The sequence below is a fragment of the Heloderma suspectum genome, chromosome 7, assembly GCF_057233095.1.
Source record: "Heloderma suspectum isolate Gila_16-S chromosome 7, 16-S_ref, whole genome shotgun sequence".
In the NCBI taxonomy this organism is placed as follows: Eukaryota; Metazoa; Chordata; class Lepidosauria; order Squamata; family Helodermatidae; genus Heloderma; species Heloderma suspectum.
The window spans coordinates 69,614,954-69,687,042 of record NC_139464.1 but is presented as its reverse complement, the minus strand read 5'-3'; the positions used below and the strand labels follow the sequence as shown (position 1 = coordinate 69,687,042).

The window sequence follows — 72,089 nt, the reverse complement described above, 5'->3', positions numbered from 1 at the left end:
ATGAGCACTCAAGGTTGATTTCCTTTAGGATTGACTGATTTGACCTCCTTGCAGTCCATGGGGCTCGTAAGAGTCTTCTCCAGCACCACAGTTCGAAGGCATCAATTCTTCGGTGCTCAGCCTTCCGTATAGTCCAGCTCTCAAAGCCATACGTTGCTACTGGGAAAACCATAGCTTTGATTATACAAATCTTTGTCAGCAAGGTGATGTCTCTGCTTCTTACTATGCTGTCTAGGTTTGCCATAGCTTTTCCTCCCAAGGAGCAAGCGTCTTTTAATTTCATGGCTACAGTCACCTTCTGCGGTGATCTTGGAGCCCAAGAAAGTAAAATCTGTCACTGCTTCCATTTCTTCCCCTTCTATATGCCAGGAAGTGAGGGGGCCAGATGCCATGATCTTAGTTTTTTTAATGTTGAGTTTCAAACCAGCTTTTGCACTCTCCACTTTCACCCTCAACAAGAGGCTCTTTCGATCCTCTTCGCTTTCTGCCATTAGGGTGGTATCGTCTGTGTATCTGAGGTTGTTGATAATTCTCCCGGCAATCTTAATTCCGACCTGTGATTCATCCAACCCGGCATTTCTCATGATGTACTCTGCATATAAGTTAAATAAGCAGGGCGACAATATACAGCCTTGTCGTACTCCTTTCCCAATTTGGAACCAATCGGTTGTTCCATGTCCGGTTCTCACTGTTGCTTCTTAACCTTCATACATGTTTCTCAGGAGACAGGTAAGGTGGTCTGGTACTCTCATCTCTTTCAGAATTTGCCAAAGTTTGTTGTGATCCACACAATCAAAGGCTTTAGCGTAGTCAATGAAGCAGAAATAGACGTTTTTCTGGAATTCTCTTGCTTTCTCCATGATCCAGCGAATGTTGGCGATTTGATCTCTAGTTCCTCTGCCTCTTCGAAACCCAGCTTGTACTTCCGGTAGTTCTTGGTTCACATACTGCTGAAGCCTAGCTTGTAGGATTTTGAGCATCACCTTGCTGGCATGTGAAATGAGCGCAATTGTACGGTAGTTTGAACACTCTTTGGCATTGCCCTTCTTTGGAATTGGAATATAAACTGACCTTTTCCAGTCTTGTGGCCACTGTTGAGTGTTCCAAATTTGTTGGCATATGGAGTGCAGCACTTTAACAGCATCATCTTTTAGGATTTTAAATAGCTCAGCTGGAAGACTGTCATCTCCGCTAGCTTTGTTGTTAGTAATGCTTCCTAAGGCCCATTTGATTTCACTCTCTAGGATGTCCGGCTCAAGTTCAGTGACCGCACTGTCATGGCTATCAGGGACATTAAGATCTTTCCTGTGTAGTTCTTCTGTGTATTCTTTCGACCTCTTCTTAATCTCATCTGCTTCTGTTAGGTCCCTGCCTTCTTTGTCCTTTATCATGCCCGTTTTTTCACAAAACGTTCCTTTGGGATCTCCAATTTTCTTGAAGAGATCTCTAGTCTTTCCCATTCTATTGGTCTTCTCAATTTCTTTGCATTGTTCATTTAAGAAGGCCTTCTTGTCTCTCCTTGCTATTCTCTGGAAATCTGCATTCAGTTGAGTATATCTTCCCCTTTCTCCCTTGCTTTTCGCTTCCCTTCTTTCCTCAGCTACTTGTAAAGCCTCATCAGACAGCCACTTTGCTCTCTTGCACTTCTTTTTCTTTTGGATGGATTTCATTGCTGCCTCCTGAACAATGTTACGGACCTCCATCCATAGTTCCTCAGGCACTCTGTCTATCAGGTCTAATCCCTTAAAACTATTCCTCACCTCCACTGTATATTCATAAGGGATATGTTTTAGGTCATACCTGAATGGTTTAGTGGTTTTCCCTGCGTTCTTCAATTTAAGCCGAAGATCATATATATGCTGATGGCCTTTTACATGATCACATTTGCACACCATGCATGCACTGCTGTTACTCATATGTTGCCCAGGAGCTAGGTGGCTTCCTTCATGGTAACATTTCCATTTTGTGGATATCACACTTTCCTATCACACTTTCCTATCATTCAAAGAGCAATATATTGTGGCTAACAAAATGAGACTCTTATAATTAACATTTGTGAGCATTGTGTGTAATGTGGTTGCTCAAACATTCCTTAGTAATGAGTGAAATGATTCCTTCTTACCCATGTCCACAATATTTTGTGAACTTTTAAAAGTATTCCCATAATCTAGAATGGATATTGCTCAGATATGGAAGAGGCAAATTCCTCATTATTATTCTGCACATCCTCAGTCTTCCACTACAGCGTGGGAACATCAGGCCATTTTTTAAAGGTGGCAAATGCCAGCAAGGTTAACTCCCCTATTTCTGGCCCACAGCAATTCTTCATTCCAGGCAACACAAAAGCACAGAGTCAGAGTGGATGCACACCCTGACTCTATGCATTTGCACCACCATACCTTCTCTACTTTGCCTCCTACTTACTATAAAAAGGTAAAGGTAAAGGTGTCCCCAGCCAGTCGTGTCCGACTCTAGGGGGTGGTGCTCATCTCCATTTCTAAGCCGAAGAGCCAGCGCTGTCCGAAGACGCTTCCGTGGTCATGTGGCCGGCATGACTGGACACCGAAGTGCATGGAACGCTGTTGCCTTTCCCACCGAAGCGGTACCTATTTATCTACTTGCAATTTCTTGCTTTCAAACTGCTATACCAGTTACCTAAAAAGTATTTGTAATGAGCATCCCTAAGGCTGCAATCGTATACACACTTACCTGGGAGCCAGCCCCATTGAAATGATTAAACTGAATGGAACTTACCTCTGAGTAGATATGTATAGGATTCCACTGAAAATATAACAACCAAAATAAATTATATTCATTTATGTAGTTTGCATAATAGATTATAAGATCACAATTTGGCACGGGTTTGGGGGTTCCTCCCCGTTCTGTTCAGCTCTATTTATTTCTATTACACTCAGTAAATAAGACACTAGAAAGGAGTTTCATGCAAGGAATGCCAATTGCAATACTGCAAACCTTAAGCATAGTACAGAGAAAGGAGGGGGCAGAGCAAGCCTGCATTACAGGTGGCCACATATTGTGCCTCACATGAGAGAAGAGGGAAAAATACCCAAACCTTTTTGCAGCAATTAGAAGCGTCACCTCCCACATAGAACTGTTTCAGATTTCAGCTGATGTAAGTGAAGGGCATAAATAGAATGCCTGAAATGAAGGAGGCTTGGCTGACAACTGATGTTGACATGGAGGTACCCTCATTATATAATGGAAATGGCACAGATAGGGAGAGCTACAGCAAAATGTCTGGGAAAAGATACAACAGTCTGGGAAAATGTCTGGGAAAAATGTCTGGGAAAAGATACAACAAAAAGCGGATCAATGCAAAACATATTCAGGCCAGTGGCTGCTACTGGAAATGAATGTTACACAGAAACAAAAAAAAAAAGGGGGGGGGGAGACAGCATTCATGGAAAACTTTCAAAGCAGTGTATAGATACAATGTGCACTTTGGCAACTGTTATCTGTCAGACACACACCAGTCCCTGCATGGATTTTGTATCCTTTTTCTTTTCCCTCTTTTCTAGGCATGATTTTAGCTTCTTTTAAGATCTTTACTAAATATTTAAAAATAAAAAATCCAAGAATATCTCATTATCTGATATCTGTTTTGTAACAGCAAGCTTAGTCACGTTATATCACAAATATCAAAGAAATAAGTCGTTTAGTTTAGTCATCCAAAATACTAGACCAAAAACTATAATAGTCACAATAATCCATACATTGTTTTACATTCCAAAGTAAGTGATTTGTCAAAAATTAAGGATTTCTCATTAAATGTTTTGATTAAACCAATTATTGTAATGTGTTCTGAAACTAGGCCTCTTTTCTGTGTCAGAATTAGTTTGACGTTTTCCACTCACCCTTCCACAAATAAGCGATGGCTAAATTTCTTAGCATCAAAATGACAGGCAGGCACAGATCTCGCCTTTTCCCCAGCTGTTGTATAATTGATACAGCACCGCATCACAGAAATGACCTTTTGCGAACGAAAGCCACTGACTAACTCAGGAACACCAAGGAGTAACAGAACATTCCTCATTTCCTGAATGTGGAAACTGACATACGCTTCTGTAGTCTCTGTAGGTTTACATTCGCTTCTGATCTTGTTGTTGTTCTGCTTGAACTTGGAGTTCCTGACAGGCCTGGCATCTGCACCCAGCATACTGGGGCTTTTGCTGGGGCACAGACCCTGCAGGGCCCAGCACTTCTGATGCCTTGCTTGTGCCCCCCCCCCCCGCCTTGGCAGTGTTGTTGCTAGGGTGGCCCCTTATGAATTGCCAAAAAAAGAGGAAATAGATAACCAAATAGATGACAAAAGAGGACACTGATTTGCATAACATTTGCATAAGCTGATTTATATGTATATATGCACATTTAGACATTATTCTAACGGAGAGCCAGTGTGGTGTAGTGGTGAGAGTGTTGGACTGGGAGCCAGGGGAGCTCTGCCCTGGAATTTCCCTGGGTGACTTTGGGCCAGTCACAGACTCTCAGCCCAACCCACCTCACAGGGTTGTTGTTGTGAGGATAAAATGGAGAGGAGGAGGAGGATGTAAGCCGCCTTGGGCTCCTTGCAAGAGGAAAAAGGCAGGATATAAATGCAATCAATAAACAAATAGATAAATAAAGTGCAGAGGACTGCCATCAGTGACCCATGTGCCCTTGAGCCAGCAGCCACCACCAGATAAGCCTATGAGTGCATGAAGGGGACGACAGAGTTGTTAGCTGCAGTAGTGTCACCCCCAAGGGGGCCACATGGTGGCAGGTACTGGGAGGGACTGGTTGGCATCAGGGAGCTCACCACGGGCAGCCTGCCCCCAACATCTGGAGCCAGTCTTTTTTCCAGGAAGCCAAGAATAAAGCAAGAAATGATTCTCTTTTGAAATGAGAAAGTCATCGTAAATCTTTCACTGACGCTTCCTCTAGAGCAGTAGTCTGCTGGTGTTCATACCTTCAGTTCCTGTGCTACTCCTAAACTCTTGTGGCAATTCACACCAGCTTTTTATGGGCTGCCTAACGGATTTGGTGTTCCTCACACAAAAGTAGGTAACTTGGAGATACTTAGCAAGTGGGGAAGCAAACAACAGTCAGCCTTGTTACCTTCACAGATGCAGTCATGCTTTTGAATCATTTTGAAGATACTTCCAGCTTTTATTGTCCAGTTGCCCTCCCTCATTCATGGAATTTTACGGGGGTCCCAGCAATGTTGTCATCAATTTGTAACCCTCCTGTGTCTCACTGAAACTTCCTTCTTTTTTTTCTTAGAAGAAAAAAAAGTCTGTTAAGGTGAAAAAGATAGAATAGTTGCAGAATGCTTTCTGATTGGGAGCATTAGGAGTCCTCCATCTGGAAGCACCCTGAGTCTGGTTCCAGAACTTACCAATGCTGTTCATCCCAGATGCTGCAAAGAATTCTGGTGTGTGGGTTAGCCGAGTTCACTTTTAGAGACTCTTGGACACTTTATTTGGTTTGTTGTATGCATTTGCAACTACTGCCTTTCCCTATGGCAACACTATGCTGAAGGTGGCACAGTGTTTGTTTTTCTGCTGTACAGGAAATATCTCCACATTCTCTCTCTTTCTCTCTCTCACACACACACATGCATGCACGCACGCATGCACGCAGACATACAAAGAGAGAGAGGGAGAGATGCTCTATAATGCAAATGTGCTGACCAACTGAAAAAGGTCAGGGCCCCCTCTAATTTATGATACACATTATTTATGTAGTCTGCAGAATGAAAATGCTGGCTCTATGCTGCATTCAGTTGTTCTACTTTTATGTGTCCTCAAGGAGGTGAAGTAGCCGCAGGTCCCATGCTTGCGCCAAAGCCTGTATCTATATTGTTCCATTGCCAACTGTCCAGGAAAAAAGGCCTGTCTACTCTTGTGCCTTTAACAGCAGCTTGAGCTGCACAATTCAGTAGTTTAAGCTTTTCATGGAGATTTAAAAACACACACACCACTTGCTCATTCCTGCAGATCAAATTGTTGTTAAAGGCATAGCTACAGGGGATCATTTGAAAATTCACAACCCCCAGCTGTGAGACATTGAAGAAGAATGGCACCATTACAGTTTCCATTCATACCAACTAATACCATGGGCACCTGATTTCAGGCAGCTCCATTTCTTGGTTTGTGTGTGTTTGAAAAATGTATATTTTGACATTAATATTTCCAAATTTTGTTGTTATTAAAATAATACAAAATAATAATAATAATAATAATAAATGAAGTTATCATCATCATCATCATCATCATCTCCAGATCTCTATAAAATAATTGTTATGCCTTTCCATGCCCAAAAATAGGTGTATGAAACCTATGTGTGTGAAAACGAACACAAACTATGTGCTGCCAGTATGAAGAGATTTCCTGCTTCATTCTTTCTATTTGTATATTTTATCATAGAATCATAGTAGGGTTGGAAGGGGCCTACAAGGCCATCGAGTCCATCCTAGGGATGGCAGAGAATTCCGCCACGGATCTCGGTGAGGCCGAATGCCAGTGCATTTGGCCCCCCGAACTCCATGGCGGAATGGCCTGCCACCCCCCCCACGGATCCCCCCCGGGACAAGACTTACCTGGGGCGGATCTTCCAGGCGGCAGCGGCTCCGGTGGCGGCAGCGGCTGGTCTTCCAACCGGCTGCCACCGCTGCCATTTCCAGTCTTGTAAAAAAAAAAAAAAAAAGACGTGATAGGCTACGTAAAGATTTACGTAGCCTATCATGGCTAGGTTAAAAAAAACACATGACGTGATAGGTTACGTAAATCTTTATGTCGCCTATCATGGCTGGGTGGGTTTAAAAAAAAAAACAACTGCGTACGCAAATGGCGGCAGCTACAGCTGCCACCATTTGCTTTCCCTATTTTTGTCCGTCTTAGTCTATGTAAATATTTACGTAGACTATGACGGTGAAAATAAAGGGGAACGCAAATAGTGTAGCGGGCACTATTTGCGTCCCTTTTTGATTCATTGTTTTAGCCTACGTAAATCTTTAGCCTACGTAAAGATTTACATAGCCTAAAACGGTGAATCAAAAAGGGACACAAATAGCGCCCGCTACACTATTTGCGTTTCCCTTTATTTTCGCCATCATAGTCTACGTAAATATTTACGTAGATTCAGACGGCCAAAAATAAGGAATGCAAATGGCGGCGGCCATAGCCGCCATTTGCGTATGTGGTTGTTGTTGTTTTCCCCAGAGCACTCCGCAGCCGGAAATCCGGCTGTGGATGGCTCTGAGCTGGGCCGGGCCGGGCCGGCTGCTCCGCGGAGCTGCCGCAGAGCACAGCCGGCCATCGAGGATCCCGGGGGGGAGGAACGGATCACCTCCCCTCCCGTCGAGGATTCCAGGGGGAGGGACGGAACGCCTCCCCCCCACCATCAACATAATCCGCGAAAGGTAAGTCACTTTCGTACATCCCTAGTCCATCCCCCTGCTCAATGCAAGAATCCAAGTCAGAGCATCCATGGCTGTCCAGCCTCGTCTTGAAAGCCTCCAGTGTGGGAGAGCCCACCACCTCCCTAGGTAATTGGTTCCATATAGAATCATTATGAATATTTGATGATGGCTCTGAACTCATTCAAAGGGAGCAGCAGCAAGTGTGAAAGAAATTTAAGGCAGGCAGGAAGTCTCAGTGCCAGCGTGTTCTGAAACTCATCCCAAGTATGATTGGCAAAAGAAGAAGTTCTGCTGTGTGGAGCTGAGGGGATTCTTGTAAGCAGTAGGGATGTGTGAATCAGCAAATCTAGAGCTTGTGGAAGTTCTCTGACTTCCACCTTCTGACTCATGTCTGACCTTTGTGGGTTTTATTTGCATGAAAATGAATATGTATTTTCATGTACGTTTTCCCAAATGTATGGATCAATTGTGTGCATTTTTGAAATGTATGTATTTTTATCCCATCAACTAAAGCATGTCTGGGTGAATTTTTCAAATGTACTCATCTGCGCTGACTCCTGGTTTCTGAGGGCCCTTGGGCAAAACACCCTGGGTCCCTTCCCACAGTGAGTCTATCTTTTCAGCACCATTGTCACCAGCTCCTCATCCTCTGTCTCCTCATTGCTACCATTTGCTGGCTTGGCAGGCAAAGAGCCAGTGAGCAAGTAGGCCAGGACATCTGTTGCTCTTCTTCACCACCACCATCATCTGGGCCTGAGTGAGAGGCAAGTGAGCAAGCAGGTTGCAGTGGAGGAGGAACAACTCCAAGGGGCTCTTATCAGTGGTCCCCTGCTCGGGTGTGGGCCCTTGGCAGGTGCCCAACCATGCCTTCTTTTGACACCAGCCCTGGTAAGCATTTTTTATGTGCATTTTTCAAATGTACACATTTTCAGAAGACATTTGCTGCTGCTGCTGCTGCTGCTGCTGTGTGAATCGCATCACAAGCTGAGAAATGTATGGACTTCAGATCACAGATTGCATTTGTGTTCAGTTCTGGAAGGTATGAACTGAGTAAATGCTAGTCAGAAAAATGAACTGAAATTAATTTGTCACCCATCCCTAGTAAGCTGAGAGCACAGCATTACGCACAGTGGCATGAAGTAATGTGAGAATGCTGGGTGGAGTTCCTTCCTAGCTGAGTTGTCAGAGCAATGAGAGAAAGTGCTGATAGCCCAAGGCAAGGTGACAAGCTTCTGACTGAGTGAGCAGCCTGAAGAACAGAGTTACAGTGGAACACCCAGTCCCTCTCTGGTAATAAGAGAGACTCACCTTCTTGTGTGATTTCCCCGCACACATTTACGCAAAAGGACCATGCACTGGCAGCAAAAGAGCACCTTCAGAACTGACCTGGGTTACCATTTTTCAGCATTGTGCCATTTCCACACATGGTTTTTCCTGTACTCTGGAATCTCTTCAGTATTTCTAGAGAAAGTTTACACCTCAACCCTTAACGTTTCCCTTGCAAAGGTCTCTGCCTGTGATGTTGGCATAATGTCACTGTAACGTTATTGCAGCATCATCTGTGCCAACTTTCCCCAACCTGGTGCCCTCCAGGCTTGCTGGAAATGATGGGAAATGTCATCCAGCACAACTGAACTGGAGGGCACCAGGTTGGGGAAGGCTGGTCTGTGCACTGGGATAACTGTTGATATGCTCCCATATGAGGCATGCAGTGAGTCCTCCAGGAGGGTGTGACAGCTACCCTTTTATAGGTGGGAAAATGAAGCTGAAGGATGGCGACTTCCCTGACATCATGGCTAAGGTTGCTGTCTGAGGCATGCTTACTTAGTTCTACTGAAGCTGGTGGGATTGTTCCCAGGTGCACACATTTAGGACTGTAATCTAAGCCAAATCCAAATTTAACACTGTGGTCACTGGGCAATGCTAGCAAGCACAAGAGCAGATTCACCCACAACATCCCTCTGAGGAAGATTTAGCTATCCCAATGCGAGCACTCCAGTATACAATGTCTACTCAGAAGGAAGTCCCATTGATTTCAGTTGGGCCTACTCCCAGGAAACTGGACACAGAGTTACAGCCTATATGATTGATTTCTTATTATTTATTGAAAAGATGCCTTTATCACAGAGACAATATATTGCAGAACATGGGTAAGAACCTTTTATTTTACACGGACAGAACTTTAATAAAGTGTGCATTGACAATTACAGTGGAGTCCTGAAAACAGTGCTGGATCCCTGCTCCAGTGGCAATGATAAGGGTCATCATTTTAAAACTAGTCTATCTGAATTCATTTCTTGGCTGACTAGTATAGTTTTTATGCAAAAGATTTTTTCAGATGGCATATATCGAAAAGAATTAACATAAGCAATGGATCAACAGCTTTGCCCCCACCCGCCCTTCTGCACATGTCTATATGATCCTTGTAGTTTAGAATATTATGTACTTCAGAATATTATGTACTTGTATGTTTTATTATATATGATTTCAGTAAGGGGGCAAGGAGAGTGATGGACTTAGTCATTCAGTTTCTAGGGTCAACAGATGACACAGTCTCATCTTTATTCTAGCCTGACCTTTTGTAACATGTCAGTATCACTGCCGTGCAAGTGAGGATAAAAAGCTGCAGGTCAACAGCTTGATCCGAGTTGTTATGGTTTACAGAAGGATTCACTGGCTCTGAGCTGAAGGGAAGACATAGGGCTGGGATTTTCAGTGGGCCTTCAAAAGACCTGGGCCAACAGAGACACTTGGAACTTATTCTCTGAATGCATCAGCCACAACCTGGGAAAGAGGAGTCTCCCAAATGATGCCCATTACCTTTGAAGCAGTATTGACACAGTGACCAAGTTCACACAATCATGTAGGCAAAATAAGCCACGGTGGCTTATTTTCCCTCCCCGCGTGTGCCAGTCACGAGTTACCTAATTAGTATAATTACCCATGGCTTGTTCTAGGGTTTTGTGAACCACCCCAGCCACCCACCCTTGCTGGGTTTGGACATCACAACAACCCGTTCCCAGAGAGGGGAATTATACTAAATAGGTGGCATGTGCAGGGAGAGACAATAAGCTACCACGGCTTATTTTCCCTCCATGATCATGAAAACCCACTCAGTTTCATCCAGTATAAGTTGTCTGATTCCTTGGCCTCAGACAATCCGGTCCAGTGGTGTAGTGGTAAGTTTTGAAGTTCTGGCACTTATCATGACCCATAGCCATGCCCCCAAGGAGAGTCCAAAAATTCAGGCAGTTGTATATATCCATATCAACAAACCAGTTCTAGCAGTTTTCATCTCTGCTGGGAGCAGATCTTTTGTAAGGCTAATGGATCTTAATTGCCCATTCAAGACCAGGCCAGCCCAAAAGACTTCATATTACAACAGTCAGCAATATACTGTTGGTGGGATAATTCATTTTCTCCCAGCTGCTGTGAGGATTTCAGGTAAACTTAGAGGGAACAGGGAAGTCTGGCGGCAGGGGTCGTGGTGGTGACAGTAGATGACATCAGTGTCCCTGCTAATAAAAAAGTGTTGGTGCTGTATCCCTGTGAGCCCTGTCTCCACTACACCACTGGTTCTGTCCACTTTCCAGAAATGGCATGTTCAGTAGTGTTCCATGAGGGGGCCTGATACCTATCAAATAGAAAAACAGATGAGCTTTGGAACCAGAGAACCTCAGTGGATCTCTGAGTCCCTGGGCAGAGTTCAGTGAGGTGCATTTCATGAGGCTTAAAGCACTCCTTTCCTGCCATCAGTTCGTAATGTGAATATTGGCCAAAGAAGACTCACTTGCCATACAAATGCCCCTCTAAATTAAATGTTCACGTCAAAATGTGAGATTGGTTCAACATTGTCTTAGGCCTCACATGTAAAAGCACTCTGAAGGTCATGACAACTTTCTGAGCACTGTTCTTCACAGAAGTAAAGATTTTCTAAGCGGGCTCTAATTTTTTTTTCCAGACTCGATGCGATAAGGGTGATTCTACTGTGGCATTTCAATTATCTACTGTTGGATGCTGTGCCATTCCTTATAGTGTAACCATCAACTATCTAGTCAGCACTGGGTTATATTTGGAAGGAATTTGTAGTTACTGTACCTTACTCTTCAAATAGAGTGTGGGAAATACTCTTGACCAGAGAAAGTCAAAACACCCATTCTTAGCACCTCCATTTCCTCTTTGACATTACCAAGTTCAAGACACCTGATTAGTTGCTCATGTAATGCCAGCAAAATTAGTACAATTATCAGTAAATCAATGGGACAGATCCTTTGTCTAATGGTGTTTTCGCCTTTTCTAGTCTGAGAAGACAACCAATCTTTATTTATTCGTAGCAATATTGTCTACATTTATATGACCATTATACAATATACAGAGGATGATGAGTGAGCTTTTATGGAGGGGGCAGGGAGACAATGAAAAGAAACATAAGGTCTGTGAATATTGTTAGACTGAGAGCAAAACTTCATCTTACATGCAGATCAAGGGTGGCCAACTTCTGGGAGTCGGGGGGAACATTGCCCCTCAGAACCCACTGTGGGCTGCACACACACACCCAGGTGAATTTTCTGCTGCCACTGAATTTACCACAACAGGGGTGGCAAAAACTGTGGTGATTCTGGAAGGAAATAAGGTGTGCAGGGGGCATCTTGTTTCCAACCTGAATCACATCCTGGGAGGCTTCTGGGTACACAGTTCTGCTTGCAAACAAAATGTGTGTGCCCTGAGTGCCTTGTTTCCATGCAAAATCACTGTGATTTGTGTTGTTGATGTGGCAAATTCAGCAGCAGAAATAAGGAGACATGGGGGCTGCATAAATAGTCATTAGGGGCTGTATGCAGCCCACCAGACATGTGTTGCCCACCCCGATGCAGAAATATGTTTTAAAACAGGAAAAGCTGCTTCTTCAGGATGGAGCGATCAGGATCAGCAAAGTGGTGGTGGGAAGAGTTGCTTAACCTTTTCCCTTCACACAGCTTTCCCTCTCTTTATGCCCTGTTGACATCTCCCCCACCCAAAGAAACCAAATGTGGGCAATAAATACAGATGTGGAAACCCACAGGAGGCAAGGGCTTCTGGGGGGATGGCAATTTAGAATGGCAAAATGGTGGATGGAGAAAGGTCAAGCAAGTTAAAGCAACCCGTCCCCTACCTCTTCTCGAATCCCATTAACTTCTCCAGAAGTATCTTTTCCTTTTTGAAAGGGGTGTCAGAGGGATGTTTCAGGTATTTGTGTGTAATGTCTAGTTCGGCCTTGAGGTAAGGACAAATAAAGCTACAGCTTTGCCTGAGGCATTTGCTACTAGATGATGTGATTATGTCCCTTTATGGCATGTTAGTTTTTTACCTGTTTGTAATCCTCCCAGAGAACGTTAGTTTTGGGAAGATTAGAAATGTAATAAATAAATAAGTAAATAGTCCTGCTTGTGGACTTCCCATAGGCATATAGGTGGTCACTGTGTGGAACAGGATGCTGGACTAGATAGGCCTTTGGCCTCATCCAGCAGGGCTGTTCTTATGATGCTATTCAAATCAATAGGTTAATGGTGACATTGGTCTTCAGATGTTATAAACAACAATCTTTTGGGGCCATGGGTACATTTGGCAATTTGAAAAAAAGCTGTCCTGGGCACCACCACAAAATGGCTGTCATGGGAGCCATGGCAAGGGACAAGTAACTTGCCCAAAAGACTGAGTACAAGGCAGAGGTGGGCTCTGAGCTCCAACACACTAAATACACTAAAAAGTTCCAACAGAAACCTATTTCACATGAATCCCAGCTGCTGGTAAGAAAAAGTGTTTGATTTTTTAAAAAATGTGTGAGTGTGTGTTGGTGGGGGGGGCAGGGTAAGGCACCTTGGTGTGCACCAAGAAAGATGTCCAGGGATGCATTGATGCCCATGGACACCACATTGCCTCTCCCTCTTGTAAACTGACACCATGCATGTGACTGATCGGGCTTAAGGGTTGTGCTTAGGGAGTGCCATGCCCAAAGGTGACTTCGGTATAGTTAAATTTTCTGTTGATCAAGCATAACTTTCTTTAAAGAACTGCCATCAGCACTGAGTAGCCTTCTTTCAATGCAACTCACTTCTAGTTAAGCAATGCTCTTTTGAGAGCCATTGACTTTGAACCTTGTGCTTCTCGATGTTTAGACCAGTTCACACACACTATTCCAAGGTGTTAGCTTCAGAAAACAAACAAACATTAGCTCCTTAATCTAAAATCTACAGCCAGAAAACACCTGTTGACCTTTAGAGTGACTTGTCTGTCTTTGAGAAGACTCTGAAGGTGCAATTTGCAGTTTGAAATCCATGCATTTCTGATGCATTTTGCAAAACAAAACAAAAATATGTCTGACATATATATTTGAAAAATGCATAAGGAAAAAGGCATATTTTTTAAAAATGCACACAAACATGTTTTTGTGAGTGGGTTCATACTCCAAAAATGCATATATTTGAAAAATGCACACAAGAATGTACATCAATCTCTGTGCAGAAAAAAAAGGCTTGCATGAAATCAGGACAAAATGAGCCTAGTGGTGGAAAACTGAGAAAGTGAACAAAATACAGAAGTGAATATTCACTTCAGTACAGAAGTGAATACAAGATTGAGCCAACTGAGTCAGCGCTAGGGATGTACGGATTGTGTAAAATCTATTCCATCTGTGTTTTGCAGATTGTTAGGTGACTTTTGTTCCATCATCCACCATCGACAGAATTGAATTTTTTTTTTAGTTTCCAAATTTGCACAAATTTGCATGTGCAAAAATGCACCAATTCCCCTGAAATGCATATTTTCACACTTTAGTCTATGGGGGAAATGGACATTTTTGGCTGGTTTTTTTTTATTGCATATTTTTCTACAACAAAATTTGCATAAAATCCAGATAGTTTAAAAAAAAAAAAAAGTCTGCAACTCCGCAGACTGTGTCCAATAGAGAAACGCTGGTCTGCTACAGAATCCACAGTTTGAATTCATAAAAAACTGAACTCATTTGGTTCCATTGTGGATATCTCCAACTTCCTTAGTCAGCCCCTAACCATCAAAAGATATTGTGCAGCTATTCCATCATTTCTTCCATAATGGATTTTTTGTGAACAGAAAAAAGATGGAAGAAGCAATGGGAAAACACAGGAGGGTTACAACTGGAAGATGATGTCACCTGAACGGCCCCCCTCCCCTTAAAATTCTGTGAATGAAGCAAGGTGATTGCATAATCAAAGCCTTATCTGGAAGCAACTTGAGTGAATTTATGAAATTTTCTGGTCATAGCATGCTCAGGGTCCTTCATCAATAAAATGATGTACACTATGAATGATAAAGCAAGACATTAGAATGAATACACTTTTTTTTAAAAAGGAAAGAAAGTATAACTCACCTTTTGACACATCCAAGCATACAAAGTGGCCTGATCCAGAGCCCTATATGTGCTGTGTCACATACACACACACATTTCCTGCATGTGTGGGTGTCTTCATTCACTTCAATACAGAGTAGAGCTAAATACACACGCGCGCACACACACTTATTTATTTATGAATAGGGCAGCCCTTGCAGGTAGCAAAGCTGCATGAGCGAATTTAGAGCACTCACATCTGTGACAGACTGGAGCAAGAGAATAGAGTAAAAGACTGGACTAACAAAAATGGGGCAAAATAATACATCTGTAATTCAGTACACCCATATCATCCTTATTATCTGCCTAGTTCACCTAAAAACCAAAATCCAATCACTTCCATTAAAAAAAACCCTAAGAAAACCACTTTTAAAGAAATATGTTCCAGTTGTACAGAGCCCTGCTGTAGCTCCATGATTTAGGATGCAATCCTATTGCGATGATTGTAACCCTTCAGACTCGGAGGCTTAATGGTCATCCTACGCAGGGCAGGAGGAGCAGCAGAGGCAATCTTTGCTTCCCCGTCCTCCCACCCTGCATTTTCGCTAGACTGGCTTTTTTGCCCATCTAGGAAAAGCATGGGGGGGGGAGATGGAGAGGCCTCAGATAGCTTGTATCCTGGCCTCGCTAGTCTCCTCCCCTCCCACCAAAACACCCCCTTTCTCCCCCTCTCTGAGTTTGCGTTCCCAACCTTGGAGAGGCAGCTGGCATGGTTCTTTCCATGCCTGGAAACCGTATTTCAACTCAGGAACAACGTTGGTGTCAAGAGTAGGCATGGACAGGCACCTGCTAGGGCCCATCCTGGGCAGAGGCCCACTGACAAGAGCTCTCCAGGCCTGCTCCTCCTCTTCACCACTTCAGCCTGCTTCTTAACCTGCTTATTGTTCTGCCCTGGACAATTGTGGTGGTGGGAAGGAGGAACAGTAGATGCCACCACTTACTGGATCACTGGCTCTCTTCCTGCCAAGCAAGCAAGCAGTAGCAACAATGTGAAAGAGCGTGAGGAGCAACAGCAGCTAGTAACAATGGCGGTGAGAAGATAGACTCACTGAGGGAGGGGGCCCACTGAGGGTGTCTTGCCCTAGGGTCCTCCAAAACCTGGAGCTGGCACTGGCTGTACTTTCAGGGTCCATAGAAGACAGAGACCTGGACATTTCCAGAACAACATAATAATATTAAACTAAGGACTGGTTCACACTTGTAGAACTAATCCACTCACATGAGCAATGCAATGCATGATAGTGGTAGCCCATGGAACTCAGCCACAACAGGATCCAATGCCCTGAACAATATGATGGAGTTAATAACTCCACAGCATGATCTGAAGGCATATGATGCAGGAGTAAAGTATGTCCTGGGTTTGCACGGTGTTGGGTTGTAAGACTGCCCGAGAACCTGATTTAAGGCACTATCATGGAAGTAAGGTGGGAAAGTATGAAATATGGCCAAGATCCATAGCTGACTTGCTCACACATTACATTAATTGAAATTTACAAAACACGTGATTTAGCCCTTTAAAGTGTTTGAGTCCTGCTTCCAGGATACATACATTTTATGTTAGGATGCATTATTACGTGCTTTCTGAAATGCTTCTGATTGGTTTTTCATAATAAAAGTCCACTTGGGTATAGAATAATGTGGGTTGTGCATTAGGTTTGCTCATTGCATAGAGCTTTTGAGAGATCATCTGACTGACACCTTGAATATTCTCTACTGTGTTGTATGCCCGGGCACCAACTCTGCGGGGGGAGTGTAATGGGACAGGTTGCCCTTAAAGGCACTTGCTGATTTCCTGGAGAACATTAAAGAACTTTCTTCATGGTGGTAGTGATATCCTGACTGTCACCCAAGCAGAAGTCATGTGAGGACTTGTGTTAAAGAGTTGGCAGCAGCATGAATTTGCATCACTGAGATAAACTGATTTTTTTCAGCTCAGATAATGAAATGCACCCAAATGCTTAGATACCATTATGAATCTCCTTAAGATCTTGTAATTTTACTTCATTGCTAAAAACTGAAACATTTTGTGAACCATCTGTTCACAAAGTAAGCTAACTTAGTAACTGCTTGGAATTAAACTTGGAGCAACAGGAAGCTGAGCTTTTGGCAAATGTCTTCTCTCCTATAACTGCTAATATGCACAAGGGAGGATAATGTGAAATATTTATTTTTTAACAGGTTCTTATCATTTCACTTGAGATGTTTATATCTTGCCTAGTCCTAGACAAGTATCCTAGAGAGCAGGAAGAAAGTTCCCTCACATAACACATCTCAGGGTCACCCAATGAAACTGGATTGGAACAGGGGCTTCAGGACAGGACATAAACAAAGAGGAATGCTGGGCCGAATCTACACATAGCAGTTATACCGTTATCATACTGTTATAACTATGTTATAACAGTTATAACATCTACACATGATTCTACACATCTACACATGACACCAATGGGCACCAATAGTTATGATAACAGTATAACTTCTATGTGTAGATTCAGCCCTGGAGAAATGTGATCTTTCCAAATCGTGGTATGAACAGACCTGATCTGGGACTAATGTGCAAATTAGAATTCAGGTATCCACACTTTCTTAATATTCTGTTCTTGGCTCAAAGAATGTATCAAAATACCTTTTAAAGTGCATATTCTGAAAGAAAATAAGTTTAGAAATGTGTATTTTGAGATAAAATATGTACTGAAATGTCTATTTTCACACAGATTTTTTTTAAAAATGCAGATTAATTTAGCAATGAGATGGAACAGACTTATGGGTGAACACATGCAAACGTGGCACAGAGCAGAAATAGCCTGATTTGCCCATCTCTATAAACAACCAAACAATACAGCTCCTTCACACAATGAACTTTTGGGATTCAGTGCCTCAAGATGTGGTGATGGCCGGTAGGCTAGATGGCTTTTTATTAAGAAAAATAACTAAATAGTCAAATTAATGGATGATGGACCACCAAAGCCTGTTAGGCATGACAGTGGAATGTCTGTGTTCAGAGAAAGTAGCTGGGGGCCAACTGGGGAGGGCTGGTCTCTTCATGTCCTGCTTGTGGCCTTCCCTGAGGCTTTTGATTAGAATCAGGATGTTGGTTGAGGAGGAACCCTGTCCTGATCCAGCAAGGCTCTTCTCATTTCCTTATGCTCATGGATCACAATCTGGCCCACTGCAATGTGAGTAAGAACTAAAGTGATTTAGAAATGGTTGTATGGTGGGAATCAGTTCTGGGTGAGACCAGCAGGGAAAGGAAGCTAAGGAGTTTCAAGTCTGTATATAGCTGGATAGCAGCCCACTGCTAAGTAAAGTTTGTTCCTTATAATTTAGTCTCTGTGACTCACTTTGTAATCTTGCAAATACTATACCCACCGAGGTTTATGCTCATGGACTACATCTGGCCAACAAGGGTTTTTCTCCTGAGCCACACAGAGGGTAGGATTGGGAGCAAGCTATCTGAAAGACCGCCTTCTCCCATACGAGCCTTCCCAGGTCTGTTCTTCGGGGGAGGCCCTTCTTTGGAGACCAACACTTTCAGAGGCATGTTTGGTGCCGACGCCAAAGAAGGCTTCTCCGTGGCCACTCCTGGCTGTGAAACTCCCTGCTAAGTGAGGCTAGGTTGTCTTCTCTGCTGTCCTTCCACCGGCAGGCAAAGACCTTTAGATTCAAGCAAGCCTTGGGCATGTAAGCAGTTCTGTTGAGTTGGATGTTGTTGTTGTTGTTATATTTATATCCCGCCTTTTTCCCAATACTGGGACTCAAGGCGGCATTACAATGTTAAAGCTTATACAATTAAAACCTATAAATAGAAATATAAATACAAGTGTACAAAAGTTAAAAATATAATTAAATCATCAATATTAAAATTATAAAAATATCAAAACATTAAAAGACAACCACCACAACAAAAATAGAATCCCTATGTCATATTTTCACAGGTCCAAACTACTTATCCCCAAAGGCCTGCTGGAACAAAATAGTTCTTACATGCCTACAAAAGCATTTCAAGGAGGATGCCACTCTCACCTCCCTAGGAAGGGATTTCCAGAGTCTAGGGGCAGCCACCAAGAAGGCCCTCTCCCGCGTTCCCACCAGGTGTGCCTGTGATGGTGGCGGGACGGCAAGAAGGGCTTCCCCCGAAGATCTCAGGGCACAAGTAGGCTCATAGGGAGAATACGGTCTTTCAGATAACCTGGACCCAAGCCATGTAGGGCTTTATAGGACATGACCAGCACTTTGAATTGTGCCCAGAAACAGACTGGGAGCCAGTGAAGCTGTTTTAACAGGGGAGCTGTATGCTCTCTGTAACCAGCCCCAGTCAGCAGTCTGACCGCAGTTCTTTGAACCAGCTGAAGTTTCCGAACAATCTTCTGAGGCAGCCCCACATAGACTGCGTTACAGTAATTCAAACGGGATGTAACTAAGGCATGTGTCACTGTGGCCAAGTCAGACATCTCAAAGAACGGGCGCAGCTGGCGCTCTAGCTTTAACTGTGCAAATGCACTCCTGTGGGCGTCCAGGCTCAGGGCTGAATCCAGAAGTACACCCAAGCTGCGAACCTGTGACTTCAGGGGGAGTGAAACCCCATCTAGCACAAGCTGTATCCCTATTCCCTGATCTACCTTTCAACTGACTCTGGGCCGATCTACATTGCACCCGCCATCGCAATGAATTCGGTGTCCCGTCGGGTTAAACGCTCTCGCATTAAAATGTGATAATTCACACTCACCCATTTTCCCTGTTGCAGTGCTTCATCGAATGCGCGAGGTCGGTTCACACTCAAGCGCTGTGCTGTTTTCCTGCTGTTTTCCTGCTGTTTTCCTGCGTGCGCTTGTCTGATCTCGGATGCTAAGCGGGGTCAGCCCTGGTCAGGAGTTGGATGGGCGACCGCCTGGGAATCAGGCTTCCTGCACTGAGCAGGGGGTTGTTCTATCCCTTCAAATGAGATTAAGTTTTACCCCCTCCTATCCCCCGCTCTGGATGTTTTTTTAAATTAAGGCGTTATCCTCGCAGAATCGGGGCTTCTCCGCGATGTTTTTTTTCTAATTGAGGCATGATCTTTGAAACTTCAAAGCTTCCGAAGATCATGCCTCAATTAGAAAAAAAAAAATCACAGAGAAGCCCCGATTCTGCAAGGATAATGCCTTAATTAAAAAAAAAAACATCCAGAGTGGGGGATAGGAGAGGGTAAAACTTAAATCTCACTTGAAGGGATACAACAACCCCCTGCTCAGTGCAGGAAGCCTGATTCCCAGGTGGTCTCCCATCCAAGCACTGACAGGGACCGCCCCTGCTTAGCATCCAAGATCAGACAAGCACACACACATCCAGCCCTTTGCTTGTTGCTGAGGAAATGGGGGCTGCTGAGGAAGCTATGCAATCAGTAGCCGGAAGAAGACATGGGGCTGTTGAGAGCTGTGACTGGACAGGAGGGAGTTGGGTGTCATCAGGAGCCAGTGTAGTGTAGTGGTGAGAGTGACGGACTGGGAGCCGGGAGATCCGGGTTCTAGTCCCCACTTGGCCATGGAAGCTCACTGGGTGACTTTGGGCCACTCACAGACTCTCAGCCCAACCTACTTCACAGGGTTGTTGTTGTGAGGATACAACGGTGAGGAGGAGGATAATGTAAGCCGCCTTGAGTTCCTTGCGAGAGGGAGAAAGGCGGGGTATAAATGCAATAAATAAATAAATAAATACAAACACTGCCGCATATGGACAGGCGGGGAGGGGACTACGACTGGATATGGCAGCGAAGGTGGAAAATCAGAGCACATTAAGGGGAAATACCGGGATATTAGGATATTGAAAGCGGGAGCACAGAAGTGGGAAATTCTGGTTCCAATTCGAGGCGGCTACTGCGTAGTGTGAAAGGCGGGCGGTGAAACTTCATTGGAAGCGAAAAAAGGGGGTAAGCATAGATCCAGCCTCTGTCTTGTCTGGATTAAGCTTCAATTTGTTGGCCCTCATCCAGTCCATTACTGCCGACAGCTACCAGTTCAGCACCTCAACAGCTTCCTTGGAATTAGATGGAAGGGAAAAGTAGAGTTGGGTGTCATCAGCATACTGGTGACACTGATCCCGAAAACTCCAGACAACCTCTCCCAGTGGTTTCATGTATATGTTAAACAGCATGGGGGACAAAACAGAACCCTGAGGGATTCCACAAGCCAATGGCCAGGGAGTCGAACAGGAGTCCCCCAGCACCACCTTCTGGGTCTGTCCCTCCAAGAAGGAATAGAGCCACTATAAAACAATGCCTCCAAGTCCCATCCCAGCAAGGCAGCCCAGAAGGATACCATGGTCGATGGTATCGAAAGCCGCTGAAAGGTACAGCAGAACCAACAGGGACACACTCCCCCTGTCTAGTTCCTGGCTTAGGTCATCCACCAAGGCGACCAAAGCTGTTTCTGTCCCATAACTAGGGTTGGCGGAGAATTTCTCCCCGAAACTTCAGGGAGCCGAGCACCAACGTGTTTGGCCCCCCGAACAAGTTTCGGGGAGAAATCCTCCGAACCCCCCCGCCCCCTGCACCCCCCCCGGGATGGGACTTACCTTCACCGAATGTCCCTCCCGGTGGCTGGTCCAGCCGGCGGTTCGGCGGGTGTTCGAGCGAGGCGGGAGCGGCAGCCGGTCTTTCGACCGGCCGCCGCCGCCGCCATTGCAATGAAAGAAAGAAAAAAAAACGCCCCCTGATAGGCTACGTGACGATTCACGTAGCCTATCACGACTAGGTTTGCAAAGTCAGCCATGATAGGCTACGTCAATCGTCACGTAGCCTATCACGGGTGACTTTAAAAAAAAAAAGTGTGTACGGATAATGGCGGCCCCCATAGGGAGCCGCCATTCCCGTTCCTTATTTGGTCGCTGTAGTCTACGTAAAGATTTACGTAGACTACAGCGAAAATAAGGGCAACGCTATTTGCGTTGCCCTTATTTTCGCCGTAGTCTACGTAAACATTTACGTAGACTACAGCGACTAAATAAGGAACGCGAATGGCGGCTCCCTATGGGGGCCGCCATTATCCGTACACACTTTTTTTTTTTTTTAAAGTCACCCGTGATAGGCTACGTGAATCGTCACGTAGCCTATCAGGGGGCGTTTTGTTTTTTTTTTAACTTTCGCGTTCGCCTCCCCCTCCCCCTGAATTTTGGCCGGGGCGAGGCGGGAAGCCTCCCCCTCCCCGGCCTGAACTTCGCGGGGGGAGCAGCGAAGCACCTCCCCCCCACCGCGAACGTCCTTCGAGGACAGGTAAGTGACTTTCGTCCACCCCTACCCATAACCGGGTCTGAAGCCAGATTGAAATGGATCTAGATAATCTGTCTCATCCAGGAATCCCTGGAGTTGGGAGGCCACCATGCGCTCCAATATCGTGCCCAGAAATGGAATATTGGAGACTGGCCGATAATTATCCAATATGGTGGGGTTCAGGGAGGGCTTTTTTAGCAAAGGTCTCACCACCGCCTCCTTCAAGCAGGCTGGAACTCCGCCTTGCCTAAAGGAGGCATTAACCACTCCCCTTACCCATTCAGCCAGTCCCCCTCTGGCTGCTTTTATGAGCCAGGAAGGGCAAGGAACTAGAACACACGTAGTGGCTCTCACCTCTCCCAGGATCCTGTCCACATCCTCAGGCTGTACAAATTGAAAAGTATCCAACAACACTGGACAAGCAGGGTCCAAAGTTACATCCACTGGGTCTGTATCAACTAGTGTCCAAGTCAGAGTGGATCCAAGCAATTTTGTCTGCAAAGTGCTGAGCAAATTGTTCACAGCAGGCTGTCGAGCAGTTTAAATTATCCTCTTGAGGGCTAGTGTGTAAAAGTCCCCTAACCACTCGAAACAGCTCCGCTGGACAGCTCTTTGCAGACGCAATAGTGGCGGAAAAAAATATTTTCTTTAGTGCCTGTGTTGCCACAGAGTAGGCCTTCAAATAGGCTCTAGCCCGTATTCGATTGGATTCGCTTAGTTGTTTTTATTCTGTTCTGGTTGTGTTTTTAATTGTGTTTTAATGCATTTGTTTTATTATTGTTTCAATCAAGTTTTATTTATAAATGTAAGCTGCCTTGGGTACCATTTATCTTGCTAGAAAGGTGGGGTACAGGTCAAATCAAATAAATAAATAGGAAAGAAGGGGGGGAAAGGAAGGGGTAGGTCTGGTGTGAGGCTAGATGCAACCCATTTTTCTTATCACTGATTGAAGCTATTTATATGTCCTAATGGTCTGGTAGCCAAAGACCTTTGCCAGCTATTCTGGTTGTCTGTTAGGGTGGCCACTTGCGAAATGCCAAAGAGGAAATGCGTCACCAAAAAAGAGGACAACAGAGGACACAAATTTCTGTACAACTTACATATGCTAATTAAAAATAATTATTATAATTGAAACAGGAATTCAGTACATATCACCATAGTATGGAAGACTGTGTGCCTGTCTGCCATCCAAGTGCTAAATGCAGGAGAACATTCAAAATGCAATTGTGCACTTGCCATCTAAAGTGGCGCAGTCTATCCTACCACCTCATTCTGCTGCCAGGCCTTGGATCTATTAAGGAAGGATGTCACTAATTCCATTGGAAAGCTATTACCAGGACCAGTGCCTGATCCAGTGTAGGCAAATTGACATTTATTTATTTATTTATTTATTTATTTATTAATTATTAAATTTATTAATCGCCCATCTGGCTAGTCACCCAGTCACTCTGGGCGATGTACAACATACCATAAAACAATTTAAAACAATAAAATTCTACCATAATTTTTTTTTAAAATACCCTAACCCACCCCAAATGCCTGCCTGAACAACCACGTTTTTAATGCACGACGGAAGCTCATTAAAGAGGTAACATAAGCAAATTGATGCCATGTGCGTGTTTCCCCAAGCTGAAAAGCTCATCCAGGCCCAGGGGCTGCATAGCACTGCCCCATTCAGAATTTCTGTAATAGCCCCAACCATTGGAGGCTGGTGGCTCTGATTTCAGTGGGACTGTGAATCCATTCTGCCTTTTAGTCAGAACCAGCCAGAACTCTAAAGGAGCTATCCAAGGTGTGGAGCCCATTTGGGGGATAGGGCTCAACACTTTGGACAGCTCCTTTAGAGTTCTGGCTGGTTCTGACTAAAACTCAGGATAGATTCACAGCCCCACTGAAATCGGAGCCACCAGCCTCTACTGGTCCCAACCATTCATTCCAGGAGAAGGAAAGATTGGACAGGATTGCATCTGGGACTCCATTCCCCTTCCCACCCCCAAAACAATCAATGGGATTTCAGTGGACTTGTAATCTGGGATTACAACCCAGATCTTTGGGGAAAGGTGAATGGCTAAACAAACGTATTAACAGTGGAAAGGAACCAACCTTATAACAATTTTGTGTAGTGGTCTAGCTATTCAAGTATCTACAGTGTTTAAAAATTGCTTGAGAAAAATATTCATTTTAGATACCTGGGCTCAGTTGACAAATAAGTTGCATGGGTATTGTATGTTTTAAAAACACACACACCAGGGGTGTCTAAAGCCATCTAATATTCAAAATATTAAATGTTGTCCTCCCTGTGCTAAGACTGCAATCCTTTATGTACTTACCTCGGACAATTGAACTCAAGTGGTATTTACATCTGAGTAGACATGACTGTGTTGCAAAACCCTTACATGAAAATGGACTGTCAGCAACAACAACTACCTATGAAAACATGATCATGCTTCATGTTTTATTCGCTAGTCATTCTATACATTTTTCCTTTCAGTCGAAGGACCAGAACAATTTTCATTGTAAAGAAAGAACTGCGTCGTTCCAGGTATGTTTTATGCAAATAGCGGGTCGCTTTAAATTCAGTCACAGGTGGTTTGTTTACAAACTGTGGGCTGTTGGTGTTGGTGGAACAAGGAGCCAGAATAACGTGTTTGTGGCCTTTATCCACTGGTTTTTCAGAGCAGAACAGCCACTTTGTGCACTGTTCCATGTGTGCCCAATGTCATCTTCAGAGCAGTTGCAAGCTGCAAGCCCCTGGGGCCGAATCTCTGGGGATGCCCTCGAACCATTCCTTTACTCTTTTTCAGCAATTACTGTCACTTCAAGGCCTTCACATCACAGTACAGTGAGCAAAGACAGGAGATGAAAAGGCTTCCACATGGGAGAGAAGGCTGCTCAAGGTTAGATTCTTCCTTCCCTTTAAATTACCAGAGGTTTTACTGAAGATTTTCACTTGTTGTGAGCTTTTCTTTGTCTTCTAGGCATGGCAATGATCATCTTTACTTGCTCAGCTACACATTCGGATCTTTTTTTGTGTCTGCTTTTTTTAGTGAAGGCCAAAGGATAAGTACCTATATTTAGGGCTTCATTTGACCCAAAGTTTGATGGCCTTCCCCTGCAATCTTATTTTTAGTGCCAGAACTCAGGCTTCGTCTAGACATGCAATATATGTGTAGGGATACAGTAATATATTTGCATTGCTATATGTCAGGGGTGTTGAACCTCTTTCAGCCCAAGGGCCAAATTCCATTTCAGAGGAGCTCTCAAGAGGCCACATTCCAGTGGTGGGTGGGGCTGAACTGAAAGCTCTTATTGCCTGTCACTAAGCCTTAGGAGAGGCATTTCAATCTTTTAGAATATGGGGGGAAATGCACAAAGGCTAGGAAACCACACAATGATTGGTGGTCAGGGAAAAGGGGATGGGGCCAGGGGAAGGGGCATGGCCTTCTGGCAATCCATAGAGTGCCAGATTGGGAACACAAGACTGAAGTTCTGCACCCCTGCCCTACACCCTACTAGGGAACGGTATTTTCCCAGCTCCTGCTGGTACCTTTTCCCGGGTGTTTTTACTTCTATTCCTGGATTACACGCCAGGTGACTGAAACATAAAGTCATAAGAACATAACATAGGAAGACCCATGCTGTATCAGACCAAGGGCCCATTTATGAAGATGAAAGTGATGGCAGCAGATCCGCCTGTGGAAAACCATTTGCTCCAGGCAGTTGCTTAGGTTACTCATCCACTGGAACCAATCCTGATGTTTCATTAATTAAAGGCCACCTGACACTGACAAAGATTATGTGTAGGCCAGGGGCAGGCAAAGTGTCCTCCAGATGCTTTGGACTACAACTCCCATGAACCCCAGCCAGCATGGCCAATGGTCAGGGATTTGGAAACTTGTAGTGCAAAACATCTGGTGGGCACCAGGCTGCCCACCCCTGGTGTAGGCCATCCCAAAGTGCTAGTTAATGGTGTTTGGTCACACTGGAGTGGTGCTACATTTTAAAGCTCTATAGGTAATAGTGCCTCTCATGAGAACTGGTCTGTTCCTATGATATACTACAATATAGGGATACACCTATGATAATGATATGCCTATGATATGGGAGGGACCATAGATCAGTGGTGGAGAACATGCTTTGCATTCAGAAGGTCCCAGGTTCAATCCCCGGCATCTCCAGGTAGGGCTAGGAAGGAATCCTGCCTGAAATCCTACAGGGATAGTGTCACTGCCAGTCAGTGTCAACAGTACTGGACTAGATGGACCAATGTTGTGAGTCAGTAGAAGGGAGCTTCCTATGTTCCTGTGTTTCTGTCCAAGCATCACAACTTGCATCATCAATTAGCCCTTTTCATCAAACTAGAAAGAAAGAGCTATAGCTGAGTATGGACTGATAAATTAGCAGGCAGCTGAAGATGGCAGTAGCAACTGAAACAAGGCTGGGTGATTAAGACTGCAGTCCTATACACGCTTACCTGGGCATACATTTCAGTGAACTAAGTGAGGACTTATTTCTGAGCAAATATGCATTGGATCGTGCTGTGAATGTGAAAGAGGAATCACTCTGTTATGGCATGGACACAATACTCTTGTTAAAGTCATGTTACTTGATACTTCCAATTAGATCGAGATGCTCCCTCTGAATGATATTGGGTTTCTTCTCCATCCTTGTGATGAGCGAGAAGGTTTCAGACCCATATGTCACGACAATCAAAACAGAAGCATTTCAAAGCCCTTCTAATTATTGAAGAGGTTTTACAGAACCTTCCTGAGATATCCATAATTGTGTTTGAAAACCAAATGTGGACTTCGACAGGAAGAGAGAGGAAGAAGTGACAGCAGAAAGAGAAAGAAAAGGGGTGACAACCCCCTGGCTCAGGCCCTGCACACTGCTGGCTTCAGCCTAGCCCACCACTGACATGCGGCCTCCCAGTAGATTGCCAATGAAGGAATGAAGCTCATGACAGAAAAAGGGTTTCCCACTCCTGTCCTAAATGCACAAGGTATAGGAAAAGGACAAATATATGAATGGAATGCATTCCAAATGAAGGGTCCTACTGGAGCAGGGGCTTCATTGCCCACTAGTACAGATGCAATAGAGGAATCCCCAAATAGAGGGTAGTATCCAATGTCGGTCCTACTTAGAGTAGACCCATTGAAATAAATGGGACTTAAATTAGTTATGACTAACTTAAGTCCTATTCATTTCAGTGGGTCTACTCTTAGTAGGACTAACATTAGATACTACCCAGAGGATTTACCACTAGTGCAGCCTTCCCCAACCAGGTGCCCCCAGATGCATTAGACAGCAACTCCCATCTTTCCGAGACAGCATAGCCAGCCATTCTGCAAGGGAATGATGGGAATTGCAGTTCAACAGATCTGGAGGGCACCAGGTTGGGGAAGGCTGCACTAGTGCCTGGAAGAACCACCAACACTTCTAATTTGAGCATATTATGGCACCAAATCACTGTAAATAAACTTTCTAAGCATCTGTCCATGAACTCAGATATAACAGCCCTATCAAATATAGTTGTTCTCTTTGAGTGCTGTAGATTATTGTTAATAGTCTAGAGCTGCTGAATGGAGGATAGAATAATAACCTTAATTGGTTAATCCCACACACTGGTATTTGGGCACTGAAAAGAAATAATGGACTGGTATGAAAAGAAAGGGGCAAAACGGGATGTAATGCAAAAGGAAGGAATGCTTATATAAGCCCCTTTTTAAAGGCAGCAAAAGAGCGCAAAGGAAACAATGCTCAAAGGTATAAGGTAAGAAAAACTGACCCCAGAAAGTGAAAGGTGATTACCTTTTCACCTAGCAGTGTCAGTGTCTTCCCTGCCTCTCTCACTGACCTTTGTAGATGTTTTACTGTCCTTTGTGTCTGCCTGTCAGGAATGATTCTGAGCATGTGGATATAGTTAGCAGCTCAGATTTAGATTGGGAACAGCCAGAACTGCGGGAGGTTTCCTCCCTAGTGAGCTCAGATATGGATAGGCGTTCTTCTCAGGATGAGAACTCCTCATTCTTGAAGATGGCTCGAACTGAAGGCCCTCCCCTTTCCTCCCCTGTAATAGGGATGTCAGAGAATTCCGCCACGGATCTCGGGGAGGCTGAATGCCAGCGCATTCGGCCCCCTGAAATCGGTGGCGGAACGGTCTGCTCCCCCCGCCCCCCCCGGGACGAGACGTACCTGGGGCGGATCTTCCTGCTGCTGCTGCCATTTCCAGTTAAAAAAAAAAACGTGATAGGCTACGTAAATGTTTACGTAGCCTATCATGGCTGACTTAAAAAAACACCAACAACGCACGTACGCTACGCTATTTGTGTTCCCCTTATTTTCCCCGTCTTAGTCTACGTAAATCTTGACGTAGACTAAGATGTGCCAAAATAAGGAACACAAATGGTGGCAGCCATGGCCGCCGCCATTTGCGTACGCGCGTTGTTGTTTTTAAGTCAGCCGTGATAGGCTACGTAAACATTTACGTAGCCTATCACGGCTGACTGCAGGGATGCAAGCGGCGGCGGCTATGGCCGCCGCCATTTGCGTCCCTGCTAGCCAGCGGCCGGATGTCCGGCTGCTGGCGGAGCCGGTCGGCGGCTCCGCAGAATCCCTGCGGAGCACAGCTGGACGGCGAGGATTCTGGGGGGGGAGGAACGGAGCACCTCCCCCCCGTCCAGGATTCCAGGGGGAGGGACAGAGCGCCTCCCCCCCACCATCAACATAATCCGCGAAAGGTAAGTGACTTTCGTACATCCCTACCCTGTAAGAACCCAAGTCTCAGAGGAGGAGGAGAGTACAGGGTGTGACCTGAGGGATGCTAGAGTCCGGCACAAAGCGAAGTGGGAAAAGTCAGAGGTGGAGCTCAGATGTTCCACCCAGTTGGCCATCTCCATAGGTTCAGACACAGAGCTGCACTTGGCAGGTGCATGTACTGAGGACAGAAGACTCCCATCACTCTTCCCACTTCAATGTCCCTAAGCAGAGGAAGGAATAATTCAGACCAGCATGGCATGATGATTCATCCCCCTAACATAACTCCTTTGGTAGTATCCAATGTTAGTCCTATGTAGACTCATTGAAATGAATGACTAACTTAAGTCCCATCTATTTCAGTGGGTCTGCTCTACACAGAACTAACATTGGATACTACCCCTGGAATACATTTAAACTAAAAAGTCCTTCTGAACATACGCCTTGAAATTTGTTTGAAATTAATAAGAGCAATGCGTAGTTCACACATTTCAGTATAAATTCTGTGTGATCTTTGTTACTGTCAACAATTGGCTCTGGATCAATACAATTACTATAATTATTTTCATTTGCAGTGAAGTACCTTTCACTATGCAGATCCATAGATTTGAATTACAAACAGTACTGTAGTGAAAAAGAGCTCTTATATCCATTTCACCTTTCCCCAGACTGAAGTACTTCCTTGTTAGATACAGGGTGGTGGGAGTAATAAAGATTACAGAAGTTTCTATTGCAGGGAATAGCCCAAGTTTGTATAAGCAGCTGGCTTTGAAACGACCTTAAAGATACCAACACCTCTCGGCCAGAAAAGATTATAGAGTATAGAGAAAGATAGAGATATTTTTAGGGAAATTTTATAATTATAGATAATTCTAAAAATATGGAGAGCGGTATATTAATTAATTAAGAGGGTTATTTTTGCTCAAAAAGGTTAAAATTCATATTATTACAGCCTGCTCCAACAAATTTACTTAGAATAAGGGTTAGTGAAAGGTCATCGTAAAGGAGCAACCATTGAGGCCTGACCCCTTGGCTAAGAGCTATGAAAGGTAACAACACTTTAATGAAGAGATAAAGTTACGTCTGTTGGGTCCTAGGCAAGCATCCTAGCTGCTTGATCATCAGGGCTGGCCATGTCATTAGCTAGCTGATTTTTGGTGTCATTAATGGCAGCAAATTGTTGGTTATTAATTTATTTTTTTACTGCCACGGAGGGGGAGAGGTGCTTGTGGGATTTTTTTGTCTCAGGTGCCAAAATAATTTGGTTGGGCTTGGGTACTATACACCTTGACTTGGGGTAGTGGGGAAGCAGTAAAATGTCTTGGTCCAGCCATGTTGATCATCTGAGTCTTTATGACTGACTTTAGACCTGTAATTAATTATAAGCTCAGCTATATTTTCCTCATGTTCTTCTTCATACAATCTATGTAAACTTATGAATTAAGTTCTTAACAGGGGCAGCTACAATCCAGGTTAATCCCTTTAGCCACCATACCTTTGGAACACTGCAATAACATTGTTCTGGGAATTCTTGGCAACTTTTTATTGCCTTATGTGAATATGTCCTGAAAGAGGACTCAAACCTGCCAACTCCCAATTTCTTAAGTATTGAATTATACTATTTTTAAAACCAAAACACCAAGTTATGGCATAAAGCTTATGGCAACAGACTGAAAAATTTCCTTTAATTTTGCTACAGCACCATAAAAAATGACCACACGGGCATTATAAATGTCATGGTCTTACAGGACACCTCGTACAGAAAACCTGTCATTTACAGAATAAATGTTGGAAGAACTTATGACAGGGAAACCATTTTATATCAGGAAGTTTGAAACTGTCTTAAAATGTGAATATATGGAAGAAACTCACAAAAATGTTTTAGCAATGAAGAATGAAATATGGGTGCAGGAACTGGGATACCTTTGCAAGTGGCTCACCATAAGCCAGATCTCAACTCTGCTGGGCACAAATGTGCTGTCTTCTTGGGGGAGGGATAGTAACCCCCATGAAAAATCAGTGACTTTGACGCCTCTTTTATGAAGCAATTCTTGTTTTGCACTAGCTCAGATGCTGTCTGGAAGGACTCACAGTAAATCTCACATGATCACAGGATGCCTCTTACAGTAGTCCTCATGGATCACTAAAACGCACATTATTTTATCTTAATGGTACTATAAAAGTGACAGTTCTTCTAAAATTCCAAGATAGACAGAGCCTTGAAACCAGCATGAAATATGAGAAAGTGCATTGTTGCTCAAACACTATATCACTGCAACAGTGAATGAATGACTGCAGATCCTTCTACTGATACATTCATCCCATCAGGGTTACTAATGTTTTCATAGTTCAGGAGCAATGGCTGATCAGACTCCCAGTACAATAGCTGTTGATAGGTATCCACCTTGCCACCAGCAAAAACTAAACCATGTGAAATTCATTTTAGTTTTTTTGAGGGATGGAGGGTGGGGGGAAGGAGCAATAAAATTAAGTGCAAAATATATCAAGCACCACTGGTAATTAATCACTATTATATTCCCATAGATTTCAAAATCCTTAGGAATTATCCCTGGGGCAATATACATCTAGAGCAGGGGTGGGCAACTTGTGGTCCTCCAGATATTTTGCCCTAAAATTCCCATGATCCCTCACCATTGGCTATATTGGCTAAGGCTAGGGATGGCGGAGAATTTCTCCACGAATCTCGGGGAGGCCGAATGCCAACGCATTCGGCCCCCCGAAATTGGCGGTGAAATTCTCCGCCCCCCCCCCGGGATGGGACTTACCTCCTGCGAATGTCCCTCTCGGCGGCGGGTCCCAGCGGTGGTTTGGCGGCGGTTCGGCGGGGGCAGCGGCCGGTCTTCCGACCGGCCGCCACCGCCATTACAAAATAAAAAAAACCACACACCCATGATAGGCTACGTAATGATTTACGTAGCCTATCACGGCTAGATTTCCAAAGTCAGCCATGATAGGCTACGTAAATCGTTACGTAGCCTATCACGGGTGTGTGTGTTTTCACTTTTGTATTTCGTGGCTGGGGAGACGGGGTGCTTCTCCCTGGCCTGAATTTCGGCCGGGCGAGGCACCTCCCCCCCCGGCCTGAACTTTGGGGGGAGAACCAAAGCGCCTCCCCCCCACCGCGAAGCAAGCTGCGGGACCAGGTAAGTGCCTTTCGTACATCCCTAGCTAGGGCTAATGGGAACTATAGGCCAAAATATCTGGAGGGCCAAAAGTTGCCCATCCCTGATCTAGAGTTTTACCCTCAAGCTTCAGGTTTTATTTCAGTTCTTACACAGTTCTGCTTGGTATTGAAACAGTGTAAGAGAGGAGGCATCACAATTTGTTATTCAGCAAGAATTAGGGCATAATTTAGCCTCCCCAACTGGGTGCCCTTCAGATGTGTTGGATTACAACTCCCATCATTCCCCAGCCATCATGGTGGCTGGTGATGCTGAGAATCATACTCCAACAAATCTGGAGGAGACCAGGTTCGGGAAGGCTTGGATAATTTTCAAAAAGTGTGTATAGTCATAGCTATGGACAAATTTGTCAGTTACGCTTTCTTCTGCATTCAGACATTTTAAATCTCAAGTTCTTCCCATTCTGTACATGAAGATATTTGATAATTTTCATAAATTCTGATCAAAAACAAACTGAAACAAAATTTGCACCCACATGCACCGGCCAAATTCCATAGGTACAGCCATTCCCAGCATGTTGTACCTATCTGCCATATAGCTGCTAAAGATTAGGAGCCTGTTAGAAAAGAGGTAGCATCCCTAATTTATCACACAAAGATGGTTGAATACACAGTTATTCAAACCCAGACTTTGAAGAGCTAAGCACTCAAACTCCTGGGCTTCAGAGGGCAAGTCTGTCTGTTTCAGTTGTTCCCATAATGGATTTGTTTCATCTCAAGGTCTTTCCATCCTGTTTATGAATCTGTGACGTTTTTATCAAAAAAATGAACTGGATGAAATTCTTACCCATCCCCAATTATACATTCTTATTTTGGTGAACTGCACTGAATAGTTGAAGTGGAACATGTTCTCTAATAAGAGTGCTTAGGTATCATGTGTGGAAATGGTCTTAATCCATGTCTGTACTATGACATGGTTCACACGATATGGTGTGGCTTGCTGTGGGTTATTTAACCCACAATAAGCCATGGCACCCACAGGTGCCACTTTGCATATCCAACCCCACTTGGGGATTGTTGTGTGGTACGAATCCAGCAAATGTGGGTTATACGAGAGTTAAACAACCCTCGCATAACACATGTTCGCTGGGTTTGCACAGCACAACATGCCCTGGGTGGGGACTGGATATGAAAAATGGTGGTCTCATGTGCTGCGGTCATGCAAACTGGCCCTATATGTTTCAAGTGGAATTTCAAGATGTGTTTTGTTTAAACAAAAAGTAAAACTGCTGTTTATTCAGTTGTTGCCAGGAATACAAATGCCCTTATCAAAGTATTGAGGCTATTTAGTTGTTGTGAGGAAACACAGATGCCTTTCATCAAGGTAGAAGTCATTGTCAGGAAGATGCATTTCTTCAAAAGTGTAATATTTTGTAGTTGGAAAAATGTAATCTCCCCCCAGCCTTCCCACTGAAAGTGCATTCATTGCAATTGTGAGTACTGCATAGATTGTGGTTGCAGCGTCTGAGGCATCTGATAATACCCATATTACTAGTTGAGTGACACAATTCATCCCCTCATGCTTGTAATATGTTTTAATATAACTTCTGAAGATTGGGGATTACGTGGTGTACCACCCACCCCACTGCTCAACAGAGTCCCTACCTACACTGACAGAGGTGGTCCCAGGGGACTTCTGGGGGACCTCAACATGCATGCTGAGGGTACCTTGTCTGGACTGGCTCCAGATTACATGGTCTCCATAACAACCATGGGACTGTCCCAACATGTCATTGGCCCAACACATGTAGCAGGGCATACTCTGGATTTGTTTTGTTCAGTTGGACATGGAAATGATGATCTGAAGGCGGGGGACTTTGAATCAGTCCCTTTGTCGTGGACAGTTAATTGCCTGCTGAGATTTAGACTTAGGGTGGCTTTTCCCCTCTGCAAGGACGGCAGACCTATTAAAATGGTCCACTCCTTGAGGTTAATGGATCCAAATGGTTTCCAGAGGGCTCTCAGTGGGTTTCTGGCTAATATGGCTTTCTCTCCTGTCAAAACCTTGGTCAATCTGTGGAATGCAGAAGTGACCCAGACTGGACACTATAGCTCCTGAGCACCCTCTCTGAAGTAGAGCTCATATGGCTCCATAGGATACTCCATTTGTTGTTGTTGAGTCATTAAGTCATGTTCGACTCTTCGTGACCCCATGGACCATAGCATGCCAGGCCTTCCTGTCCTCTGCTCTCTCCCGGAGTGTGCTTAAGTTCATATTCATTGCATCGGTAATGCTATCTAGCCATCTCATCCTCTGCCGTCCCCGTCTCCTTTTGCCTTCAATCTTTCCCAGCTTCAGGGTCTTTTCCAGTGAGAGGATAGTCCATAGCTGAAAGCAATGGAGCAAAATAAGAGATGGCTTGAGTGCAGATCGAGAAATTGTTCTAGTGGATGCAATTGAATACTGGTGCGTGCCTATGGTAAGGTATATTTGGGGGCAGCAAAGAAACAACACCTTGCTGCCTCTATTAAACCCTCTATGTGCCACCCAGTGGACCTTTTCAGGGTCTTCTGGGGCTTATTATATGCTGGCCTTAGGGACACTGTGGATCCGACTGAGGCCCATTGCTAGGCTCTTCCAAGATAAAATATTTTGCATTCACCAGGACTTAGATCCCAGTGAGATAGCAGATGAATCAGGTGAGGTATCCAGAGCACAGTCTTGTCCAGTTCTGTTGGATGAGTTTCAGGTGATACAATTAGAGGACATTGACAAGGTGCTTGGACAGGTTCATGCAACCACTTCTATACTGGATCCTTGCCCCTCTTGGCTTATAAAAACTAGCAGGGAGGGAACAGCCAACTGGGCCAGGGAGGTGATCAATGCCTCCTTGCAAGAGGGAGTGGTCCCAGGCTGCCTGAAAGAGGTAGTGGTAAAACCACTCCTGCAGAAACCTTCTCTGGACCTGGAAAATCTTAGTAACTTTAGGCCAGTGGCAAATGTTCCTTTCCTTGACAAGGTCCTTGAGCAGGCAGTTGCCAACCAACTCCAGATGCTCTTGGATGAGACTGAATATCTGGATCCATTTCAGTCAGGGTTCAGCATGGTTTGAGCATGGAAACAGCCAAACACCCTGTATGACGCATCTTGGGAAAGAGACGGGGGAGTGTGACCTCGTTGATTCTCCTTGATCTCTCGCAGCTCTCGATATCATTGACCATGATATCCTTCGGAGAGGAATGTCTGAGCTGAGAGTGGGAGACACTGCATTGCAGTGGTTTCGCTCCTCCTTGGATGGTTGGCTGCGGAAGGTGGTGCTTGGGAAATATTGCTCATCCCTGAGGATTCTCCAGTATGGGGTTCTGCAGGGTAGGTTTTGTCCCTCCTGCTATTTAACATCTACATGAAACCAGTGAATGCAGTCATCCAGAGTGTTGGAGTTCATTGCCATCAGTATGCAGCTCTATTTCTCCTTTTCATCTTCATCAAGTGAGGTGTGGATGTGCTAGATCTGTGCCTGGCTGTAGCAATGGATTGGGTTGAGCTAATAAGCTGAAGCTCAATCCAGACAAGACTGAGATGCTGTTAGTGGGTGGTTCTTCTTACTGGATGGAGGGTGCTCAACCTGTTCTAGATAGGGTTGCACTCCCCCTGAAGGAGCAGGTTCATAGCGTGGGGGTTCTTCTGGAGTCATCTTTGTCACTTGAGGCTCAGGTGGCACGGAGTGCCTTCTACCAACTTCGGTTGGTAGCCCAGCTATGCCCCTACCTGGACAGGTATAACCTGGCTTCAGTCACCTATGCTCTGGTATCCTCCTTAGATTACTGCAACGCACTTCATGTGGGGCTGCCTTTGAAGATAGTTCAGAAGCTGCAGTTTGTGCAAAATGCAGCAGCCCAATTAATAACAGGGACAAGGAGGTCCAAACGTATAACCCCAATTCTGGCCTGTTTGCACTCCCTGCATGAATACTACCAGTACTCATGAGTACTACCAGTACTACTAGTACTCTACACTCATCATCTAAGGCCCTCCTTCAAGTGCATCCTCCGAGGGAGGCTCAGAAGGTGGCAGCAAGGGAGACAACCTTCTTGATGGTGGCCCTCCATTTATGGAATGAACTTCCCAGTGAGGCCTACCTGGTACCAACACTGTTATCTTTTTGCCACCAGGTTAAGACCTTCCTCTTCTCTCAGGCATTTGGCAGCATATGATAAGTTTTTTAATCAGGTCATGGAATTTCTTATTGTTGATTATTAAGTCTCTGTGTGTGCGTGTGCGTGTGTGTGTGCGCGCGCGCGTTTGCTCTCTGTATTTATTTATTTCTATATTGCCCAATAGCTGAAGCTCTCTGGGCGGTTCACAAAAATTAAAACCAAAAAGCACACAGTAAAACAATATAAAATATTTAAGCATCAAAACCACAATATAACAATACAACCACCCCCGCCCCCAGAATAAAACCTAGCAGCAATGCAAAGATTTAAAGTACAGATTTAAAACAGCAAAGCTAAAAGACTAGAAAGCTAAAATGCCTGGGAAAATAAAAAGGTTCGCCTGGCACCAGAAGGAATACAATGTAGGTGCCAGGTGAACCTCACTAGGGAGGTCATTCCACAGCCAGGGTGCCACAGCAGAAAAGGCCCTCCTCCTAGTAGCCACCCGCCTTGTGTGTGTAAACTGTTTTTATATGTACAGTATTGTATTTTTTAAAATCTCTGTAAATCACCCAAAGAGCTTTGGCTATTGGATGGTATATAAATGTAAAATGTAACAAATGAAATGAAATAAAATGAATCCACATTATGCCTCATTATATTGGACTAGTTTCCATCTGCCCTTGTTTGGGAAGCATTTATTGATAGTTTGCTGGGTGTTGTCACTCAGTCTATGCCATGCAAATGATGTCCTCTTTCCTCCTTCTCTCTGAAAGCCAAGTGAGTATAGATATCTGCTGTTAATTGGATTTCACAACTTTCGGCTTAGAAGCACCACCACTCTGAGGCACTAAGGAGGAACACAGTTAAGAAGGGTTGCTGAGAAATATCCACACTTGAAAAGGTCCAGGCCCTTTCACCCACTTTGCAATATTTGCTGGTCTCTTTAATTAACAAATGCTGTATTTGATACATTTTCAGCCCTTCCCATCATATGGCCCTGCTAGCACTTCTTAATGCCCTTCAGTTAATCAAGCAACAATTTCACAGACACTGATGCATATTGGTGCAGCATTGAGGTCTTCTCTCAAGAAAGTGGTTCTATTTCAGGCCTATCGCACTTTCCAGTGCTGATTGCTGGGATGCTGCATTTCTTCCCCCAGCTAGCAAGGCTGTTGCTAAATGGAATCTAGTTGAGCATTGCAAGTGTCATAATCACCTAGTGCATGGTGGACAACTTGTAGCCCTCCAGCCTACAACTCCCTGACTGCTTATTAGCTACTGAGCCATATTCAAGGTACAGTTGTTAACATACAAAGCCCTAAATAATTTGGACCAGGACACCAAGCAGGCCACCTTCCCCTATATACACCCAGCTGTCCCCTAAGATCTTCAGGGGAGGCCTTGTTGGTTGTTGCATGATCAACAGAATGTCACCACATAGCAACTTGAAAGCACACCTTCTCAGTAATGGTGCACACCCTCTGGAATACCCTCCCCCGTAGTTTGGGAGGAAGAGTGGTTTAAACACCTCCTAAAACCATACTTCTTAAAAAACACACACACAAAAAAAACACCACCATCTTTTATCATGAGTTTTTACAAAACAAAACAAACCGAAAACATAACAAAACCTAAAAAAAGAACAAAATAAAAATACAACAAAAATACAAAAACTGTACTTCTTTACGCAAGCTTTCCCTGACTTACTGATTGTCATGATGATGCTTCGTTTTAATGTCCCTTTTTACTGTTTCTCTTGATCTAACAGGATTGTTTCCTGTTGAAAGTTTAAATATTTTCATGTTGTATTATATATGCATTTTTAATTGTGTTTTTAAAATTTTGTAAGTAAACCCCTTAGGGTGCAATCCTAACTAGATAAGTGGCCGCCTCCAAACTCGGAGGTGACTGCCTATCCAAAGCAAGGCAGGAGGGGGGATTGTTCCCTCTGCTCCTCTCCTGCCTTGCTGTTTTCTGCTAGACAGCCGTTTCAGCTGTCTAGCAGCTGGGGGCCCGATTGGGAGAGGTAGCTGCCGTACGACGCATTGGATGTGTCGTATGCGCAGCTCCACTCTCCCCGCCCCAGAACGCCCCCCCCCCCCCGGGAATGTCCCTTTTCAGCCACTCTACGCTCCTCTTGCGAGCGCAGAGGATGAGGTTTCTCTGCGCTGCCTCCGAGGCAGCACGGACATGGGGGAGGTCGGTTTCCAGGAACCGACCTCGGAACGCGGGCTCCTATGGCTACCAGACAGTGTCTAGTAGCCATAGGATTGCTGCCTTAGAGATTTTACTATATTAAGTGGTATACAAGTATTACTGATAAACAAACAAACAGCCCTTGCCAGCAGAGCCAATGGAGAGGGATCATAGGATTTGTAGGCCAAGCATCTGAGGGGGCAACAAGTTACCCACCCTTCACCTAGCAGATAGTGCCTGTGATATCACTGATGAGAAGGTTCACAATTCCGCATCATGTCTGCACCATTTTTGTGACCATGCATTATTTGCCTTTTAGAGGATGAATGTAACACTTCTCAATGAGAGCATCCAACACTCTAGTTCTTTACAAAGAAATAAATGACAAACACTAGCAGGTTTAGCTTTGTCCTGCAGCAATGCCCCTTTTTCTTTTCCTTCCTTCCTTCCTTGTGCCTCCTGCTCTGAAGTGCAGTTTTTGAAGCTGCAAGTAGGCTATAACTCTATAATAAATGAGCTTTTTCCTTTCCATGAAGATAGGATTCTGCACCACTGCCACTGGAAGAGGGGGACTAGCATGAGTGTTTTGCTAGGAAACTCTTGGATTCATCATCTTGATTTCTAGACAGAAAAAGTCCTACAACTCCCAGCATCCCTAGCCAGTTATACTGGCTGGGGAATGCTGGAAGTTGTAGGAGATTTTTTTTCCTGCCCACACTTGCATAGGATTGCACCCTTAGGGGGCAATCCTATGGGAATAGGCATCCTCCTCCGAACTCGGAGGCGACCGCCTATCCAATGCAGGGCAGAAGAAGCACAGAGGGGATTGTTCCCGTTGTGCTTCTCCTGCCCTGCATTTGCGGCTAGACAGCCAATTTCGGCTGTCTAGCCTTGGGAAGGTGGAGTGGGGGAGGATGCTGCTGGACAACACATAGGATGTGTCGTATTGGCATTTCTGCCTTCCCTGCCTTGGAACGCCCCCCAGAATGCCCAGTTTTGGCCACTCAGAGCTCCTCTTCAGAGCACAGGGCTGTTCTGTGCTGCCTACAAGGCAGCACGGAAGGGGGGAAGGTCGGTTCCCAGAAAACCACATATCCTATGGCCTTCTAGCTGCCGACTAGTGGCCATAGGATTGCTCCCTCCAGCTTTTAAAGTGAAGCTGTTCTTACTTAAGAAATTATCAGGTGATAACTTCAGTCGAAAACCTAAAGCGTGAAGTCCTCCTGAGGATGTTGATATATGATTCCGGCCTTTAACAGGAAGATTATAGACATCCAACTGCATCAAAAGCTCTGGTATATCATAGGACTTTGACAATATGCCTTACCAAAGTCTATCTGGATCACTTGCCCTATAGTTATGCAAAGTGAAAATGTTCTGAAACAGTTCCAGTAGATACATAGTTATGTTCTCACACCGTTTGAATGAACTCTTGCCTTTTGCTACTGAAAAAAGGATAAAGCTGGAATTCCTAAATATTTCTTCAAGGGTTTTCTATCCTTTACATTTGTCATCGTCATGTCTTACTTATCTGGACTGAGACAGCTGGGTTTTTCCCTTCATCTCAGTACTTAAGCCACACACACTTATCACCCTCTCCATTTACAGTAATCCTGTCTCTCAATGACCACTCCCCCTGCCCCCCATCTGCTATCAGTGGTTTTTTTTAACCATGTTCCCTCAGCACTTATCATTTGGAGCGTTGCTAGAACAGAGTTTCACAGCTGGAACATTTATTTATTTCCGCACTGGAGAAATTAAATTGTGGAAGTACTTGATTTTGTTATAGAAACAAGATCTGCATGGTAAGATTTCTTCACCCTGCTTCAAGAGAGAGCGCAAATTTCCAAATAAAAAGTTAAGTTGCCGCTTCACCCCATTTACAAGCTTATCACAGGCTGAACTTTTCTTGCTCTGCTTGGCATTCTAGTTCTCTGCCCTCTGCTCAGCAGAAGGAAATTTCCCTATGTGCCTTTCTGTATATTTACAAAGATCTTGGTCATTGAGGGGAGACAGCAGCAGGTCTTTCTATGGCAGGGTGGGAGGTGAAGTTTTTTTTCCTCTCTGGCTTCTGAAGAGGAGGAGTTTGCTTACTTGCACCATATAGACCCTGTGGCATAATATTACTACTGTTGAGTGACACAGTTTTAATATAACTTCTGAAGACTGGGGATTACGTACGTTTTCTTTCTGCCCTCCGTCGTTTCACACCTTTCTGACCTGACCCCCTCTCTCCCCACCCACCTTTTTCTTTTCTTTCTCCGGCTGCCACCTTCTCTTCTCACAAGGTAACCCCGACCTCTGCAGAGCGAGAGCGCTGCTCGGCCTGTCAAGGCGGAGGGTGTTCGCGAGAACAGCGGGCAGTCGGGGTGGCAGCGGCCGCGCGCGCCTCTCCTGCACGGAAACACCGGTGGAGCGTGCGGGACAGACGGTGGCAAGTGCATATTTGTGCTCAAGGCCACGCGGGCGACCAGGGAGCGAGGAGGGGGAAAGGCCGGGCATTTCTGCATTGTTTTTAAGTGGCCTACGGCATAAAAAGGGGGGGGTCTCTCTCTTTCTGAGCCGGGGGTGGGGGGAGGGACGGAGGACACTTGCCTTCTCAGCGCCTGTTATCTCTTCCTCACTCCCGCACTCCTCCCCGCCCCCGCCCGCTTCCCAGAGCACCGCAGGAGAGGGGGAGGAAGGCGATGGTGTCCTCGGCTCGCCAGCCAAGCTAAGGACAGCTGCAGCCCCCCCCCCCGGGGGGGGAGAGGGAGGAGGAGCAGCAGGGGGGCGGAAGGGACGCCCGGCTGCCGGGCTGCAACAGCCGAGCAGGCGGGGCGCAGGCTGCTCTCGGCTGGGCTCCGGCGGAGCTGCCCGGCCTGCGGGCTTCTTGAAAGCGAAAGTGTCGCGGAGGCGGCGGGAAAGGCTCGCGCGGCTGCGTTCGCGCAGAGGGGCGGGGATTGCCCCTCGGCTCGGGGGCGGTCGGTCGATCTGTGTTTCTTCCTGTCTTTCCGAGGGGGAGAAGGAAGGAAGGAGGGGGCCGTCTCCGCCGCCGCCGCCTAAACCGGGACGGGAATCGGGGATCCTGGAAACTGGCGGGGTGATGTGTTCGGGGCGGGGGGCGGCGGCGGCGCTCTTGCTGCTGCCGCCGCCTCTGCTGCCGCTGAAGAGAGGAGACGAGGACAAGGGGGAGGAGGAAGAGGCTGGGGCCGGGGGTGGCTGCTGCCCGGCGGGCCCGGGCGTTCGGGGACGGATGCCGCGGAAGAGCGTGCGCCTGGGTGGTGTAGCTGCTCGCAAGGAGACGACGGGAGCCGCCGATCGGAAAGGCCGAGCCGGAGGAGCGGGCGAGGAGGCGAAGAGCCGGAGGAGTCGCGGCAGCCCTGAAATGCATTCCCCTCTCCCTCCTCTCCAGCGGCCATGTTAACCACCAGGAAACCTTCCGCTGCTGGGGCTGGAGGAGCTGCAGCTGCTGCTGGCCCGGCTGGTAAGGAGGCAGCGGAGCCGAACCGGTTTCATGCCCCTACTGCCACTTTCCTCCAACGCCCCCAAGCCCCCCCCCCCCGGCCAAACGCTGTAGACGGAGCCCTCGCGCTGCGCGCGCGCGGAATGCAGTCTTCCCCCTTGTGACGCTGCCCCTCCAAAAGTGATCTGGTTTTGGACGCACGTCTGCACGTGTTCTTTGTTTTGTTTTTTTAACGAGAAATAGAAGTCTTCCCGTGTTTGGCCCTGGGAGCGCCCTGGCCTTCTCACGATTGTCAAGGTTTTGTTTCTCGAGCCGGCAAGTTTGGGGGCAAAGCTGCAAGGGAGAAGCGCATGCTGTTTCTGTGTTGTTTGATTCCAGCGGGGCTGGCTTGGAACCGGTGCGCTGGGGAGCAGAGCAGAGTTCTTGCGCTCTCCCTCCCTATTCCGGAGTGATAATCGGGGCGAGGGAGGGGGAGGGTCGATTTGTCTCCCTCGAGGCAGAGACGAGATGTCGGAAACTGGATTGGACGACTGAACCTCCCCTCCCTTTGCGACCAGACAGACGGTACGGAGGGAGGGAGGGAAGGCGGGGGGAAGAGAAATGTGTGCCACGCAAATCCAGTTTGGCTTCCCACTTAGGCTTCTAATGGTTGTGGGTTAAACATGGATGAAAGGTTTAAGTGGGTTAACACGCGGCGGCCTCCGCGCTGATTAGCCCTCTAGGTGTCCCGGCAGACCTCTGTGTGCGCCTCGGAGCCACGTTTGAGACCAGCTCCCTTATGATCGCTCAGACAATCTTGCGATGGCAGCCGGAAGAAGAAGAGGGGGAGCGCTGGGGAGGGGGCTACTGGGGCTCCCTCTCCCACTTCCTCAACCACTTTCCCCTCCTGCCCTTGAACCGGAGCCTGGTCGACCCTGCTCGGTTGCCCGTCGTTCTCAGCCGATCTCTTCTCCCTTCCTCCGCAGGCAGCAGGGGCGGAGGGGAGAGCGCTCGCCAGTTCCAGGCTTCACCGGGGATCAGGGCCGGAGGGGCCTCCCGGACGGGCGCTGGGACCGGACCACCGTCCCCCCTCGCTTTGCCGCCGCTCAAGCCCAGCAGCGCCGCCCACACGGTGAGACTGCGTCGAGGTGGGGGCGGGTGGGGGTGCTCCTGGAGGAATGTATGATTGGGATGAATGTATGATGGGAGGACGTGGAGCCGGGCAACCCATAACCCCTTCAGACACCCCCGCCCCCCAATGCCCAATCCTCTCCATTCTCAAAATACTGTGCCAGCCTCTCATAAGCCCCCCCCCCCTTCTTCTCGCTCCTCCTCGCTTTGGTATTAATAGCAATCAATGTGCCAGCCAGCCTGTCTGAGTGGGATCTGTGAATGAGCTCCGCTGACTATGGAGGAGCCCTGTTAATTATCCTCAGCAGCATGTCTCAACACGCCTTGGTCCTGTTACCCGTCTGGTTTCGACAGGTATTCTGGGGGGAGGAGAGGGGAAGGGACGGGAGTCATCCTGCGGAGTCACTTGGGAATCTTGCTCAGGGTGAATCTGCAGTGCAGATCTGGGGGGAGAAGGCTTCGGGTGGAGGCGGAACAGCAGTAAAGTCAAGTTACCTGTGCTGTGAGTGATGCTGTGGCAGTTTTCTTATCTCCCTACCATCACTTTCCCCAGAGAAAGCAGTAAAGCCTCCAGGGTGGGTGGTTTGCCAGAACTGCGGCTCACCCTGCCCTATATGAGACATGGGGCTCTGGGTGCGTGGGTTCCGTGTAGGTCTCTGGAAGGCAGCTTTACGACTACCTGTCCTCTGTGGATTTGAAACAAAAACAAGACGGGAAGAAACCACTCTGCAAAGTCACCATGGAAGGCAGGTCCTTGTGGTTATGCTAAGAAGCCTCAATGGATTTCAGTCATGCAATTCTTTTTAGTATCTCTCTTTATCTCATAGTAGTAATAATAACAACAACAACAACAGGCCCTTTCACACTTCAATGCAGTCCATGCGATGGGGCTAGGTGCGTCTTTCTGAGGTAGAAACGGCTTTGAAAATGAGGTTGGTCACTTCAGTTAAAGGGCGGCCTTTTTTCTGCAGACTGAGAAATCAGTTGCCCTCTTAGTTATGAGACTGGCTCAGACTGATAGCTCATTTTGAGGGGAAAAACAGGAGGCAGTAAGTGGGGTAGGGGAGTGACATTGCAAATGTAAACACAGTTTAACTACAGAAACTGGTGTTGCCTGATGGCATTACTAATTTCCCAATTGTAGCTGATCTGCTATAAGGGTTGGATCTTTCTAGGCATGAGGATCTATTCTGGGGGGGCACAGGGTGCTTGAGAGAGAGAGAGATCTGAAAATATGGCCAGGTAGACAGGGATGGTCTGCTTCATGGCGTTGCTGCATTTGACCTTTGCTTTCAACCTGAAAAAATAGAATGTGGACTGATATGAAAGCCTTGATCCTGTATATTTATTTGGATTAGCAGCTTGGAACGCTCATAGAATTAACTTGATGGCTGTGTCACTGATCTGAGTTGGAAGGTGGCTATGGGCATGGGTTGTGTGTGTGTTTAATTTCTACCAAAAAAAAAAAGAGGCCTGAGGACTTACATTTTACCTGCAGGTGACAGCTCATTGACCTAGGAGCCCCTTCTGCCTGATGGTTGGACATGATTGGGCATGCTGGTTGTAGCTGTGGGGAAAGGAGGAAGAGCATGCACTCTGTGTATGTTCAGGGGCACTCTTCTTACTAGCTTATATGTTTGGGGGCTGATCCCTGGTACTGAAAATCCATTCCAGAGCTAAGCCCAGTGGAACTCTAGCTCAAATTAAGATGTTGTCTGCATTTGTACATAAGTACTGCTTTGCCTTCCAGTGTTTCCAGGTGTGTTAAAATGGTCAGCTTCAGCAGCCAACAACTTTAACATGCACTTCTAGGATCAAGGAGGATGCATACATGTCATGTAATGGCTACAGATACTGGGGAATATTGTAGAGTTCATATCAGAACTGTTGCCATGGGAAAATGCATGTCTTGGCATCAGTATATTGTACACTCATATTGTGAATACGTTCAAACCCAGTGCAAGGGCTACATTGTATTTAGCATTGGCTGTAGACCAAAATATTCCAGGTCCATATAACTTGTCAGGAGTTTTAAAAGTTCTGGCTGCAATGTCCAGGGGTGGGGTGGAAGCATGTGGAAAACTGTATATCCCCTTGGTTTTCCTATCTGGTTTTGTATCTGTCCCAAATGTCCTCTCATCATAAGGGTTTTCCCCCCGAGAGTGGTTCATTCTCCAAGCTATTCCCACCTCAAATACCAAAGTGATCTCATATAGGGAAGTGCTGTGCACCATAAAAGAAGCGTTGGCTTGTGCTTTGTATTTATGGCAACTTGTGTTGCTAAGCAGATGGACGGCTGTGTGTCGGGAGTGGAGCTTTCTCAGACTATATGGCTTCATTCCATCCCCCACCATCTCTGTTTAACTGCAACTCTGATCACCGAGTTTCTCTTCAAGTTTGAGGTTCCTTTGCTTGCTTTCATTTTCATCCTGGATTCTTTGCTTTGAGGCATTCTCCTTCATTCCGGCCCTTTCTTTCCTAATTGTAGTGATCCAGGGGATAGAATCCCATATTTGGCCGTTGCAAATCTTTCCCGGCCTCAGTCCCAACTGTAAATGGAAATTAAGTGCCCATTGGGATGGTGTGAATAAAACAATTAATTCATTCTAAAATAACTTCGTAAGTGAACCATCATCATCTACTACTATTACAATTCCCAAATGACCACTTCCTTGCCTCTTGGCTGGATTATTGTACCTTGTCTTTATTCTCCCAGCCATTTCTGGTATCCATGAAATAGGAAGCAAAGGTGATTTCTCTTGCCTGTTTTGAAGAGCAACATGTCCGTCCACTCTTATAATGCTTTCCTCTTTTGCTACATGTGAATATTACCTGTTTGCACTCTCGAGAGCAGAGTTGTTCCTTTCTGCATTCATCTCTCTTGGTGCTGTGTACAATAAATCTTGTGCAAATGCAGCTTATTCCTCCTTAATGACTCCCCCCTCCCCATCCTAAGTGAGTTTGCGCCCCTTTCAGACTCCTCCTTGGACTGGCTGACACATTTTGGCTACCATGAATTGCTATGTGTAGCTGTTATATTGGAAAGCATCTGAGCTGCACGGTGAAATGTTGTAAACGTGAGCAAGTTGTCAAGAGAGCACCACCACTGCCATGTACAGTGAGGTCTGTAACATGTAAACCAGGGATGGGGAGCATATGGCCCTTCAGATGTTGTTCGACCGCAACTCCCAGCATCCCTCACCACTGGCTATGTTGGCTAGGGCTGATGGGAGTTGCAGTACACCAACATCTGGAGGGCCACACGTTTAATGTGGTGACATCTGTGTGCTGATTATCAATTGGTCAGAAGAGAAGTGGCGGAAGTCCAAACCAGGGGCAGGGGAAGTCAAGATGTCAAAACGGTACCCTGTTATTTCAACAAATTCTGCCCAGACTTCACCAAAAACTCTGCTACAGGTCCAGATTTCTTTAAAAAAGGGAAATTGTAAGGCAGCCTTTCCCATCCTAGGGTCTCCAGATATTGTTGGACTACAGCTCCCACTTTGACCATTGGCTATGCTGTTTGGAACTGATGGGAGCCCAACAACATCTGGGCACCCTAGGCTGGGAAAGGCTGTGATGGTGTTCTCTCCTGAATGTGATATTAGAAGTGGACATGTGTCCTCCTGCCTTGCATTAAATCAGTTATGATGTGCTTATAGCCTGGGAGAGTTCCTTCTCATTGTCAGATGCTGCTTGCATACAGGGTGAATTGATTTAAGCTATGATTAAATTTGCCAAGAACCCCCCCCCCAATTTAAATCATTAAATTTATGCAAGCAGCATCACTGATTTAAATCAAGTTCCCTGTCTTGAAATTCATAGTTTCCTGAACAAGTATGCATACTAACCAGTTGCTATAACAACTAAAACATATCAATTTGCAATGAGCTAGAGCCTTTATGCAACCTAGGAGCATAATCCGAAATGTTGGGCCATGCAGCCCACATGCCTTTTGCGCTGCAGAATTGTATCTTCCTAGAGGCAGGACGCAGATCTTTGCTTGGCTGTCTCTACACGTACAAGGATAGTAAGCAAGATCGCTTACTGGAAGGCTAAGGCTGCACTCGTGTGCACATTTATTCTGAAGAGCCATTGATCAAAGTGGGACTAACTTCGAAGTAAACATACATATGATTGGGCTGTAATGATTGTCCAGAACTTTTCAGAAGCAAGGGGTAATTACCAGACAAAATAGTGTTTCTCCCTTTGTGTTTGAGCCCCTGCCAAAGGAAGTGAAGTGGGTAGCTACCAGGAAGAGAACCTTTTCTGCTGTGGCACCCCAGCTGTGGAATGAGGTAGAGAGGTTCTCCTGGTACCTATGTTGTACTCCTTTTGGTGCCAGGTGAAGACCTTTTTAATTTCCCAGCATTTTAGCACTCCGATCTTTTAGCTGTGTTGTTTTAAATCTGTATTAAAATCTCTGCATTGCTGCTAGGTTTTTATTATGGTTGTACTTTTATATTGTAGTTTTAGGCTTTCATGTTTTATGTTGATTTATGCTGTACCTTGTGGTTTTAATTTTTGTGAACCACCGAGAGATCTTCGGCTATTGGGCAGTATAGAAAGGAAATAAATAAAGTTAATGTTCCTTTTGTTTGGCTGGTAGAACCATACATATTTATAATCTAAGAACTAAAAACTCTGCTGAGCTGAGGTAGTTGGATGGCTTAAAACAGGAGTACACAATCTTCCTATGGACTCAGTAAATGATCCTGGAAATGGTTTGCTAGTCACTGAGTCCAATAGGAAGCCCACGATGGGGCTGTTCGCACGATATGAACAGTGAGGCTGTGGTGTGTGCAGTCACCGTTTTGCATATGCATCTCTCACTCAGGAGTTGTCGCGTCGTGCGAACCCAGCAAGCATGGGCTATGCGAGAGTTAAACAGCCTTTGCAGAAGCCTAAAGCAGATCATGGGTTATGCGAGGGTTGTTTAACCTTTGCATAACCCACGCTCGCCAGGTTCACACAACACAGCAACTCCTGAACGGGAGATGCGTATGCAACCTGGAGAACCCAGTCAAGAATACATATAACAAGTGGGACCTTGAACAAAATGTTTCAGTGTGGAATGTTCCTGCTCAATGTTTGTTTGTTTATTTAGACATTTCTATACTGCCTAATAGTCCAAGCTCTCTGGGTGGTTCACACCTATTAAGTCAGCCATGTCCTTTTCCAGAATGCTTCCATTTCATCCCCCCTCCCACTTGTATTTCCATCCTTCCCCCCTTCCCCTCACCCCACCAATCAGTTAGCATTCTGTGACCACTGAGTGCACTCAGTTCTCACTGGGCTGTTTTTGGAGTTTTCCCCCTATTAGATTTTGTTTTCTCCCCTTAAAGGTTTTTTGTACTTTTGCAAATCTTGGAGTTCCTCCAAGCCTCCCTATTGTATGTGGATGATGCCACTTTGGCTACAAAAGGATCCACACTCACCTCTAAACTTTGGAAATGGAGAGAACGACACAGGACAATCTAAGTTGGTCATAACTAACTTTGCATGCTGAGTGTGACTAACGTAGACTGGGTCCAACTGTATCTTTTATTCCCAGAGCCTCTCAGAGTAAAAATCTATCAAGAGAAATTGTCTTTGCATATCTGAAATGGACAAAATCAAGATATTGCCCCTTGTATCTATTCGGATTGTGCACTGATGTCCAGATTTGATTTGGACCCTGATTCAGCACTTTGGAAAATGACCTAATTCTGCTTGGCCCAACTGGGAGGCCATCTGACTCAGTACTGGACCCAAGTCAAGGTTTGGAGAGCCAAGGCTTTGTTACATTTACATATACCCTGCCTTTTTTCTTCTTGAAAGGAACTGAAGGTGCTTACGCGCTCCTTCTCCTCCTCTCCATTTTATCGTCACAACAACTCTGTGAGGTAGGCTAGACCAAGAGTCAGTGACTGGCCCAAAGTCACCCAGTGAACTTCATGGCCAAGTGGGGGCTATAACCCAGATCTCCCAAGTCCCAGTCCAACACTTTTAACCACTACACTGGCTCTCAGTTCGCATGGTAGTCCCATTGACTACCATGAGAAATAAAAAACGGCTATTAGCTTGTGCTCTTGGTCAAAATTGGATGATGTTTGCAGGCACAGTAGCCTTTAGAGAGGATTATACCTACCAAATGTCAGAGAAATGGGTACAGGAATTTTTGGCCTGGCTTCAGTTTTGGTGGCTTTGGAGGGCAGACAGCTCTGCCTCAGGAAGCACCAGAACGATCCGAAGGGGCCCAATTCTGCTTGGACTTCATCAGAATCTGATGCACATCCCTGGTATCTATGTAATTCATTGCAATTTCTGGAACATTTTGTCATTTGAGGTGCAAATGGATGAATTCTCATCTTAAAATTAGCGTACTTACAGATAGTGGTGTATTGTGGTATTTGTGATGCATTAGAAGCCTGTAATAAATTGCTGCACATTTGTTTAATGGTCTTCGAAAAGTAGCACGTACCAAAGGCAAACCAATGGCCTCAATCGCAGGGCCTTTTTCATTTTTTTCTTTGCCTTTTTATGATAAAGATAGTGCAGTCTTCAGAGCATGGTTTCTTGAGTCGGGAAAGCGCCCCATAATTCCAGTGACAAGGCAGATATAATTACAACTTTTAAAGCACTGCAGTTAATTACAATACTGTTGTTTTGAAAAGAAAAAAAAAACCCATGAAACATGGAATCAACACTGAATATGCACATTAAAAAGGAATCACAAAGTCACTAGAGACAGGAAGAGGAAAAGGAGAGCAAAGATCCTTTTGCTTTTGAGAACCATTTCTGTGGACTTTTTTTTTTTTTAAAGGTTGCATTCATCCACCCTCTTCTTTGTGTGTTTGTGCCTTGACCACTGCTACTGCTCACATATACACAGACTGCAGCATTAATAACTTGCAGTGAAGCATTCTTCACCCGATACTCCATATGTCCTGCTATATGATAATCTACACAGCTGCAGCCAGCTGTCTTTGAACAACCCTAGAGAGGAAAGTACCTCCTGCAATGGCCTTTCTAGGCCCATGCTGTTACTTTCCCAGATTATTATCCTCCTTGGATGCTGAGATCTGAGCCCCATTTTATAATGTGCTAGTGCTCTACCATTAAATTTTCTTTAGTAGGCTGCCATATAGAATGACTCCACATAACAAACGTTTTCGTCTTTTGTAAAAAAAAAAGAAAGAAAAAGCTCATCAGTATAACCTGCTGATTGATAGTTCCCATGAGAAGGAACTATCCAGGTATTCTGCACCAGCTGTCCATGGGAAGATTGCAGTGATGGACCGTTTGAATGAAATTTATTCACATCTGTGCATTCATGGAGATTGTATAAGAGTAATGGATGCCAAGAGTTGTGTTGGAATTTGTGAAGTTGTCTTAGGGGTTCTGATGACATCATGACCTTTCTTTTGGGAAATCCAGTAACTACATCTCATCTGTTTCCTTGAGAGATTTAATAAGGATAGAGCACAGGCCTCAGGATTGGGTAAGAATAGCCAATCATGTGTTAATTATTTCCTGAACACTGGCATTTTCTTTGGGAAATTCAAATTACAAAAGAAAACATTACATTGCAACAGAAGGTTGTGGATTATTTCTTATCCTGGTTGACATAGAGCAAAGGTAGGCAAGCCTCAGCCTAATTTAAAAGCCCTTTACAAGCAGTCAGTTCAGGCAACTGGCGGGATGAATTTGTCCCTCTTCTGGAAGCCTGCTGGCAGAAGGAGACAGACAGACAGACTGAAGGGGTGTCAGAGGGAGAGGTGTGGCTCATCAACATTTGGTTGTGGCCTCACCCACCACTTTCTTCAGCCTGACAGATTACCCTTGAAGGGTATGTGATCCTCAACATAAAAACAGTTCCCTACCCCTGATTTTCGGGGCCGCAGACTGGAAGGTTGGCAGGACAGCAGCTCGAGACCCGAGTGCTGCGTGACGGAGTGAGCTCCCATCTTCGGTCCCAGCTTCTGCCAACCTAGCAGTTCGAAAGCAAGAAATTGCAAGTAAATAAATAGGTACCGCTTCGGCGGGAAAGGTAACAGCACTCCGTGCACCTCGGTGTTCAGTCATGCCGGCCACATGACCACGGAAGCGTCTTCAGACAGCGCTGGCTCTTCTGCTTAGAAATGGAGATGAGCACCTCACCCTAGAGTTGGACACGACTGGTTGGGGACACCTTTACCTTTACCTTTTTTACCCCTGATTTAGAGAATAAGATATCCCTTTTCTACACAGGTAAATTAGATAGCTAATCAGTGTCTCTTGCATTTTAGTCTTCAAAAACCAGCTTGGAGTATTACAATAGATCAGCTATCAGTTCGACAGGGACAGCTATAATTTGACTCTGTTATAAGCAGTATTCCTCAAGCATCACTTTGTACACATTTCCAATTATTTAAAATTGTTTTTGCAGTGCATGAAATTTCCCACAAGTCTTATGTGGCTGGAAGATATGGAGAGCCTGAGGGGAATTGTTTCAATTTTTGCAGACACAGAGTCTGTATCTCTGCCTCTATCAAAGCTTCAGATTAGGTTTGCTCCACTTCAGAGCATCCCCACTTTGACTCGGGCGTCTCCCAGATTTCTCTGAAACAACCTGCTTCAGTTCTGGATTCAGGATTCACTCAAATCTGCTGCTCACCAAATCTGCTCACATGTGTGTGAGTGTGAAGAAAAGCCCTGTTTTCAAGTCATAAGAAGTTTTTGCTTTGACAACCAATTTGGTTTATTGGCTGTCCTCATTGTAAAGTGTCTGGTTAATGCCAGGAAAGGCCAACCTCACACATGACAGCCCGTATGTCTTGTCACCTGCCCCCAGGCACCCCAGCAGTGAGAACCGTCATGTCTAGCATGGACAGGTAGAGATTTTTTCCAGGAGGGTAGGCAAGATTCACACCTACTCTTTCCTTCGCATCCTTTTGCTCTGCTATCTACTCCCTGTCTAACACTGCCCAAAGGTAAGGTCATAGCTACATCTCCAGAAGTGGAAGTTTTCCCAGCTTACACAGGGACTATCGCACCACAGTGGGAAACTGTCTCGCATTGGAACCCTCTAACCCAGTCTCTGGCTCCCAGGGTTTAATTGGCCTGCTTATCCACCTCGGCCTCCTGCCGACCTCTGCTGAGTATTCAAAACTGAAAAGCGAGCCCCTTTGCTCTTGATGTATGGCTACCAGTGCTGCCTCCAAACTCGATATCAGCATACCTCTGAATCCCAGCTGCTGGGGACAACATCTGGTTGGCCACTGTGGAAACAGGATAGTATCCAGTGCTGGTCCCATCTAGAGTAGACCCTTTGAAATGAATGGGAGAAGTAAGTCTTGACTAACATAAGTCTCATTCATTTCAGTGGGTCTACTCTGTGTAGTTCTAATGTTGGATCCTAGCCAGGATGCTGGACTAGATAGGCCAGGGGTGTAGAACCTCGGGCTTGGGGGCCAAATCTGGGATCCCCAGAGAGCCCCGCCCCCTTTTCCTCAACTACCAAATTGTTGGGTGTTTTCCCAGCTTTTGCGCCGTTTTTTCACCATTCTGCAAGGTTGAAATGCCTCTCCCAAGGCTTGGTTACTGCCAGGAAGAGCTACACACTGGTATTTTCAGTATTTAGGTCCCACCTCTTTTGCCTTTGGCCCCACCCATGACTGAAAACTTCTCTGAAATGGAATGCAGCCCTCAGGCGGAAGGAGGTTCTGCACTCCTGAGATAGACTGATCCAGCCAGGCTCTTCTTTCATCCTTAGGATGTCAGCTGTTTTGGAACTCCAAAGCTTTTACCCTTGTATGTGATCAACGTGTTAAATTTAGAATCCATACCTAGATTATCAAGTTTAAGACAGAATCCCCCCCTTTTTATTGCTTTTATAGCGTCTGTCTTGCACCTTTTCCTCATGTTCCTCTGTGTAGCGCACCCACACACAAAGCTTAATTTGGCTTCTCCCAATCTAGTGGTTTGCTCTTAATTCAAATTTGTCAGGGAGAACGGCAGGGGAGACTGAGCAGGACTTTGGTCAAGGGTGCCTGGGAAGGTCATCATCTCACCCACCAATTTCCCCTCCTTAGTTCCGTTTCTCGTCCCTTCTGCCTGGGGACAGAACGGAAGTGGTGGTGGTGGTAGTGTGACAAGGGTGAGGAAGGATTGGGGTGAGGCCCTTGGTCAAGGCGAATCTAATGCTTGGAAGTGGGGGAGGTCCTGGTTTTTCACCAGGCTGAAGCTTTTCATGTCACCACCTTCAAATAAGAGTCCCTCAGCTATCAGGGGAGTGGGATTGCAGAGGCTGCTGCTAGAAAGGGTAGCAGAAAAGCTGTCTTACATGAGCAGAAGTAACTTTGTGGTACTTTGGGTTCAAGCCAAAGTCTAGAGTAGTGGTTAGAGATGGGGAACCTTGGAATTCCTCAGAAGCTTATCAAGGGTTCCTCAGTGGGAATATCAGTCATGGCCAACAAACTATTGCCAACATTGCCTTCTAGTGTGCAACAACAGGGAAACGCAGACCAGGGTCCTTCAGGTCGCTCAGGATGTTGGCAAGGCCCAAAAGGGCCCTAGAATCCAGTGCCCCTGGAATCCTCTGCAATACTCAAGGATTCCATGGGAGAAACACATGGGTTCTTCACTATAAAAAATCAGTCTGGAAAGTTTGAACATATGGTTCAATGGTCTCGTACATGAGTGAGGTAAAACTGGTTTATAAGAACTCAGCTTTTTTCCAGGAATTGACTGTCTCTGCTGAAGATTCTGTCTGGATCTTCCATTCAGATAGGAACTATCATTGTGCAAGTCAGCATTTGTTGCCGTAGATTACTTTCCAAGCTATTTATAAGATGGACACACCAATGGAATGTTTGTGCTCTGGCTCTTTTGTCAGCTTCAGATGTTTGGTGAAGAAGTGAAACTGCCTGAACCCTCTGGGCAGGTCTACTTTTGGCAGCTGGTGACCCACCCAGAGGTTTCTGTGACGGGCTAAGGATTCTTGATTCAGCATAAGGTTAGCGAGTGTATGATTAACTTCTCCTTTCTTAGTCACATTTCTAAAAGTGGGAGAGGCTCTTTTCTCCAAGACGTTGTCAGAACATATTGGTTTGGGGTGATTGTGTAGGGCAGCCTTTCCCCATCCTGGTGCTCTCCAGATGTGGCCTACAACTCCCATCTGTTCTGGCCGGGGATGATGGGAATTGTAGTCCACCAAATCTGGAGGCTTCTGGGTTGGGGAAGGCTGGTGTAGGGAAACAGGTTCCGAGGTCCTGTTAATCCTTCCCCATTTATGAATTATTTCAGCGCTGGCCTCTCATTATGTATTTTCAAGCTGCAGCAGTAGAGTAAAATAGACAGCTGCTCTTTGGGACCATGGGGATTTTTAAAAAGCCAAATGGTCTTATTAATCTGCTTCTTTCTTGGCAAAAATACTGCGGACAGCAAGAGCTAATGTGCTATTTCCTATTGCTGTCTTCCCCACCTTCTTCTTCAAATGTTAACAGTACGCATGTGGAGGTATGATCTGCTTGTATTAATAGCCCTATTCATGTGTTCTGAAGTAGAGATGAGGCTGAGGCTGCACATCATGGCACATGCCCAACGTCCTCATATACACAAAGCCCCCCCTTCATTCAAGCACCTTGCCATGTGGGGCGGCAAGATCTGAAGTGGGGTTCTGCGTGCATTCAGTTGAATGCTAGTAGGATGTTCTGTTCCACTGAGGACCCTAATAATCTGAGAATAGGGCCAATATCACACGAGAACCATGTTTTATTTCTACATGTACAGTTAATAGCAGTCACTTCGATACAAAGCTGAGCAAATCCAGCAACACCGGTGGAGAATCTGTAGCCTTCCAGATGTTGAGCTATAGTTCCCATCACCCCTGATCAATGGCAATGCTTGCTGGGCTGATGGGAGTTCAGGGTTCCAAGAATGTCTGGAGAGCCACAGGTTGCCCATTCCTCCCTTGCAAGAATCAGTCCACAAAAAAAGGTAGAAACAGGTCCCTTTGAGGTTCTTCAAATGGAAGATGAACGTTCATTTGAAGCCCACGTCCTTCTCACTGCACCTATGTCATACATCCTTTCTTGGTTGGAAAAATAATGGTGCTCCCCAGCCTGCTTTGTGTATGGAAAGGAGGGTGGCAATGTTACCTCCATCCCTTAGAAGGATGATGGAGGTGTTGGGGTACAATGAGGTGGATGCTTCCTCATGCACCCCAACCCGTTGGGCAGAGGCACACCTGTGCTGATTTAAGGCACTCAAGCCACACATAGAGATGTAGTGACAACATGCCCACCTAGCTTCCAACAGGGCAGGATTAGCCAGTCAGCAGTGTGTGTGTGTGTGTGCTCCTTTCCTAAACTGGCAGAAGGGAGACTTTTTTCTACTTATTCTGCTCTGTCAAGGAGTTGAAGGTGGACTCTTTAAGTAATTCTGTTTGGATTTACTCCTTATCTGTATAAATAGGCCACAACTACAATAGGGCAAGCTGAGTGTGGGTGGGAGGCAAAGAAAGACAGAGAAGACAACTGTCATCATCCAAAGTGTTGACAAGGGACTTCCTCACACCAGCCTCTCATGGCTGACTGGCTCGAGGGAACCTAGGGCAGTGAGTAACCCCCAAGGCCTTGACAGTTTCATTAGTTCCCTACTCTGACTGTCTTGGGCTTGATAGCACTTAAAGTTGTGCATGTAGGTACTGATTTCTGACACACCTTTTGGGAGCCCTTGGCAAGTCCCACCCAGAAGTCAACGTGCAAGAGTCCTGCTTGTCGTCGTGTCCATCTCTGTGTATACCAATGTCTAGTTTTCAGTACATACAGAGTCCTGTGGACGTTGCTCGCATGGACACACCTGCCTCTGCTTTTGATATGAGTGGCTGGGAGTCAGGAGTGAACAGTGCTGCTGTGCTGGAGTGGTTCTGAGACCTGGAACTCAGCAGTGGGCTTTGGCTGTACCTTTTGTGGAGAGGATATGGCAGAGCATTGATGTGTTGCTGAAAGAGTGTGGGATAGTCTAGTCCAAGTTTGGAATGAAGCAGGATCTAACTTTAAAAATATGAGATTGTAGGCATGGCTATGTCAGCTGAAGAAAATGGTAGTAGTCCTCTCAATGCAACCCTCAGGCCTCTTCATTTCTGTGTGGTCCTCCACAATGTCTCCTGGCCCGGATTAATTGTGCCCCACCAAGGTTGTCATCCTGCTCCAAACTGTATCACTGTGGGATGTGTCACTCAGGTAAGGGGTTTTCAAGATATTCAAGCAGCTTCTTATTTAAGAATGCTTCCAGGGCGGGGAGCAGTAAAAGCAGAATGGAATGACAGAGGAGCGGTTCACCCTCTTCCCTTCCTAGTAGGAGCTTCCTTTGTGGAATTGCTTGGCAGCTGGTTTGATGGCAAAGATGGACCGCTTGTATGGGCAGAGAAAAGGGGAGTACTGTGTGTCTCTATGTGTGACCATGCATGCATGGTGTGTGTTTGCCTGTGTGGCAGACAGAGGGCATGTGCATATGTGTTACTGGGTGAAATTCAGTGGCCGCACTTTGAAGTTGGCAAGGTGGCCCTCAAGAGAATTTACAACTGTATGAGGACCAGCCCCCTTTCATACCCAGAATCAGGGTTGGGAAAAGGTGTACTTTCTCCCAGACGATCAATGCACATTTATTGGTGAAGTGGAAATCCTAACACAGACAACTGGAATTCTCTGTTCTGCAGGCCTCCGAGTGTGCGCGCGCGCAATATTCTTTGCTCTTCCTGTCTGTGACCCATCATTATGTCATTCACCCTTGTGTGTCTGTAATTCTATGACAGTTTTTTCAGTGGTAGAAACTGCATTTAATACATCCAAAATACCCAGGGTTGGATTCAGGATCTGCTCTCTGTGGATGGAAGGTGCCTCCATCCAATTTTCAGGAATCCCCCCTTTCTCCCCACCCCACACTAGAGTTCACTGCAATTCGGCAGGGCCTCTGTGTAGCACTTTCAGAGGGCTGGGAGGGTGCCATGGGGAAGAGGCGTCGGTGAAGTCCACTTCCACCAGCCCACTTGTACTTGTGTAAATATGGACCCAGCCCCCTGTAATTGGTAAATTTGCCACCTTTTCACCCATGCCTTTAACAGCCACACAACAGGTAGAAATTCAGCTATCCTCATCACTGCAATTCTATACTGGGAGAAGCTCCCCCTGTCAAATTGCTGCCTGTACATGAAGTTGTTATAATCACAGAGCCCCTAACACAAAAAACAATGGCAACCACAGCTGAAAAACAGGCCTCTTATTCACCAGGTGCTCAAAACTCAACACTTGTGCCAGAGAGATTCAGAGTATTTGTTCAGTTCTTTGTTTAGAACCTAGTAGTAGTAATAAGAATCAGATGCGACCCATATTTTGTTCATGTCTCTAATGAGCAAGCTGAAACAAGTGGTGAGAGAGAGAGAGGTAGCATTTTGAATTATAGGTTTCTGGATACAGCTGGACTATTCCTTCTACACATTTCTTGCACAAACAGTCAAAAACGACTGTTTGACATTTGCTGGCTTGTCTGCATATCACCGTTGTGATGTTATTCCTAAATGGTGGGATAACTGTTTTGCAACAAATCTTAAACTAGTAAGGGACAGTGTAACGGTAATTTCAGCCTGATCTCCAGAGACCCAGAAAGTAAGACTGTAAAGAGATCTGATAAACTGCAATCTGTTTAATAAAATACATCTATTGATTCTGACTCATTCTCAGTGACCAACACAGTAATAATCTTATAGCCAAACAGGTTTCCAGGAAACGAATGGAAAACAAATAAAAGGTCATGTCCCTCTCTTGCTGTCTCTCACACACGCACACAAATCCCTGCCCCACCCCCACCAGTTGAAATGGCAAATATTGCCAAAGATTTGAGCAAGCAGGATCTCTCCAGCCCAGGGTTTTATAATGCTTATTAGGGCCTGGAGTTTGCTTGATGCCTTATTCTGCATCCGTATGGGGGAGGTAGTTCCATGTCTGTATGCTTGTATTAGCTGGACTTGTTGAATGTGTGTCAACGGGGCCAATATATAAGTTTTCCCACAAGTATTTTTTTAACCACATATGTGGAGCCATTCATGAACACTACCAGATGGTGAGCTTTAGATACGAGCGAGAGCTGTATCAGCCAGGCCATTGTTGTTTGTTGCATTTCACACTGCTGTTTTAGATATATCTTCTAGTCAACAATAGCAAGTAAAACATGGGTATGGAAAATTCCAAAAACATAAGGGCGCATGAGCAGGAGGATATGCTATTGCATCCTAATTTAAACCCATTTTTTAATGTATTGTTGCTTAAAATTTTTGTATTGGGAGCTGCACTAGGAACTTTGTGTTGAAGGATTAGATGTATCAGATGTTAAATGAATGAATAACAATATGACACCAGGTGGTCAAGGAGGAGGAACCAGGCACAGCTTTTTGGGATAGAGGGCAGATTGCCTGGCGTGGCGCAGTGGATATGTGAAGAGCACTAGAGAATGGGCTGGATCCAGACTTGCCCTTCTGCAAATGCACAAGGGGATGAGATCTGGCAGAGGCTCCTGCCCGAGGAAGAGGGAGAGGTAGTTTTTGCCAATTCCCTCTGCAAACCATAGTGTCACCTCCCATGTTGTTCTGGAGGGTCACCCAAACCGTCCAAAGCAGCTTTTTGTGTGTGGGGGGAGCTCGGGAGGCTGCATGTAGAAGGCAGATTTAGAACAAATTGCCTCCGTCTTCCCCCAGTGGGAGTGTCTGATGGGAGAACTGGATTCGACCTAATGGTTTAAGTGTGTAGGCCAGGGATGGGCAACATCCAGGGGCCAGTCCCTCCCCCTCAGAACCTACTGGGGGCTACGCCCCTGCTGCTGCCAAATTTTCTGCTGAAATTCAGTGGTGCTGTAGCAAAAAAGGGCCTGAATTTTGGCAACAAACTTCAGCTTCTTTGGCGGCATGGGCTGGTGGGGGCTGCAGAAAAGGCAGTGGGGGGCGCATGTTGCCCATCTCTGGTGTAGAACTTTGAGTTTAGGGATGAAATAGTTGAGTGGTTCTTGAACAAATACGAAGTTCTATTCCACACACACACACACACACCCTTTATACACCTTGGGAACTATTCCATCCTGCCCTTCTTTTTTTAACTGGTAAATTGTGCTTTATATTTTAGGTTGGTGGAAGTAAGCACACAATGAATGAGCACCTGCATGTTGCCAGCCATGGGCAGATACAGGTTCAGCAGCTGTTTGAAGACAATAGCAACAAAAGGACGGTCCTGACAACGCAACCAAACGGGCTTACGACAGTAGCAAAATCAGGATTGCCGGTGATGCAAGACAGACAGCTGGACAGTGCTCATAAGCGGCAGGGGAGCTCCAGTTCTTTGAAGTCTACCGAAGGGCCAGGGAAGATGAAAGCCTGTCCTATGACTCCAGAGCAAGCAATGAAGCAATACATGCAAAAGCTAACATCCTTTGAGCATCATGAGGTCTTCAATTACCCTGAAATCTATTTTTTGGGTCCAAATGCAAAGAAGAGGCAAGGTGTAATTAGTGGTCCAAACAACAGTGGATACGACGATGACCAGGGGTCTTATGTACAAGTACCCCATGATCATATCTCATACAGATATGAGGTCCTGAAGGTTATTGGGAAAGGAAGTTTTGGGCAAGTCGTGAAGGCCTATGATCACAAAATGCATCAGCATGTGGCCCTGAAAATGGTAAGAAACGAGAAGCGTTTTCACCGCCAAGCTGCAGAAGAAATTCGAATTCTGGAGCACCTAAAAAAACAGGACAAGGATAACAATATGAATGTTATACACATGCTGGAAAATTTCACATTCCGCAACCATATCTGTATGACATTTGAGTTGCTGAGCATGAACCTTTATGAGCTCATAAAGAAAAACAAATTTCAGGGCTTTAGCCTGCCATTGGTCCGCAAGTTTGCCCACTCGATTTTGCAGTGCTTGGATGCTTTGCACAAAAACAGAATCATTCACTGTGACCTTAAACCAGAGAACATTCTGTTGAAGCAACAGGGTCGGAGTGGTATTAAAGTGATTGATTTTGGCTCCAGCTGTTATGAGCACCAGCGTGTCTATACTTACATTCAATCACGTTTTTACCGTGCTCCAGAAGTCATCCTTGGTGCTCGTTATGGGATGCCCATAGACATGTGGAGCCTCGGCTGCATTCTAGCGGAGCTCTTAACAGGTTATCCTCTCCTACCAGGAGAAGATGAAGGGGATCAGCTGGCTTGTATGATAGAATTATTGGGCATGCCTTCCCAGAAACTATTAGATTCCTCCAAAAGAGCAAAAAATTTTGTGAGCTCTAAGGGTTATCCCCGATACTGTACCGTTACTACCTTGTCAGATGGTTCCATAGTGCTCAATGGTGGTCGTTCCCGGCGGGGCAAATTGCGTGGCCCACCAGAGAGCAGAGAATGGGGGAGCGCATTAAAAGGATGCGATGATCCCCTCTTCCTTGACTTCTTGAAACAGTGTTTAGAGTGGGATCCTACTCTGCGCATGACCCCTGGTCAGGCTCTACGGCATCCCTGGTTAAGGAGACGTTTGCCAAAGCCTCCAACTGGGGAGAAGACATCAACAAAAAGAATAACCGAAAGCACTGGTGCTATCACGTCAATTTCCAAGTTACCTCCAACTTCAAACTCAGCTTCAAAACTGAGGACTAATCTGGCACAGATGACAGATGCCAATGGGAATATTCAGCAAAGAACAGTGTTGCCAAAACTTGTTAGCTGAGTTTGAATAATCTGATGTTGATTTTGACAACAACTGAGCCTTATTCATATGAAAAAGTAGCTCAGATTTCTATTTTTATTTGCTCAGTAACTTTAAACATTTGTATTTTTTCAGTACTCTCAATATGTAAGAAAAGTTGCTTTTGATTTTATAAAAATAACATGGGGACAATGCTTTAAGTTTTTACACTTTTTTTTATGAAATGTTTTTCTTAAAAACTACAGTTAGCCTTACTATGGAATTTGTGTGGCACAATAATAAGTGTCAGTGGCAGGCCACTGGATATGACCGAACCATCATGCATTATAGTTTGATGGGGAGTGGGGTCTGTGTCCCTTTCCCACTATGTAGTTCATATTAGCTTTTCCTTGGAGTGAATGTTTAATACGTTCCTATTCCTGGTTTTTATTATAGGAGTAGATTCCAATCCCGCAAACATTTACCTGTATTTTTCTCTGATGATATAGAAAACATTCAGGGGTACAAGTGAAAGTTCTACATGGCAGCTTATAGAAGCTGCATCCATACTATAGAGAATGAACAGATTTCCCCATAATACTTACTATAAATATTTATTATATGACAATGAAAAAGTTGCATCCATAGAGGGTTTCCATCAGGCTCACTCGCACCAGCCCCTGTACTTGCCCCAGATCCCACGCAGCTGTTCCCTGTCAGGTGTCCAGAGGGGGAAAATGAAAATTTGGGGAAAATGTGGACTATATGCAATACTTACTTTCTTATCAAACTGAAACTTAGTTTATTGCTTTAACAGCATAAAATGGATAATTTATAACTTAGCATATAAAATTGTACTATTTGGCATATTTATGAACGTTAGAGAGCAATCCTATGCATGTTCACTGAGAAGTAAGAGTCACTGTGTTTTGTGGAGTTTACTCCCAGGAAAGCACACACAGAATTGTAGCCTCAAAAGTATAAAATGCCTTAGGCTGCAATCCTATACACACTTCCCCTGGGAGTAAGTCCCACTGAATTAAATGGGACTTAATCTGAGCAGACATGCATAGGACTGCGCTGTTAGTTTTGTAACAGGGTTTCTGTGTCTCAGTCAGTGGAGAGGAGAGGTGAAAGGATTGATCACATGGGAGGGGCCAGGTCAGAAGGACAGCAGATGTGAGATACTTGCTTCTGAATCTCCAGATTAGATCAGTGGTCACCAGAAGAAGGAAGCAGCAATTCACAAGCAGCAAAGGCTCTGTATGCGCCTGTCAAGAAGGCGGCAGTACTCTGTAGGTGCAGAAATGCATTTTGGATTTGAATGCTGTGTATGCCTGCAGTGTACACAGGAATTATTCTCTAATGCTGTCATTCATTTCAAAAGAGAAAGCATTTCATAGGCTGATCAAACACTGTTTTCAGTGCTCCCCCAAATTTCCCATTTTTCCATTGGAAACACTGAACAAAAAAGGAGTCCTCAGGAGCAAAGAATGGGGGGGGGGATTTCCTGGTCCCCCACCCACAGGCCTTGACACCCCTAGTCCAGGGATCTTCTGAAAACTGTGGCTCCAAGGACAGACCTGTGCTGCCCCACAAGCTTTCTATACAGCATGGCTATAGTCAGTCTCTAACAGTTTCAGGGGTCTGACATTGCCCAGCTGGCTCATCATTTTGGGACCTTGGGTAGCCTTGCCTGCTGCTCCCCCTCCTGTCTCCCCAGCATTTAGGTCCATTGATGCAGGCAGCAAAGATACTCTGATAGAAGTTTCCCTCTCCCCTCCACCAGGTTCTGTATCGTGCAGGTCCCATGACTACCTCCAGTTGGGGCACTTGGGATGGAATCTTATGCATGTTTAGAGATGTCTAAAGGAGTTGTAAAAATGTCTTACAACTCCCAGCATGCCCCAGCCAGCAAGGCTGGCTGGGGCATGTTGGCAGTTGTGCGATGTTTCCCTGTCTAAGCATGCATGGAATTGCACCCTCAGGGACTCAAAACAGTTCAGTTTTACATGTGCTACTCTTTTTATAGGCTGTGAATAACTATTGGGTTGATTCAAATGAGGTACGAGTGTAGTTTAGCTATTATAGGATTAAACCAGGGATGGGCAACCTGGTACCCTCCAGGTGTTTTGTTTTTTTTACTACAAATCCCATAGTACCTGCCCATTTGCTGTGGCTTATGAGAGCTGCCATCCCAAACAGCTGGAGGGCACCAGGATCAAACCCTTGTGCTGATATACATGTGCTTAATTCCGTTTTATCCCATTTAAATTGTGGGTTCTGTGCTTAAAACTGAAATTCAGATATGTTAAGAGACAGACAAAATGTATTGGTTTTGCTCCAGGAACAGTATAGAGCTACTGGATTATTTTTGCATGGGGGAACTCCTTGCCAAGACTGGGTTAAGGCCCAATGTATTGGCTTGGCTTTATTAAGTCATCAGTCTACATTAAAATTCCAAACTTGGCTTGGAACTAAGGCAGCCCAACATGGTGTGTGTGTGTATCCCCAGAGTTCAGTAACCCTCCCCCAGTAGTTCTCCCACAAACCTGCAGAAATAAATTCCAAAATGGGTTTTTAAAAAAATTTAATAGCGTTGCTAAATATGAGGACAATTTTCTTCAAAAATGATATAGCATCATTTACAAGGATGCTAGGTCATATGTATAAAAAGGAAAGTGGGAAGATGAATGCAGGTGGATGGAAGCACGTCACTCTAAAATTTGATGTGATTTCTAAAGACAAAGTCATGCAAAGCAAAATATTTTATACGGGACATTTAAGGCACAATCCTATGCATGTTTAGACAGAAAAACGACCTGGCATGCTGGGCATTGTAAGACTTTTTTTTCTGTCTAAACGTGCACAAGAGTGCACCCTTAAGCATTGAAACCGTTGACATATACATTTGGGCTCTTTTGTTCTCTCCTGCCTTCTTCTGTCTGCCTGGGCTTGAAAGCACTTAGCAGGCTTTGTATTGTGCATTCAGAAGAATTGCCTTGTTTGAACTTGTATCTTCTAGGCCCTTGTACAAATTTCATTTTTTACTTTGGGCAATATCCGGTGCTGTCACCCACCACACTAGCGCTAATGACGTGCTGGCATAAACCAACGCTAGTGCAATGTCGTTAGCACTTACTAGGCAAAGGAAAAAAGCAGTGAGTTGCTGCTGAAAATCAGTGGCAAATGGCACTGCTGAAGTTTGGTGGCAAATCTCTGCTTTTTTTCTTTTGTCTAGCAAGCGCTAATGACATGGCACTAGCATTGGTTAATGCTAGTACAATATAATTATCAATAGCACTGTGACGGCATTGGATGTTGCCCTGTATTTTTTCTGGAACAGTCTCAGATACAATCCACCAAGAAATTCTACTGGATACACCCTATTAAATTAAATGCGAGCTGTGCAAAATTACCATTTGTGCTCATTCATTTCAATGGAACTTGCACTGGATTTTGCCTGTCTGATGGATTATGACCTTACTGATATATCACACCTTCAGATCAATACAGCCTTCTGAGGCTAACATTATTTAACTCTTCCTATAAACTGTATTTGGGTTCATTTTTTAAAAAAAATGAAGCTCTAAAAAAATGCAATATGCTATATAAATATTAGGGCTGTGCTATATATTACAATTGTTGCAAGATACATCTTTAAGCACCCCTGTGCGCACATCTGGAAAACCTGGGCCAATCAGGTTTTCCAGACATGTGTACAGAATTGTTTAAATATGTATGCTCATGCATATTTTAGTTCTCTGTGTTACGTATTTGTTGCTGAAAACACCAGTGTAACACCAATGTTTCCTGCAGCAATTATATAGCACTGCCATCAGCTTCTGGAAATATTACTTGAATATATAAGGAGATATTTATGAGATATTCTAGTAATCAGTGGAGCTGCATCTATTCTTCTCTTGTCTTTCCTTATGAGGGATGTTCCAGATTAGGCAAAGACCTTGTCCAAGTGTTGAGTGGTACAGATGAGTGAGTGATTTTACAACAACAAAAAGTTTGTAGAGCAAATGAAGACATGGGCAAACTCCTTTACAAGCCTGGTATACTTGAGAAGCTTGTATGGGGAGAAAATCAAAAGGCTCTTGCAGTTTTGTGTTATTTCTTTATCATGATTGTTAATGAAAACCTTGAAGGAAAGAGCAGGCATTTATTTATGTAGATGTTTAGGGTTTTTTGTAATAGGTTAGCATGGTCATTTTCAACAAAGGACACCTTGGGCCTGTTCTCTCATTTCTTCTGTCAGAGAAAGACATGAGGTTTTGATCAGATAGACCCCAGAATCAAATAAACGTAGTGCAGCCTGGTTCACTTTTTCTTTTCTTTGTGTGGAGAGCCAAGACAAGGTTGAGATTTCTCCCCAGAAAGTAGCAACTGAAAAGAATATAATTCAGGAAAAATGTATCCTGCACTGAAAGATCGTTTTTTAACGCAAACCATCATTGTTAAAATCGTTGTCACATATGCAGTGATCATGATATTTAGTGAGGAGTTTTAAAGTGTCTCAGGCTTAAATTAAAATGATTGTGGATACTAGAGGAATGAGAGATTTGGTTTGGTTTCAGCAAACTTCAGTAACAATGTTCACAACTTTGTTGATGTGCACAAATCTAATTATATTAATTGTAAAAATGTTTTTAATTACTTAAAGCATAGTCCCCAGAGAGGCCAAGAAAGTTTCCGGTCAATTTCTTTTTTGAAAATTCAAATATTTCATTTAAAAAAATTGAAAACATGTTTTTGTTAACCATAGGTTTTGGAAATGGGCATAAATTTAAAAAAATGATGAATTCTCAGGAAACTAAACAAACAAACAAACAAAAACCCTGCTTGCCAGCCCCCCCCCCCCAACATATATATATGATGAAGAAGAGCCCCTCACCCCACAAGTAATTTGTGGCTAAAAGAGGATGGCTGTTAATGTTTAGCAACTTTAGTTATTGGCTAATATTTAAATTCCCATTATTTCCAAATGTAGCTTCTTGTCCCCAAATGACACTAAATTATTTATAGTACTAAATGTACACCATTCTATAGTGTGTGGCTATGCAACGTGTGTGTGTGTGTGTAACAGTAAAAGTAAAATTAAATGGAAAAGATTCATGGATCGTTCGTGACTAAAACCACTGATTCTATCTTTTTTAAAGAAATTTAAATGCTGATAGTGCATTTGTGATTTATCAATTTCATAGATGCTACCGGAAACTTTTAGGTCCAAATACAGTGTGCAGAGCTATTTTCTAAAATCCTAATATGAAACCTCCTGTATGCTTTTAAAATAAAAAAGAGGCAGGTATCTTACAGTTTCCAATGACTTGGCTGCTTTTTATTGTAGCTTATTTATAATTGGAAGAGGGAGGGAAAGTAGGAAAGGAAAAAAACATTTTAAAGGATGTCGCCTCTTGCTTTGACATGATTTTGTTTCTAAGGGCTCTAATTAGTTGGTCTGATAGATGTTGGCTTGGAAACTTTGCTTAGCATCACATGTTACCATTGTCTGGGGACATCTGTGCTTCTTTGCAGAAGTAGAAATAGCACAGTGTTGTCTTGTGTTTGGTTGCAATCTCGTTTTGCCCAGCTCTTGCACCACTGGAGTGCTGGATAATTTGCTTCTTCAGTATGTTGGTACAACCAGGGGGACAATGGAGTGCAAGATGTGTAGAAGAACCACGGAGGATCAAATTGTGCCCTTGATGTTAACAATGTGCCTTTTGTTACGAACAACGCCATGTTATGGAGCATGCAACGTTGTCTCTTTAACCCTTTGAATGCTGTACTATGTAGTAAGGTTGAAATCTTTTTAAAAAAATACTATGCTTGTTTTTAATATGGATCTGAGCCTAATCTGCTAGCAGCCTCTCCTGTGTATGTCTCAGTGAAATTAATGGGTGTTCTACAAGAGCACTTCAGTGTATTCTTCGGTGATTCTCAGTTCCATCAACTGGGCATGAGCAAGAGAGGTTTCCAGTTGATTTTGCCCCGTGTCTTCAAGGCCTTAATATAGATCAATAAGGCAATCATTCTACTTAGCAGGGGACAGAATACTCTGTTATAGGAATTGTCATGCTTCTTCGAGGGTTAAAGGTGGCACTTCATAGTAGTTAGCTGTAACCTTAACATTGGACTGATTTTTTTTAAAGAACTGGTTTTTGTTTTGTTTTGTTATGAGAGCACTAGACAGAATCAACTGTATTTGTAAAAAAAAAAAAAATTACCTCAAACTGTTTAATTTTATAGTGAGAATTAATCCCAGGGCATTTGGTATGAACCAAAGTGCATTCCTTTTCTACGTGTCTGGCTCCAGTAAATGCAGCCAGGGATTTTTACAATTTGGGTGCAAGGCATTTAATGCCACTTTTACCTTGGTGGGTGGTTTGGGGGTCATGAAGGACTCCTGAAGAATGTTTTTGTTGTTGTTTTAATAAAAAGATGCTTTATGGTTACTGCCAAGCAGCCTCCATTGATTAGAATGGGGCTTGCATGAAACCTTGCGCAGGTGCCATTGAAATGAATGGAGACTGGACAGCAACAGTGCTTGGGGGGTTGTGTCTGTTAGTAGCAACGGGCTATGTTAGAATCTTTAGGCACGTGTCAGAGTTCTTCGATTCTGTCTATTTTTCATAAGAATCTTTTTTTTCTTTCAATCAGAAGTAGCTGGTAAACATATATCTTTTTTTTAAAAAAAGTTTTTTATGTCAGTAAAGATTTTAGCATTGCCCACTTGAAATGCTATGGTAGCATTAAAATAAAGAAAGCATTTGTGAATTACATTTTTTCTAGGGGCATGTACATCTATGCTACAAAATACAAAATAATATGAAAACGTCATTGTATTTACTCAGCTCAACTGCTACAATTCTGTCTAAGGTGTACATTGGGTTTGTTTTTGTTTTCTTTTTTAAAAGAGCAACGACTTAGACACGTGACTGTAATATGCTGCAACAGTGTGTTCTGAAAACATGTGAAAAAATGATTGAATGTGGATTGTGTATATATGTATGTAAAATTTTATGTGAGATGCTGCTGCTGTCACAGCCAACTTCACATTAAATATGTTGTAGGAGGTTTTAATCCTTGTGGCCAGTTTTATGATACCACTTATGTATTGTATAGCTGATGACAGGAGTTAAGACTGTTTTAGTGAATATTTGTTACATTTATTGTTGTGGCCAGAGATCATTTCAGAATAAAATTTTATGTCCTGCATAAATTCCTTTTGTTTGTATTTTTGAGTTTTATCATAAGAACATAAAAGCCGAGCTGGATCAGACCAAGTATCCATTTAGTCCAGCATTCTGTTCACATAGTGGCCAACCAGCTGCCCACAGGAAAATCACAAGCAGGACATGAGTGCAACAGCATCCTCCCACCTATGTTCCCCAGCAACTGGTGTACATAGGTACATTGCCTCTGATGCTGGAGGTAGTATATAGCCATTAGTAGTATATAGCCAATAGTAGCCATTGATAGCCTTCTCCTCCATGAATTTGTCCAATCCCCTTTTAAAGCCATTCAAATTGGTGGCCATCACTACATCTTGTGATAGCGAATTCCATCGTTTATGTGTAAAGAAGTATTTCCTTTTATCTGTCCTGAAGCTCCCACCAATCAGCTTCAGGGGATGAACCCTGGTTCTAATATTATGAGAGAGGGAGAAAAAAGTTTCCCTATCCACCGTCTCCACTCCATTCATGATTTTGTACACCTTTATCATGTCTCCCCTTACCCACCTCTTTTCTAAGCTAAACAGTCCCAGATGTTACAACCTTTCCTCGTAGGGGAGATGCTACACTCCCTTTACCATTTTAGTTGCACTTCTCTGCACTTTTTCCAACTCTACAATACCTTTTCTTGGGTGTGGTGAACTGTACACAGTATTCCAAGCATGGTTGCTTAGATTTGGAGAAGGGCAGCATGATATTGGCAGCTTCACTTTCAGTTCCTTTTCTAATTATACCTAACATAGAATTGGCCATTTCATAGCAACTGCACACTGGGTTGACATCTTCATTGAGCAGTCCACCACAACCCCAAGATCTCTTTCTTGGTTGGTCACTACTAGCTCAGATCCCATCAGCATATATGTGAAATTGGGAGCTTTTGCGACAACATCATCACTTTACACTTGCTTACATTGAACCACATTGCCATACTGATGCCCATTCTCTCAGGTTGGAGAGATCGTTTTGGAGCTTTTTGTAGTTTTTTAACTACCCTAAATAATTTGTCATCAGCGAACTTGGCTGCTCACTCCTAATTCCAGATCATTTATAAACAGTTTGAAAAGCATTGGTCCTAATACAGATCCCTGTGGGACCCCGCTATTTACTTCCCTCCGTTGGGAGAATTTACCATTTATTCCTACTCTCTGCTTTCTGTTCTTCAACCAATTGCTGATCCATAAGAGGGCCTGCCCTCTTATTCCATGATGGCCAAGTTTGCTCAGGTCAGGAGCCTTTGGTGAGGGACTTTATCAAAGGCCTTTTGGAAGTCCAAGTAAACAATGTCTACCAGATCACCACTGTCCACATGTTTATTAACACCCTGAAAGAACTCTAAAAGGTTAGTGAGGCATGGTTTTGCACAGCACCTTTGCGCAACACCTTTGCGGAAGCTGTGTTGATTCTTTTTCTTCTATATGCCTACTAATTTTGTCTTTAATAATGCTTTCATCCAATTTACCCAGAACAGATGTTATGCTGACTGACATAAAGGTGCTGTGCAAAACCATGCCTCACTAACCTTTTAGAGTTCTTTCAGGGTGTTAATAAACATGTGGACAGTGGTGATCTGGTAGACATTGTTTACTTGGACTTCCAAAAGGCCTTTGATAAAGTCCCTCACCAAAGGCTCCTGACCTGAGCAAACTTGGCCATCATGGAATAAGAGGGCAGGCCCTCTTATGGATCAGCAATTGGTTTCCCAGATGCCCCCGGATCCCTTTTTAAAAATCGGTGTTACATCGGCCATTCTTCAGTTATCTGGTACAGAGACTGATCTTAGGGACATGTTACATATTTTTGTTAGAAGAACAGCTGTTTCATATTTGAGTTCTTTAAGAACTCTAGGATGGATACCATCTGGGGCTGGTGATTAGTAGCGTTCAGTTGTCAATAAGGTTGATAACTTCATCTTTTGTCACCACTGTTTGCCTCAGTTCCTCAGACTCCCTTCCTGAAAACATCAGTTCAGGCACAGCACACAGGTATCTGTCCTACATCTTCTGCAGTGAAGACAGATGAAAATCCATTCAAGAGCATCCCTATATATTTCCATGCATGCACCAAGTGCACTTACAATGGGTGGGATCCAGACTAAGCTAGTTGAACTTAGGCCTCATTTAAATCAGTGGGAGGGTTCACATGCCATGCTAAGCCAGGGTTCCTCCAGAACTCTGGCTTATCATTTATGAACAGTGTGATCAGAAACACTGCCAGATTGCTCCTGTTGCCAGCAGACCTGTGGCTTGTCTCCCCTAATGAGACAGAGAAATAGCCCAATAACAAATCAAAGGCTATTTCTCCGGTTTGTTGGGGAAGAGACAAGCCAGTGTTCTGGGTTTGCACGTCATACTAAACAAACCCATAACTGAAGTCCATGGTTTGCTTAGCCTCTGCTGCTTGCAATGGGAGTGATCAGGCAGCATGCACAAGCACATACACAGTAAGGGTTCCTCTGCCTTATGTAGGATAAGCCAGGGTTCTTCTGGAAGTCTGGCTTATAGGGTGGCCAGTTATGTATCTCCAAAAGAGAGGACATGGGTCACCAAAAAAAGGATGAAAGAGGACAGCATAACACTCATATGCTAATTGATAAGTATAAATGCAAATTTAGAAATATAATTTAAATAGAAATACAGTACATCTCACCAGAGTGTGAAGGACTGTTAAGAGACCTGTGTCCCTTGCTCGGTCTCCTGTCCAGGGCAACTTCAAGGCCCAGCTCTGCCTTCTGATGGTTCTTTATATTTCAACTGGGCTTGGACTGGAAGCTCTTCAAAATACAGGACTGTCCTTTGTAAAAGAAGAGACCGCCTAAGTGGCTGTGTGTGATGTGCAAACTGGGTCAATGGGACATTAGCCACTAAGTGAGACAAATTTAGGCTGCAATCCTATATCTACTTTCCTGAAAGTAAGCCACATTGAACTCAATGGGACTTAACTTCTGAATGGACATGTGTAGGTCTTCGCTATTAATCTGGATCCAACTCAATATGTTTATGTGTTGGTGAGTATCTGATTTTCTTATCCACACCTGTCTCTTCAGAAAGGAAAGGCAACACTGTAAGAAATTCAGGATTATTTTTTGTGGAGGGTTTTTTTTTTACTTGTCAACAGATGTATTCACTTTCCTGTACAAAATAAATGTAAAACTTAGTCCAGGTATTTATCAGCATGGCTATGAGGTGATAGACTTCTACAGACAGTTCAGTTAACTGTCAGATGTTGGTGAAGCAGGTAGGCAAAATATGTGTGCTCATAAATTTGAGAACTGCACAATACACAAAATCAGTGTTGCTTTACATTTTACTAGCAGAAATCCAGTTTTAATTAATGCTTAATTATTCAAGTTAATGCTTTAGTGAATTAATGTCCTATGCAAAAGGCACAAATATGCCAGCATCTGCTCTGTCCATCTAAGCTGGACTAGATAGAGGGTACACGCTAGCCAAATTTAAAACACTAAATCCCATTAACTTTAATGGAAGAGATAAGTGTCTGTTTAATTCCCATGGAAATCAATTGAGAATTATAGGTGCTTAACTTTTGGTATATTCTACTGACAGTAAATTTGCAGGTGGAAAAAAATGAAGTTACTTCAGCTTTCCTTGAGATGTCAAATTAACTGAGCTTGGTTGTCCATTTGACACTCAAAAGGAAATTTTTGCAGTGGAATCTGTGATGGCCATTGATCTTAATGGGTCTTACTTCCAAGTAAGTATGACTGTTGGAGCCCAAGAGACATGTTGGTTTCTGTTACCAAAGACTAAATCAGCACCACAAATGTAATGCCAGGCCAAATATTGAGGTTCTATTATTAATTATTACATTTCTATACTGCCCCATAGCCAAAGCTCTCTGGGCAGTTTACAGAAGTTAAAACATTAAATACAATTTTAAAAGTTTAAAAGCTACTTACATAAAAGCACACAGACAATATACACAAACAGCATATAACTAAAAACAACTTTGAACAGTCAGTCATAACTAAAGACACATCAAAGACCGATTAAAACTCACCATGTGCTGCCAAATGCCTGGGAAAAGAGATAGTTCTTAACCTGGTGCTGAAAAGATAACAATGTTGGTGCCAGGTGGATCTCATCGAGGAGCTTCTTCCACAGATGGGGGGGCACCACTGAGAAGGCCCTCTACCTCGTTGCTGCCTTCTGAGCTTCCCTTGGAGGAGGCTCCCAGAAGAGGACCTTAGACGTTGAATGTAGAGTATGGGTAGGTTCATTTCAGGAGAGGTGTGCCATCAGGTGTTGTGGTTCCAG

At 44.6% G+C, this 72,089-nt stretch overlaps 1 protein-coding gene across 5 annotated transcripts; it reads left to right on the top strand.

The window, feature by feature from the left end:
* The first annotated feature begins 40,009 nt into the window (after nt 1-40,009).
* DYRK2 (dual specificity tyrosine phosphorylation regulated kinase 2) lies at nt 40,010-66,828 on the top strand. 5 transcript variants are annotated; one of them, XM_084810559.1, is made up of 4 exons: nt 40,010-41,797; nt 42,231-42,241; nt 42,738-42,876; nt 59,012-66,828. In XM_084810559.1, the coding sequence occupies exons 1-4, from the start codon at nt 41,720-41,722 to the stop codon at nt 60,611-60,613; spliced, it is 1,830 nt and encodes a 609-aa protein (XP_084666685.1). In that variant the 5' UTR covers nt 40,010-41,719; the 3' UTR covers nt 60,614-66,828. The 5 variants fall into 5 exon arrangements, with proteins under 5 accessions (XP_084666685.1, XP_084666683.1, XP_084666682.1 ...); XM_084810556.1 differs by lacking the exon at nt 42,231-42,241 and having other exon boundaries at nt 40,027-40,125; nt 40,609-41,786; nt 42,731-42,876; XM_084810557.1 differs by lacking the exon at nt 42,231-42,241 and having other exon boundaries at nt 40,022-40,125; nt 42,731-42,876.
* The last annotated feature ends 5,261 nt before the right edge of the window (nt 66,829-72,089 follow it).

Excerpts from the sequence above, each read along its gene's own strand:
- DYRK2 (XM_084810555.1), top strand. The coding sequence starts at position 42,544 with ATGATCGCTCAGACAATCTTGCGATGGCAGCCGGAAGAAGAAGAGGGG. Across the intron at positions 42,877-59,011 it reads CCAGCAGCGCCGCCCACACG|GTTGGTGGAAGTAAGCACAC; the intron begins GTGAGACTGCGT and ends TTTATATTTTAG.